The sequence below is a fragment of the Antrostomus carolinensis genome, unplaced genomic scaffold (genome assembly GCF_000700745.2).
Source record: "Antrostomus carolinensis isolate BGI_N321 unplaced genomic scaffold, ASM70074v2 scaffold967, whole genome shotgun sequence".
NCBI classification, from domain to species: Eukaryota; Metazoa; Chordata; class Aves; order Caprimulgiformes; family Caprimulgidae; genus Antrostomus; species Antrostomus carolinensis.
The window spans coordinates 51,877-108,350 of NW_010327877.1; the positions used below are offsets into that span (position 1 = coordinate 51,877).

At 42.0% G+C, this 56,474-nt stretch overlaps 1 protein-coding gene across 1 annotated transcript; it reads left to right on the forward strand.

The window, feature by feature from the left end:
• Positions 1-9,279: 9,279 nt before the first annotated feature.
• On the forward strand, positions 9,280-38,730 carry TAF3 (TATA-box binding protein associated factor 3). Its single transcript, XM_010172022.1, has 5 exons — positions 9,280-11,112; positions 16,140-16,222; positions 33,204-33,459; positions 37,134-37,240; positions 38,000-38,730. The coding sequence occupies exons 1-5, from the start codon at positions 9,280-9,282 to the stop codon at positions 38,112-38,114; spliced, it is 2,394 nt and encodes a 797-aa protein (XP_010170324.1). The 3' UTR covers positions 38,115-38,730.
• The last annotated feature ends 17,744 nt before the right edge of the window (positions 38,731-56,474 follow it).

Genomic DNA, 56,474 nt, shown 5'->3' on the forward strand with positions numbered 1-56,474 from the left:
CAGGAAGCTGGGTGTGTCATTTTAAGAATCTTGGGTAGTTGGGCTTCATAAACATTACATATTCTAAAAAGTATTATAATGAGGACTGACACTAGTAAGTATTTAAAAGTGTTCTTCTTGCATCCAGTGTCCTAAAGTATCACTGGAAGCCAAAGTTGCACATTATACCTTAAGCCAAAATCTGATGCCCGAAGAGGGATGCTCCTCACCTCTCTCCTCTTCTTTCCCACACCTTTAGGCTTGAGTGATCCTAAGATGGGCTTTTTATTTTACCAACTGGACAGAAAAACACTTTTGTCTTTTTGTTATTTTCCTTCCACCCCCAGATATATTTCCATCTGAGTTAGCCCATTAAGTCCTGTCATTATGGAGACAAGGCAAGGTGATGATGTGAGAAAGGAGGTGCAGGACTTTCCTCTAGCTTGTTCTAGCTCAAAAGTTTGAGTAGTATCATAAAATGGTATAGGTTGGAAGGGACCTTAAAGCTCATCCAGTTCCAACCCCCCTGCCATCAGCAGGGACACCTTCCACTAGACCAGGTTGCTCAAAGCCTTATCCAACCTGGCCTTGAACATTTGAACATCATGACAGACCAGATTGGTGATTTGAGTTCAAACTAACAGATAATCTTTCTTATTTTAGCCTGATTAGTTCCCTGTTCTCCTCCTTGAACCAGGACAAAAGAAATGATGTGACTGTTTCTTTTTAAAGCAACGTTGTGACGTAGAACTACAGCTTAAATAGTTGTGGTTTGTTTCTGGCAAACTATGCATATCTTATTCTCATGCTGGTGTTCAAAAGTTCATCTCTCTTGATTTCAAACCAAGAAATGCTTACCCAAGAGTGTGAAGCAGTTGTTCAACAGGTAGGAGAGGTAATTGAATTGGTCTGGAAATTTGTGAGTCCTGAATCAGATTGTTGCTATCATCTATATTTCAAGATGGATCAATGGTGTTTTGTCATTAGGGATGGAGGGTGATTTTGTCAACCACTTGTAGCTTCTTGGACAGGTTAATAACCACTTTTGGAGTGATTGATAAATGTATACACCAAGTCTCTCAGTCCTATTGAACACCTCTAAGTTAAATTCTGACTAATCCTGATTGTTGAAGGCACCACCCAACCATTTGGGCCAAAATTTTCCAATGTGGCTAATGAGTCTGGATGTTTAATTTCAGGCATCTTTAACATCCTCTCCAGTGTTTCAGTTGTGTATGCAAAATCACTAGCCACACCTGAAAGGTTTTTTTGTTTGTTTATGTATTTGTGGTTTCTGCATTTTAGCACATTCTGAGAAGGCACTGGAGTGAGCTCGCTGGCAATGTCAGTGGAAAAAATAGAGACATGTGGAAGATGAGCTCCTTGATGGTGCTCTCTTACCAGCTCTCTTCCCACAGAAAGGGTCAGTTGGAAAATGTCAGGGTTTGGTAATAAGTTGGTTGATCTCCTTTATACAGGAAAAGAAAAATCTATTGGTATATCACCTGTTTGGTAAACAGTTCAGTGATCAATTGTGTTCATATAACAGAGAAATTATATATATAATAATATCTATACACCATATATACACACATATATCTATATAAAATCTGGCATTTAAACCTCCAAATGTATTGCAGGTATCAGAGCGTGTTCATTTTGCATGAGGGTATCAGGATATTGGGCTGTAGGATATCGGTATTGAATTTTGTCACTCTTCCATTAATTTCCTTTATGGACTACAAACACACTTTCTATTTTTTTTGGGAAAAGGCCATTGTTATTACAAGTTAAAGAGATAAAACCTATCGTGGCATAAGAAAAAATCCTTTCACTTTTAACAGAAGTCAAAAACCTCTACTTATTAGGGTATGATAGAGATGTTAAGCTCTTGACTTAGTGACTTAAAATTTCCCAAAAGATATCTTTGGCTTAATCTCATGCTTTATCTAGACAATAGGAAAATTATTTTGGGAGTCTGCAGGAATATTTTGGCGTTCATTTTTCACTAAAAAAATTTCATATGCTCTGGAATGATCACTTCCTTTCTTACTTTTGAGAGACCTGGTGAGGCCACATCTGGAATATTGTGTCCAGTTCTGGGCCCCACAGTTCAAGAAGGACAGGGAACTGCTTGAGAGAGTCCAGCACAGAGCCACCAAGATGATGAAGGGAGTGGAACATCTCCCTGATGAGGAAAGGCTGAGGGAGCTGGGTCTCTTCAGTTTGGAGAAGAGGAGACTGAGGGGAGACCTAATTAATGTCTGTAAATATGTTAAGGGTGAATGTCATGAGGATGGAGCCAGGTTCTTCTCAGTGATGCCCAATGGTAGGACAAGAGGCAGTGGGTGTAGGCTGGAACACAGGAGGTTCCACTTCAACTTGAGAAGAAACTTCTTTACAGTGAGGGTGCCAGAGCACTGGAACAGGCTGCCCAGGGAGGTTGTGGAGTCTCCTTCTCTGGAGACATTCAAGACCCGCCTGGACACCTTCCTGTATAATCTCATTTAGGTTCCTGCTTTGGCAGGGGGATTGGACTAGATGATCTTTCGAGGTCCCTTCCAATCCCCAACATTCTGTGATTCTGTGACCTAGCTGGCTTGTGTTTAAACCTTCAGCATACGCTTGAAAAAGAAGATGGGTTGAAGATTTTGGTGCATGCACTGCCACAGTATTTCCTTTCATAAGTCCTAATTTTCATTAAAAACTCTGATGCTTTCAACTTCCAGACTTAAGTGCTTGGTACCATGCAGTGCCAAGGAGCTCAGAGACCTCATAGGAGCAGAACTGTGCGTAAAAGAAATGCATGATCTACTGATAGATCTTTATTTGGCCATTTTACATTCTGTTAGAAAATAAAATATTCAAATTCTGTTGAAAAAGAAAAGAATTATGGACGAAGTTTAATTGTGGAAAGTGACATGTATGAGTTGCATGGAAACATCTGCTCATTCAGAATTGTATCCTTGGTGGATTTGCTCTGATAGCCGATACTGGTTATCTGGCACACTACAGTTAATGTGAAATACCGAATGCCAAAATTCTGCATTATTATAATAACAAGAGTTATTATAATAATAAATTCTCAGCTTGCACAAGAACTGTTACCTGCCAGAACTTTGTGCAATTAATAAGTTAGCCTTTGCATGGGAGGTAAGAGGCTGCTGTTAACATCAAGTTATGCTCTCTTCAGCAAGTGGTGTCCATCTTTAGGCCAGTGTGTCTGACTCTGCTTCATCTTTTACCTAAGAAATACTGGGTTATAGAATCATAGAATGGTTTGGGTTGGAAGGGACCTTAAAGATCATCCAGTTCCGACCCCCCTGCCATCAACAGGGACACCTTCCACTAGACCAGGTTGCTCAAAGCCTCATCCAGCCTGGCCTTCAACACTTCGAGGGAAGAGCATCCACAACTTCCTTAAGCAACCTGTGCCGGTGTCTCACCACCCTCACAGTAAAGAATTTCTTCCTAATATCTCATCTTAACCTACCCTTTTCCAGTTTAAAGCCATTATGTCTTGTTCTGTCACTACCTGCCCTTTTCAAAAGTCCCACCCCAGACTTCCTGGAGCCCCTTCAGGTACTAGAAGGTCGCTATAAGGTCCCCCTGGAGCCTTCTCTTCTCCAGGCTGAACAGCCCCAACTCTCTCAGCCTGTCCTCACAGCAGAGGTGCTCCAGCCTTCTGATCATCCTGGTGGCCTCCTCTGGACTCACTCCAGTAGGTTCATGTCCTTCATCAGAAGTGGGTGCCCCATAACTGGGTGCAGTCGCATCTATTCTGACATCTAAAATCTGTTCTTAGATCTGCAGGCCTCAGCCACATGGTTTTATCCTGCCACTACCCTGCAACATAGGGAAATAGTAATCCAGTTTCCGTAAGATAGACTGGAACTTTGCTTAAATTAATTACCAGCCAATAATTTTTGGTGGGGTCAAGATCTGAGCAGAGGTCTTGTCTGTCTCAATCTGTGCCACATTCCTTACGATGTCATCTAGCTGTAAGTGCTTGTGCTGCTGTCTCTGAAGCTACCAAGTAAAAAGTCTGGTAATGGCCAAGATGATTACAATTTTCATTTTATATATATATATATATATATCTCTGTGTGTGTGATAGGTTTTCTTGCTTGAAGAATGTCTATACATAGGTGTGTTTCTCTTCAACCAGTAGAGTTTTACATCGTTCTTTCCTGCCTTCACTTTAATCTGACCTGTTGTTGAAAGAGCAATGTGTGCAGCCTCCTCTGATGAGGCACCCAGGAGGGCATGATAGTGTGGTACAGGTGACTGCACTTCTTTTTATGCAATAAAAACAGAATTTCTGTTCCTTTTTACTCCTGTGTCAGTTTTGGGGACAAATAGTCCCTCAATCATCATGAACTCAGAAGCTCATTACTAAAGTGTTGAGTATTGCTGTTCTGAAACCGAGCCGTGGCCAAATTAAGAAGGTATATTCAATAAGCCTTTGGTTTTGAAGTCCTTGCTGTGCTACAGGAACATGATGTACAAAGAAAGACATCTTGTCCTTCTTTAGTAGTTTTTTGTTTAAAAGGTGCAGGAATTTGGGGGTTTTGCCTTAACTATCCAGCTTAAGAAATTTCCCAGCATTTGAAGTGGTGACAGATCCCCACAGCTTGCATTTAGGAGTCTAATGTTCAGAGATCCCAAGGAGCTACGTATTTACTCAGTTGAGCTTTTACAGTGCCTCTGTGAGATGAAATTATCATCACTTGTCAGATGGGAAAACAACAGGACGTAGCGTGACCTGCCCGAGATTGTGCTGCAGACCCATGTCAAGAGAGACATGGATTCCTTCCTCCCTTAACTCATCCTTTCATGCAAGTGAAGAACTGCTCCAGTAAGAAACGTTGTCTTAACAGTTTTCTGAGAAGCAGCATCCTACCAGCTGTCAGCTTGTTTTCACACAGAATCACAGAATGGCCTCAATTGGAAAAGACCTTTAAGATCATCAAGTCCAATCATTAACCCAACACTGACAAGTCCCCGACTAACCCATGTCCCTCAGCACTATGTCTACACGACTCTTCAATCCCTCCAGGGATGGGGACTCCACCACTGCCCTGGGCAACCCCTTACAACGCCTGAGAACCCTTTCAGGAAGGAAATTCTTCCTCACGTCCCATCTCAACTGCCCTGGGCACAACTTGAGGCCATTTCCTCTTGTCCTGTGTCCTGGTTTTCCATCCAAGTGACATTCTGTCACTTGGTCCTTGGTTGAACAGACCCACCCCCACCTCTCTCCACCCTCCTTTCAGGGACTTGGACAGAGCCAGAAGGTCTCCCCTCAGCCTCCTTTTCTCCAGGCTCAACAACCCCAGTTCCCTCAGCCATGAATTCATCACACTTGTGTTCCAGACCCTTCCCCAGCTCCATGGCCCTTCTCTGGACACGCTCCAGCACCTCCATGTCCTTCTTGGAGTCAGGGGCCCAACACTGAACCCAGCACTCATGCTGCAGCCTCACCAGTGCCCAGTACAGGGGTAAGAGAACTTCCCTGGTTTTATTTCAGCATTGGACAAATTCACCTTCAGGGCTGCGCTGCGGTGGCTGAACTCATCCCTCCTGTAACCCGCGCGTCGTCCAAACCCGGGCTCTGTGCATGGGGCCAGCTGACATCATAAACAATTGCTCTGTGTGGCTTTAGTAATGTGAACATTAATATTGATCCAGCACTGACTTCTCTAACAACAACTAAAAGAGAAAAAAATGTATCTTTTATCTCGAGAAACCTCCCAAACAGCTCTAGTCTGCTTTCATTACAGGAGAGAGTTATTAGGGCAGATGGCCGAGGTGATATCCATTTGACCTGCAGATGCTAACTCAAGAGTCGGATCATTAATAAGGTGGACGGAGATAGGGAGAGGTGGCAGTAAAGAGAGTTAAAAAGCAATCCTGTGGACGAAGGATTGCACGTCGAGAAGTGCCGGGTAGCAAATGAGATGGACCAAGGTGAAAAAGTGGCTGCATGGTTTTAAATGCTCATTGCCAAGTCAAGAAGGTTGCACTTAAAAACTGATGGTTCCCCATGTTTGGTTCCTGCTCCACTGTGAATCCTTCTGGAGGAAAAAGACCCTGTAACTCTTGAACATAAGACAGAGATTTCACTTTCTCTAGTTTAAAACCCCCCCCCCAAAAAAAATAAAGTTCTTTATTGTTTTCTGCCCCAGTCACAGCTGTGGTGGCTCAGGTTTGAAAGCTGCTGCCTGGCAGAAAACCAGTCCTCGCTGAGGATCAGACCATGGCCTTGTTCCAAGAGAAATTTGGGTTTCATTTGACTACGATAGGATTCCAGATTGTCATCTGAGCATGTCTGAAAAGTGGTGAATGTGTGTCAGTAGTTAAGTGCTCATGAACTTCCTTAGTCCCTGGATTGTTCAGGACTGACCCAGACAATTTTTTCCAGATGTTTTGGGGAATCCAAGTCCATATAAAAGGGATGGTAATGCTTCTGCTTCCTTACTAAGTTGTCTTTGTGGCTTGCAGGAATGTGCATGAAAGCTGGAGCCAAGACACCCCGATTTCTAGTCTCACCTCTACAAACGGCACTTTAACCTTTTCTGCCCTTCCCTGGCATCTCCACACAAGATCACAGAAACTTCACGGGCCTGGTGCAAACTTTACTTGGCCTTATTAAAAAAAATAAGCATTACTCTTTTTTTTTATTGTACAAAACTCTGGTCCCTGTTCTCTAAACCTCCTCTGAATTTGTTTTTTCACCTTTGATCCAACAGCTGCTGATTTTCTACAATCCTGAGTAGGTAAAACATGAGAAGCACTTTGGGATGAGGAGGAGTTACAAAAATATGAAATATTGCAGTGCCCTTCCGTGAGATGTGGTATAACAGAGTGGCTGTTTAAGCGGACACCAGGCAGAAATCTTTAACAAATAAATGTTCTAGTTTTTCTAGTAAATGTAATTTTTTTACTGTTAGTTGTAGTAGTTTATCTTTCACTTTATTTATTCTTTTTATCCCCGTGTTTTTTATATTAAAATGGTTTATGTTGCTATCTCTGAAGTCTGCATGATCAAAACATCTCCTAATGTTTGAATTTGGCTGCACTTTTCATCTCGTAGCTGAGGAGAAGACTTCTCTAAATCCCAATTTTAAAATATGATGTTTGTTTTCAATTTTATCGCTCTTTAAAATTTTAAATGAAAACAAACTCTCAGTGGTGAGCTAGGTTGAATGGGGTTAGGAGGGAATTTCTTGGTAGCAACCAGTGTTGTATGACATCTGATGAATGCTAATTCTTCATCCCCAACACGATTTTGAGCAGATGAAGGCAGCTGATTTCTGCAACAGCTTAAAAAGAGATTGAAATGACTTCCATGATCTGGAAGCAGATTTTTTTTTTGCCCCATAGCAGGTGCAGGCTCAGTCCACAGTGATTTCTCAGTTATACTCTAACTTTGCAGTTTAAAAAATTTAATGTCAGTGCCCAGCCAGGCAAAACCTAACTCCCTAACATTCCTGTTTTTCACAGAAGGCTAAGACTTTATCCTCAGGCAAAGTCTCCTCTCTGGGCTGGCTGCTGTAAATCCTCTGGGCTCTGGCAAAAGCCAGAGTTGCTAGCTCATTTTACTTAATTTGTGATGCTGGCAAGATTTGTGCTGCAGCCCAGGGCTCTTGACTCAACTCTCCTAAATCAGAACATTGACACATTACAGTAGAGAAACACCAGCACAGAAAACCTGAAAATAAATGCCTCGAAAAGAGATATTTCAGAAAGATGTTGTCTTACAAAGCTTGAAATGGTGTTAATGTCACATTCTAAGTTTCTCAGTGTTTGCTTCTTTAAACCTACCTGCTCATTAAGAAGTTGGGTTTTAGCCACTGTCGTAATAAATGCTTTTTACTACCTATTTCGTGGGAGAATCTTAGGGCACTTGATATCTTTCCGCAGAAACCCTGCTAGACAAAATGTCATGCATTTTTGCAGGTGGGTAAACAGAGACGTGGGGTAAAGTGAATAGAGGTTGTCTACACAGGAACGTTAACCAGCTTGCATAGGTGTAATGATGTCATTACAGCAAATATAAATGTGTCAGATGAATGCCGATGTGGACGTTCTTATTCCAGACTAAGAATCCTTTTTCCTGCTTGGATAATTCCATTTTGAAAGTGAGGAAGTGTATCCAAGGGGATAAAGTGCTTGGCTGTGGTTGGGGAGATCAGAAGTTCTCTTCTTCTCAAACCTGCTGTGGATTTGCTGGGAGATCTCAAGTAAATTTTCTCCTTTCTTTGCGCCCTCATACCACACATTTAGGACTGAAGATGGTAATATATGTAGAGGGGAAAAAGCTGTTAAACAAAAAACCAGAGCACACAAGTGATGTCCACACTGGTTTGAAACAGTTGGTGCCTGATGTCCACACTGTGCATGTTCCAGGCTTTATTTTATTTTCCAAAGCTGTTTTTTTGGTCTCAAAGCCCAAATGCCCAGTTGCAACTGGAGCATGGTAGGTGTATTCTTCTGGCAACACATCTTTCATTTTGGTTTCACTATACCAGGAAGTCCAACATAGGCACTCCAGGATTACTCCATGGTGCAAACAAAACAACAGTAAGCAGGGATGATGGGAAGATGCATTTCAAAGGCATGTTTCTGATCCAAACCAACGCGCGCGCACGCAATGCTGGGGTGTTCCCGTAGAGTCATAACAGATAATGTCTGTGTGCAGAAAGCTCTTAAGATGGTATCAGAGACAGAACCTAGCAGTTTGAATGGGGCTTGGTCCTCTGCTTTAACCTTCAGACTGTGCTGCTTCAGGAAAAACAAACCAGTCTTAGGAGGACATTTTCGTAGTAGTTCATCTGCAGTCACAATGGTGTGATATATAAGCAAGACAGCTAATTCCAGTGATTTTTACTTTGATGTATGCTTTACAGTCCACTTTGTTGCAGCAAAAAAATGCCTCAACCTCTCTCCCTCAGTTTAAAATTAACGAAACAGGTTCATGTTATTGTAATCCCAACAACTGCAGTAAGAAATAACTGACACTTTGGACCTGCTCCACAAGATCCACCGTCATTGGTGAGCTCTGCCCTCCTTTCCTTTGCTCACATGTTTGACATTACGCTGCGATGACAGCACCTGCCAGTTGTGATGGTGACTGATGTGAGACAGAGGAAATGTCACACTTGCCTTTCAAGTAGACCGGTAGGAAGCTGTTAGGTGGCCAGTTCTCTCTTCTGGGCTGAGATGCATGTGAACATTTGGTCTCATGTTTGTTTGTTTCTGTAAACACATTTTAAATTGTCCTAATGCTTTTTAAAAATGTTGTTTGTTACAGAAGAGGAAGAGGAACAGGTGCCCACTGATGGAGGTACATCTGCAGAGGCCATGCAAGTGCCACTGGAAGAAGAGGGAGATATGGAAGAGGATGAGGCAATTAATGATGAGAACTACTTGAGCAAACGACCATTAGAAAGTCCTGATGCTGAGGAACTTCCACCTGTGAAACGGCCAAAACTGTGTGTTTCCAAAGGGGACTCCTTGGATGGAGCTTTGGAACCACGTGAGCCTCTTAGCTCAATAAATACTCAAAAAGTACCACCGATGCTTTCTCCAGTTCATGTTCAGGACAATACAGACTTAGCTCCCCCTTCACCAGAACCACCAATGCTGGCTCCCATTGCAAAATCGCAAGTGCCAGCCCCCAAAACTTTAGAATCAAAGCCGTTTGTACCCAAAACAAAGTCCAAAACAAGTTCTCCAGGACAAAAGACAAAATCACCTAAAACTACACCCTCACCAGTGGTAACTGGAAGTCCCATACGTTCACCAAAAACTGGATCCAAAGAGAAAAAGTCACCAGGTCGCGCCAAGAGCCCAAAAAGTCCGAAAAGTCCAAAGGTTCCTACTCATGTTCCCCCACCACCTGTCAAGCCTGAAACACCAAGTAGAACCCCTCTGGCTGCATTAAGTGACAAGATAGGAAAAGAAAATATTCAAGTAAAACAAGCACAGATGCCACCTGAGCCTGCCAACAAGCCAAATATTGAAAACCAGACTAAAAAAGTACCAGTAATGGACAAGACTATTGATGATTCAATTGATGCTGTGATTGCTCGTGCATGTGCAGAACGAGAACCAGATCCCTTTGAGTTTTCCTCCGGTTCTGAATCAGAAGGAGAAGTTTTTACCAGTCCTAAAAGACTTTCTATTTCAGAGACTACAACTCCTAAACCTTCTGTTTCTGCCAATAATGCAAATAAGGCAGGAGCAACTCCAATACCTCCCTCAGGTGGGACTTCAAGTTCAGACATTTCATGGACAATGGATGACTCAATTGATGAGGTCATTCGAAAGGCAAACATGGGGACACCTTCTAATCCACCTACCAACTTCACTTATTTCTCCTCTCCTTCTGCTTCACCACCAACTCCAGAACCTCTTATCAAAGTCTATGAGGAGAAAACTAAGTTGGCTTCATCAGTAGAAGTTAAAAAAAAATTGAAAAAGGAGCTGAAGACAAAAATGAAGAAGAAAGAAAAACAAAAGGAAAAAGATAAAGAGAAAAGCAAGGAGAAAAATAAGGAGAAGGAGAAGACCAAGGAGAAGGATAAAGACAAGGAAGGAAACAAGGAATCGAAATTTCAGTGGAAGGAACTACTCAAAGATGACGATCTTGATCCCTATAAATTCAAACTAAAGGACTTTGAGGACGCTGACACAAAAGTAAAGTTGAAAGATGGCAATACCAAAAAAGAAAGAGAAAAACATAAAGATAAAAAGAAAGAGAAAGAGAAAGGCAAAAAAGACAAGGATAAGAAAGACAAAGAGAAACTTAAAGATAAGGGTAAGGAAGATAAGATAAAGGCTCCATCAGCACCTCTTGTGTTACCTCCCAAAGAAATGTCTTTGCCCTTGTTCAGTACACCAACTGCTGTGAGGCTTTCCAGCATGTTACCTTCCTTGTCTCCAATGCTTCCTGAAAAACTGTTTGAGGACAAAGAGAAACCAAAAGAGAAGAAGAAAGACAAAAAAGAGAAAAAGAAGAAGAAAGAAAGGGAGAAGGACAAAGAAAAGGAAAAGAAGGAGAAGGAAAAGGAGAGGAAAGAAAGAGAAAAGAAAGAGAAAGAAAAAGAGAAACACAAACATGAAAAGGTAAGCTGTTTAGATGAGTTGAGATGCCATACTTGCTTAAAAAATGCACATGGATTCCTGTATTTGCTGCTGAGCATTGTTTAAGAGCTTTGAAGAGATGTGTGATTACAGGTTTGGTATTCTTAAAAAATAACAGCTCCAGGGAAGGCGTTCCCCAAGAGTTTCAAGGATTGTCCCACCTCTTTGGAAGACAAACCAATGGCCAGGTTGGATGAGGCCCTGGGCATCCTGATCTAGTGGTTGGCAACCCTGTCGATAGCAGAGGGGTTGGGACTAGATGATCTTTAAGGGCCCTTCCAATCCCTAATATTCTGTGATTCTGTGATTCCAACCCAAACCATTCTATGATTGATTCTATGAAGTTCAGTTTTGTGAAATGTGAGATTGTCTTACTGGTTTTCCTCAATTAATTTTTCACTTTGAAAAGCTGGGGCTGAGACTCAACAACGGCACACGCACAGCAAATGTACATAGCATTGCAATGTACAAATATTGTTCTGTAGGTTTCCCCTAGTAGGGCCAGCAACCATATACCTTCCCTATAAACTTTAAATTTCATTTCTAAAAGTCCACTATTTCAAAGCTTGTAGAAACCTGTAAATTACCAGGTGGACAGAAATGAGGAGCAGACTGCCTTCAAATAAACAAGTTCACCAGTTATCTCAGATGTTCAGCGGAGCTGCTGAATCCTCTCTTAGCAAGACCGTCTCCTTGTTGCTCCAATTTGTTTGAAGTAAGAAATTTGTTTTCAAATTACGGTTTAAATGTTCAAATGTCACCTTTCATTTTGAGTCTTATGCTTGACAGAGAGAAGGAGAGCACTAGTTTTCAAGTGGGTTGAGCTCCTTCCACTCCTGTAACTCTTACTGATTTACATCAGCCAAAGATAATTTCTTCTTTCCGATATCACCTAATCTTGAGAATATATTTAATATTTAAGAAATGAAACCAGCATATTTGCATGTTATCAGATTTAAAATCCCATTAGAAACAGCTCCCCTAATTCAGAGTTTGCTCTAATTTTTTTGTCACTTCACCTTATAATACGCATTAAATTGTTAATATGAAAAAAAAAAGAAAGAAGAAAGAAGAAAGAGGTTGTCCTCATATGCGATAACCTTGGCTACAGGATTTCCTAAATCTCTGTCCTTAGCATTAGGAAGCACTAGTTAAGTTCTGGTTTTACCAAGATGCTTTTTACATCCTGCTTTGAGTGTAATACTCAGTTCATACAAGCTCAGATTTGGGACATTCCTCACTTCCCTTTCTTGGCACTGTATCCTGTTGTGCTACCTGCTAGACTTCAAAGTGCTGATTTCAAAACTTGACATATATTTTAAGTTGACAAATGGTTTTTCAGTGCAGAATCCGTGTGATGTGGAGAACTAACATTTATCTGCTTGTGGATGAGTCGGTGATCGACAGGGTGGTGGTCCAGTTGTCCATGTTAATTTAATGTTCAGTTTTAGACTGTATCAGTGTTTTCATGGATTCCCCATTTTGTCTGTCTGCCCCTCATGCCAGAGATGTTTTGTCAGTGTTTCACTGAGAATTTCTGCAGAGATTTCTTTTTAAGTTAAATACATGTGTATCTAAAATAGAGACGATGAGTTGCTTGTTTTTCTTACATTTGATTTTGCATTTCTTCCGCAAATCTCTATATCTGGTTTGCTTTAGAGCAGTATAACAGATACACAAGCAAATAGAAACTGGTAAAGCTTCGATATAGAATGAGCATATATATTTTAGGAAAAGGAGTTCAACAGTAATAAAAACTTGGAGAAATTAAATTGACAAAGCTACCCATTACCTTGGCAAAAAGTCCCTGTCAAAAGATAAACTTTAAAGCTAGAATGCATGAAAGAGTCCCCAGATAGAATTAAAATTTAAACTGATTCTTGATAGATAAGCTTTTTTTAAATCCACCTCTTTGCTGCAAGTCAGGATTTTAAAAATAAATTTCCCCTTTAAATCTCTTGAGCGATTTTCATTTTTTGCAAGGCCGCACTGCTGGTGTCCTGGAAAAATGGAGAGTTAGAGCTTTATCAGTTGGTGCCCTGAGGTATGTGGCAAAGAAGCTAAATCCTTGAAGATTAGCAAAAAAAATGCAGCACATGGCAATAAGGGGCTTATATGACTACTAGTATTAGTTCAGGTGAAAGAAGTATTGCTTATACATAAAACTGGACAAATCCACTGACAATGTATTTTTAGTTAGCTACAAAGGAGTCTTATATTGCTGGACTTTACCTCTTTGGTGATTTGGGAAGCTTAGTAATCCACTGTAAATGCTCTTCTGCTGGCCCCAATTCCCAGTATTACTCCAGAATGCTGCTCTTTCATTTTAACCCCTAAAAGTACATGTTTCCTTAATTTAGCTTTTAGGTTGCACAATAAGTTATTTAGCCAGCAGTTGTGCTGGAAGAGCAAATGATGAGGTTACTGCTCGGACGCTTAAACTTCCACGGCGTGTCCGCTTTGGAGACGTTAGTGCAACCTGGGAGATGAGTTCGTGGGCAAACTGCAGTTTCAGCTCTTGATGACCAGTAGAAAATATCAGATTCTAATATTCTAATATTACTATACTTAAAAGAGTGACTCAATGGTGTTTCCATTTTTTAGTATTGTTATAGTTATTACCTAAGTGTACATCCCATCCTGATCTTGTTGTGGAATTGAAGCTTTTTTTATCAAGTTTTCTCTGTAATTTTTGCCCTGAGCTGCTGGAAGACACAGAACAGCAACCAGTCCTCTGCATAGATGGCAGCACGCAGAAGCTGAAGGCTGCATGCTGAAAGTGTTCAGTAACAGCACTGAGGAAGAGAAGCTTTTGTGCAGGGCTTGCCTGCAGCTCTGTGCTCCATCGTAAGTGTTGAGGTGCTGCCCTCGGAACACAAGAAGGAGACAATGAGCTGGGGCATTGCCTTGCGTGGACTACCAAATTAAAAGCAGGCAGTGGAAGCAGTTACACCTTGCTTCTACGATGGAGGTTACCAGGCGTGCTGTAGGAGTGACTGAGCAGCTCACGAAGCAGCTGCTGACCCAGTTTCAGCTAACCTTAATACACTGAGCTGTAAACTCAAGTCGTTGAGGAACGGTTTCATGAGGAATGGAGCCATCCGTGCGTTGGGGCAGGGCTTGCGGCAAGCCCCAGAGTAAACTGCTGTTACTCATGAATCACAATCCTGTCATCGATGTACAGGGAAACCTGTATAACTGCGAATGCTCCTCAATTTTCCCTCTGCTCCAGTCATGCAAACTCTACACCCAAAAACATCTTGTAGGAAGGTGCTTCCTCTCCTCTTGTATCATTAGGATTGTTGTGGAGCCCAGTTTTCCTCTCACAGCAGACTGTGATGTTGGTATCTGAGCACAAAGAAGTGGTTTATACGCTTTTCTTCTGCCACATGAGCCTGCACCACCGTTGTTTAGAACATCTTGGTAGTACACAAATAATAATACAAAAGACCTTAATACAGTAGGTGGATGATGTGAGTATCTTTCTGGGCTGTGTGCTGCAGTAGCAGTGCTTGTCCTAGGAAGTTTTGTATTTGAAATAGGTGCTATAGGAGGAAAAACCTGCAGGAAAAGAGGTAAAATAATCCAAGGCATGTGCCTGAGCCTCCTGTACCCAGAGTTCAGTTCCATGTCTCTATCCAGTGGACCATGCTACAAGTTAAGATGCCAGGAAAGCAATTGAGAGACTCACCTATGGAAAGTGGTGGTGAAATTGTTCCAGGCATTAGGAGCTCCAGAGGAAAAAAACCTCTTGCAATACTCCAGGGGAATAACATAACAAAAAAATTATGGTATACAAACAAAAGAGTAGAGAGAGACCTCCCAGGCATTAGGAGCTCCAGAGGAAAAAACCTCTTGCAATACTCCAGGGAAATAACATAACAAAAAAATTGTGGTATACAAACAAAAGAGTAGAGAGAGACCTGTGAAGTGGGCTAATACATATCCATGGAGAGCTGTATTGAAAAGCATGGTTAACTGTGTCAAAACAGAAATGCTACCCAGGCTGCAGCCCTTCCCTCTCTGGAGTAGACATTTCCTAATGTGCAGCTCTGATTCTTTGGGCAAGGTGTGTGGCACAGGACGTTGTCATTACCATTCCTCAATGTAAGTCCTAATTGAGTCCTCCCACTCCGGCCTGCTGTCTCCTGCACTGCTTTCTGTGCTTTGAATTGATTGTTTGCCCTCCTTTTCTTTATGAAAGCTTTTCAAAACAGATTTCTCCCACTGAGAGTTGCTTGGGTTTCTATTTAGTGTATGCATACTGTTTTTGTCTTTTTAAGTTCCTAGACCAGATTCAGCTGAGTGGTTGTTTTATTAAATACGATGACACACGCTCAAAATTTTGGCAGATGCTGGGTCAAAATTCCAGTTGTCTAAACTCCAGCAGATACTGAGGTTGGAAACCAGGCCATTTGAAAAATAGCCATTAGAAACCTCAGCCTAATTGCATTAAAAAACAGTGATTCTGTTATACCTCTGTGAATAAGCACTTTCATAAAGTATTCAGTGTTGGTGCTTGGGGTTTATTTGCATCCTCTAAGTGTAATTTTGATTCAGGAAGGTCACTCTACATTTATGTGATGAACCTGGGAAGTAATTGAATTTAAATCTCAGAAAAAAGTGCAAACACCAGTGGGCAACTGTCAAGTTTGAGTCCTAAAGTATTTTGTGTCATTGTTTAGAAACATACTGGGGTTTTTTGTGTCTCTAGAAAATACTTAATCATGAAGACTTGTTAACAAAGTGTATGAGCAGGTACAAATGCAATGAAATTTCAAGTTGATTTTTTAATCTAGAATTCATATTTGTGATTTGCTATGGTTGGGAGCTAAACTCCAACTCTGACCATCTGTACTACAGCACGAAGCATGAGAGCACGGTGATCACACTGTCTCATTAAACCAATATACTCCTATTTGGTTAACTCCATCAGTGCTTTCATGTAATTAATAGATTTTGAGAGTCTACTTGCAGTCTTTGATCGATGATTGTGTTCCCTTGTACAGATAAAGGTGGAACCAGTTGTTCCAGCTCCATCACCGGTTATTCCTCGGCTGACATTAAGAGTGGGTGCAGGCCAAGACAAGATGTAAGTACAAATAAATCCATCTGCAAGGTCTACGCTTTCCATAGTTCATCCTCTCACTTGTGGTAGCTCTTATTTTAAGTGAAAAACACTTAAAACTTAGTGGCAAATGATATTCATACAGCTATGACATCTTTTGACCATTCTAATGAAAAACTAAGCAGAACACTTACCAATAGAAATTTTTTTGACATTTTACCCTTTTTATTCTACTCTCCAAGTGGGACCCATCATCTTCAATCCGTCCTACTGTGTTTCCTACTCCGTGCCTTTCTAGGGCATGGATTACAAGACTCCATCTAGATTCATATGATGCCTCCAGTGACATTTAGTGAGGTTTCCATAATGGATGGTTATCCCTAGTGTAACCTACAGCTAAGTTTCATAACACTCTTCAGCTAACAGTTGTTTTATGCTTTAAAACATAACAGTTGAAATTCCTTTATACGTGTCTGTTTTATTATAACCGTTGATGATTATTCATGAGAGTACTTAACGCATTTCAAATGTTGGTTCATTAACTCCCTAATTATTGGGTGCTGTTGTACAAATAATAGTTACTTTGTACTGTGTGAGCATAAATAGGATGATCCCTGTCCTGAGATCATACAGCACAAACAGGTGGCTGGAGAGGCTGAGGAAACCATGCGTCACTGGGCTTTTTAGACTGGTCCTATGTTGTATGTGAAGGGTTTCTTTTAATCAGGTTTTTCGTGTTTCTAATGGCACAGAGCTCACTTTCATGCCTGATGGTAAACATGGGCACCAAATAGATTTTTCCTTTCCATTCATCACATGAAATATTGCTAATGTAGCTGTTTCTTAGTTTTATAGCTATTCTGAACTAAATCTCCTAGTCACTGATTTTTCTGCTTTAGAAGTTAAATGACACCTTTGATGATTTTTCTCTTTTTCTATGCTGTCCTACTCCTCCTCAGTAGGTAACTGTGAGTTTTACTGGTTTTAAGTTGCTTCAGGACTTAAATCATTTCTTGGTTTCTATGGGACATTCCCCCACCCCAAATATCAGGGCTTTTTCCTGCTCTTCAACCATTTCTGCTTTCTTCCTTTCACAATTTTTGAGTGTGATCTAAAAATTTTGTGCCTCAGATTGCTGTACAAAAGCTCCAGCTTTCTCAAAACAGTTGTCTGTCCTGCTGCGCATGATTTGAATGTGCACGGCTGGACAGACTGTCCCTTTAAAGTCCACAAATCCATTTTCCTCCTTGAGGAGCTATGGATACTTTTAAACTCCTCTTTTTCAAGGACCATACAAGTGTTTAAATGGAGAAAATTAAGTCATACTTCCAAGGCAAAACTTCTAAATTAAAGTTCTGAAGCCACATTTTAGCACCAAAGGGTTGACTTTGCTTCTCATCTTATCTCACTCCAGTCTCATACCCACACACGTTTTGAGAAGGGACTTCAGAGTCCATCTGCTTACTACAAATCACGTGGGTGCATCAGCAGCAGCCCTACCAGCCTGTAGTGTGTCAGAGATACTGACATCTTGTTTTATGGCCTTTTGGGAAACTTGCTTCTGTTCCAGTTTTCTTTGTGCATCTTTAGTGGCACCTTGACCACCATCTGAGGACCTCAGATGTGTGAGGTGGACCTCAGCACGACAGAGCCTAGAGTTTAAACCCCGACTCCAGGGTGGGAGATACATAAAGCTGACTTTGCTCAAAGTTTCTAGACAAAATAGGGGAGAATTAAGCACCAAGATCTTCAGGGACTGGCGAGTCGTGGAGGCAGCTGGTAGGACATGCTAAAAGAAATGGTTGTGCTGCAGCTATCTGCAGCATCTGTACTGGGCCTAGAAAGAGAACTTCATCTTCTCCGTGTGACACTTGTCCTTGAGATCGCTTTGGTCTGTGTAATCAAATAAGATTTCTCATGAGTATTCCATCTCTAGTTGCTTACTGGTTTCCCTTTTCTACCTTAAATATCTCCTCACTGCTCACCATGCTGGCTCTCTAAAGTTGCCCAGATGTAATGACTGTATCACCCAGTTGCACCTTCTGACTGATGGCAAACAAGAGCTTATGGAGCTTTGTAATAACTTTTAGGATTTTTCATGGTTTTCCAAGGCAAAATCCAGGAAGAAATTTGCCGTTACACAAGCAAATACACTTTGTGCCATGTGGCTCTGGGCCTGGGAACCGTTTTGTGTTGCGTGTCGACCTGGTGACTAACACGGCAGGTCTCACAGTGGAGCTGTCCTACTCTAAATAATACTTCTGCTGTCATCCTCAACAATGCATATTCAGCCTCAACTCAGACTGTATTTTAATTTTCATGTGTTGTGATCATTATGAAAAGAACTGGTGTGGCTCTGAGGCAAAGCATTACATAGCTGTGCGTGTGGCTTGGACCTCTGAAGTAATACCAGAAGTCTCCGTGACCTCTATTTAAAGTTACTGGTTGAAAAGACCACAGTAGGATCATCAGCCTTTTCAGTAGCTTGTAACAGACAGAAATAAAAGCTTTATGTGGCATGTTATGTTAAGGGAAAGTTAATCTGTTTCATCTGTGTTCGTAATGAAGTTCTGAATATCTGGTAATTGTCATATGGAAACGTTGGGATTCAATTAGCATGTCTCTGGAGTTTACTGGCATGAGATTGTTTGAAAATACCATGAATCGCCATGGAAAGGTATAAGAAAAGTTTTTGGGGATTCATAGCATTTGATGAGTAAAAACTAGATGGATTAATCAGTTATTTTGATTTCCTCTGTTAGAGAGAAAAGCTTTCTGGAGGTACTGAAGTACCTGTTCAACTGGAGGTTGGGTTGTTTGGGGGAATTTCATATAAAACATTGTTTCTAATGGAAATACTTAGAGGTCTTGCTGAGGCCACAAATTCTTTGATGTATCTGAAGAAAAAGTGTCAGATTGCTGATGCTTGAAGTGGAGATGGACATCACACCATAAACACAGCACAACAGCAACACAAGTTTACTCAAATGGTGCAGCAGAGGTGAGGAAAATGCCTTTGCAGTGTAGCAAACGGTTTATTCTCTGTCATTTTGCTTCTTGGCTCCTCTGCGTGGTCCAGCATACAAAACAGTGATGCTAGTGGCAGAGAAGTCTCCTCCTTCCTTGTTCCTGTGAATACAAGTACGTATTGCTCCTAGATTCAAAGTGATCTGTGCATTTGAGCTTCTCTGGTGTGCAAATATTCTCACAACACACGAGTGCAAAAGAAACAGCTACTAATGACATGAGGTTAATAGACATGAAAATGTACTGTTGCTGAAGGATGGAGAAACCAATATTGGAAAAACTGGTCTACTTTAGGGTTTTTTTGCCAGTGTTTTAACTGCACAGTAAAACAAGAAGAAAGTAGATTATAATCAAAGCATTTCCATCTTAGTTGTAAACAATTACAGCAATACTTGCATGGATGCCACATTAGAAGAAATTTACTGGATTCCATTCTAATGCAATTAGAGCTAATTTTGTTCTTTAAATGAATAAAAGGTCAGCTAGTAAATCTAGTTTATCTCAAGTCCAGGCTTCAATAAATTGTTTTATTTAATTTGTTGTAAAAGATCTTATCCTTAATGGGCCTAGCTCTTATTGGTTTGCTTGGGTTCTAAAATATTTATGACCACCTTTTTAGATATGATTTGAATGATATGTTGGAAGGGTTTTTCACTGGGTTTTGTTTTTTGTTTTTTTTCCACTCCAATGTTATCAAGGGAGATTGCTAACTGAGTTAGTATAGGAAGGAACTAGAGATGCTATCTTTTTTAAAACAAAACAAACAAAAAAACCCCAGAGCTAGTATAAACTTTTGAATTTTAAATCAACTGCAATGATGAGCAGAATTTAATACTTTTATTCAATTGCATCATGGTTTCTTTTTTTCTAGTCATTTTTACTTTGGCAGGGGAGTTGGACTAGATGATCTCCAAAGGTCCCTTCCACCCCCTACCATTCTGTGACTCTGTGATTCTGTGATTTTCCTACACATAAGTTTTTAAAAAGCTTATCTATTGAGATATTGATATTCCAGTTACTACCACAGTCGACATAAACTTCAGCAAAAGTATGTGCTGTAATTTTTGATACTACAGATAAGTTTATTCTGTATTTAAAAGCGTTTTTTAAGAAAAAAACACATGGCTTCTGACACTAATGCCAGACCACAAAGCAGAGCACCACTCACTGCTTGCTGTTCCAGTGCTTCTGTGTCTTAAAAGCAGGATATATATATATTTTGTGAAATCAGGTCTCCAAATTTACCTTAAAATTTCATGCATTTGCTCCAGACTTGTACTTTACGGTTGGACTAGATAACCATAATGGTCTTTTCCAACCAAATTATTCTATGATTCATTGTATCATAGCTCTACCATCAGCAGGGAACCTGGAAACCAGACATGAGAAGGGAGAAGACAGGTATTTTAATAGTATTTAACTTGTAAACCTGACCTGCTGCTCTAATGAAGTTGTCCCTTGTCTTGAATATTTTTAAAATGAGTAGATATGTGACTTTCTCCATAAACAAATCGCACACATGCTCAGATGTGTATGTGTGTGTCTGTTAAAAAATGTATATGAAATAACCTGTGGATTGTAAAATAAAATCCTAAAAGGATTAAGGAATAGAAAAAATGATGTTATCCAGATATTTAACTGACTCCACTGAAACTTTTTGTCACTTAGTAGCATATTATCAGTCCAAGGCCTAACTTGTTTGTTTGGAGGCTCACTTAACAACAAGATATCCCCATGACAAAAGCCACCAGCATAGTTTTCTGACATCCTTTGTAGGGAATCTCAAAGCCAAGTAGCACATATATAGACCAAATTATTTTGTGACCTGTAGATGTGACCTCTCTGTGTAATATTGGTGACCCAGAAGCAGACTTTTGGGACTAAGAAGACAGGGTAAACTGTCCTGTCACTATCTGTGTTATTACACCAAGTTTCTGTGATTGTCCATCTAAGAACTTCTACCACAATAAGGTGCTCGTAGCACATATTTTTATAAATTGACAAAATAACATGTATCTGAAAAAATGGAAGCCAGAAAGGAAATGTAGCTTGAGAAAATCTCCACACTGAAGCTATAACTTTACCTGAAACACATCTGGACTGTTGGAGGAATTTATTTTTCATAAATTTCCATGGTTTGGGTAGTCACTGCTACTTGCTCAATAATTAATTATTTTAAGTGTAACTACAGTTGGGCAACAGAATTGCAGTAAAATAGTTCTTTAGTCCTATGTCTTGAAATTCTGTAAAACTATTATCTAACCTGTAGCATGCAGAGTACCACCAAATTTATTATAGGGTCATATTCTCCAAAAACAGATGACTAAATGATGGATCTTCTATCTGCAACAAGCTTACTTTACGTAAGAGTTGAGCTGCAAACTCTCCAGAGATTGAATTTTCTTGAGAAAACTACACACACACAATCAGACTTGAAAAAGGTAATGGCACCAAGGGAGCAGAGAAGAAGAAGGTATTAGCAAATCCATCGATACGCTTTTTACTGACGGGGTTGAAGACAAGAAATTAGGCAAGGACTGTGTTGGTGTTCCCCTGAGCTCACTGGCGTTCTGTAGTTGCTGCTGTAGAGTGAATATGTATTTTTTTAAAACTGCTCAAACTCCCTGGGAGTTGTGGAAAAAAAACCCCAGATATCTAGGACAGGACTTTGCTGTTTGCTTCAATTAAACTGGAATTCAGAGAATCATAGAATGGTTTGGGTTGGAAGGGACCTTAAAGATCATCCAGTTCCAACCTCCCTGCCATCAGCAGGGACACCTTCCACTAGACCAGGTTGCTCAAAGCCTCATCCAGCTTGGCCTTAAACACTTCCAGGTAAGAGCATTCACAACTTCTCTGGGCAACCTGGGCCAGTGTCTGACCACCCTGACAGGAAAGAATTTCTTCCTAATATCTCATCTCAATCTCCCCTCTTCGACTTTAAAACCATCACCCCTTGTTCTGTCATTACCTGCCCTTGTCCAAAGTCCCTCCCCAGCCTTTCTGTAGCCCCTTCAGGTTCTGGAAGGTCACTAGAAGGTCTCCCTGGAGCCCTCTCTTCTCCAGGCTGGACAGCCCCAACTCTCTCAGCCTGTCCTCATAGGAGATATGCTCCAGCCTTCTGATCATCCTGGTGGCCTCCTCTGGACTCACTCCAGTAGGTCCATGTCCTTCTTCTGGATACAGTACTCCAGGTGGGGTCTCATGAGGGCAGAGTAGACAGGCAGAATCACCTCCCCTGACCTGCTGCCCTATGTAGTTTCCAAGAATGCATCTTATTTTTATGGTGTCATCTTTGGTGGATATTCAAGGAGTTTTAATTTTTAATAGAGTTGTTCTTGTACAGGTAAATCAGACCATGTGAAGAAACTTTTGGACTTCGGGTGCTATTTAGTGGAGAGCTACTCAGACTTCGATAATTGAGATTACTGTCTTCATAGCGTTTGCCCACAATAGCTGAATAATGGGGTTCATTAACCTCCCTGTGTAGGCACATCCAAATTGTTTGCCTCTAGCCTTGGCTCCCTACGCGTGGCTGGGGAGGAGAGGATTGACTTTTTATTGACTTGTCAAGCCGTAGGTTTGCATTACCAGCCAAGTAGCTCATGACCCATTCCATTTATTTCACTGTTTTGTGATGGGGAAACAGGTAAAGGAATCCTGCTGGAAACCCCTCCTTCCACACGTTTTCATGAATAAGAGCAGTGTTTGGAGGAGTTAAGGCACCGTGACCAAATCTTTCTAAAGACATAATGCAAGCAGCATGGGGCTACTGTGGGACACAGCTGTGGATGGTGTTGGTTACCCTGCGAGACGTTGCTTATTCAACAGAAAGCTCTGGAGGACAACTTATTGTAGAATTAAATAAGAGGGGAAAAAGTGATACTTCAAGAAGAAAAATGTAGAAGGGTAAACCACTATTTGGGAAAATTAAACAATAGAGTCCGGGCAGTGAAAGTCTGTGTTTATTGTAGGACTAATGGGTGTCCCAATTATTTTACAGTGTAGCATTTAACAGAGAAAGACCATGTTAACCATCCGTGAACAGAATTAACGCTCTGGGTGTCAATCCAACTTTTGCTGTAAGACAGAAAAGAGCGTGTAATGATGAAATAATTTTTGATATGATCAATAGACCACCTAAGGGAGGAGGCACAGTAGTGAAAAATGATCTTGCTCCTCTCCAAGGCTGCAGAGGTGTGTTTAAGGAATTCCAGTGATCTTTACAGCTTTCATAAATCTTTGTGCCCCTGTGTTTGTCTGTGTACATACATACTCATGTTTTTCTGCTCTGTAGTCTTCTAAATTATAAGAGCTGGACTGATTTTCAATGCCTTTTTAAATGTTTGAATGTATTTTAATGAAGATATTGTCTTGAGTATGATCCACATCCCTTTCCCGATTGTTCTTTTTGAGTGTAACATATTGGCCCCGATCCTGCAGTCAAATCCCCATGTGTGGTCTTGTATCCATCCAGAAGTCTCGTTCACTTTGGTGGAGATTCCTCAGCCTCTCCCTTGCTGCAGGATTGCAGCTTTTTACATTAAAAAAAAAACCAAAACAAAACACAAACCCTGAAGAATACTGTATCATTTTTACCAAAACAAGTAAGTGATCATTTTTGTTTATATTTCTAAAGGTGCTTTAGAAGAGTTTTTTTTTTTTCTTCATTGAGCATGAGTTATTTCCAACTTCAGATGTAGTCCTTAGCTTTTTTCTTCCTTTTTCTTTTTAATTACTGAAGCCACCCCAACTAATTATTCATCCTGTTTATGGTAGGTGGTAGGCTGTGGCAAATTATTTTCATTTTGCTGCTGGCCACATTGGGTGATGACTCCAAAAGTGAATCCATAAAAGGGCTTGAGTCATTAGAAAACAAAACAACTTACTGGGAGATTCTTTGATTTTGCAGCTTATTGCTCAAGAGTAAAAAAAAAAAATTGTATACTGTATACCACAGTTAAAAAAAAAAAAAGAAAAATACTTCAGGCAGGTTTAGACACATAAGCAAATTGCTTGTGTAAATGGGCATGAGCAGTTGCCCTTATAAAGCACAACAGAAACCAATCAAATATGTGTGAAAGATTAGAAAGGCAGATGGATATTTTTATAGAAAATAGACTTTGCCTCCACAGAAGATGACTGCAAGAGAAAGGTACTGATTTGTTCTTCTCTTTGACAGAGGTGCTTCTTTTTTCTCACTTTTTAATTCAGATTTTAAAACAAAAGTAAGTAAACTATATAGACCCAAGGTTTCACAATACAGTTCCTGGGAGCTGGATGTGGACAAGAGGACCATGGAGGAGTACCCATCTGTAGACACAAAGGAAAAAGATGGTCCTACCTGAATTTAGTGAAGTTGTCCTGTAAGGAATCGATCTGGAACTGTACAGAGCCTCCAAGTTCTGGACTGGATGGTTTGTTTGGTTCTTACAAAAACATGTCTCAGTAACAAGTTGGAAATTACAGTTATATTGGTTTCTGAACCCATGCTGGCATAATATTCTGGTAGTTAATAAGATTCATGTTCTACACTAGTTCCCATTAAAGAGGGTAGATGTAGGACAGGTTTATGGGCAAGCTTCTAGATCATGCGTCCCATAACATTTCCCAAAAAAAGTTACAATAAAGGACAGTTTGTAAGGAACATGTAAGAGAAAGTTGGCAAAGAGCTCACTGGCATAAACATGTTCTACCAGCTTCTGATTTTGCTGTTGAGAGCTCAGCAGAAGGGGATAATGCCAGGTGGTTTTCACATCGAAGCTCGGAGCAGCTTGTTATTGATGATAAGAGAGAAAAGAAGATGAAAGATACCAAGACGCCACGCTACCAGCTCAGTTTTGTTTTGTCAGACTGGCGATGAACCATCCAGAGATGTAAGTTAGAATGGTGAGAAAGAATGGGAGGGAGATTCAGGAGTCATCGACAGAAAGGTGTTTGTGGTTGTTGGGAGAAATACCTGGGTGTAATAGATACAGAGGGTGGAGGCCAAGGGCAGAACTCTGTTTCACTTAAAGTAATGGAAAAATAAACAGTAGGAAACCTGTAATTCAATTTCAAGAGTGCAAATGTCCATAAACCAAAAGAGTTAACTAGAAATGTCAGCTGGACTGCAGACTTAATGGATTCAAAAGTGGTGTTTTCTGCCTGTGGGAAAGGGGCACTTGTAGCAAAATGACTACAGAGTGAATTGTATGAATATCTCCTTCCAAAAGGATATTAGGAATAAGCATTGTACCTGTAGGAGAAAAGGGCTGTTAGCAAAGAAGTTACATTTTCAAGGCAAAAGACTGTGGAGGTGAAATCAGGCTTGGCAGAAATCAAGCTGAATTAAATATTTTGAAGGATATTGAGCAAATAGGAAAAGAAGAGAAGAAGGAGGACCATGGAAATGAAGACAAAGAGAAGATGAAGGATAATATAGGTATGAGCCAAGAACAGAAAGAAGACTTTCCTTCTGATCCTATTTTCATTCTCCTTTACTGAGAACTAGGACAAGGTGGATAACAGCAGTAGGTTGACGATGGTGGAAGTTACCCTAATTAATTGGGAAGCAAAATATGAGGACCTTTACACACTGAAGTCAAAGAACAGGACAATCTTGCTCCCAAGTTCTAGAAGAACGGGGTTGTGAATTTGCAGACTCAGTGACAAGTAATTTTTAATAAATTTATTTTTATTTTAAAATGCAATGTTTGTTAAATCTATTTTTAATAAATAATAGAATAGAAGTGCTGAAGAAGGGAAGAAATGGAAAGTTTATCTGGGCACCCAGTGACAGCACATAATTATAAAACAAATGTTGGAGGAAGAGCTGATTAAAGGCTTGGAAGTAATGGAATAAAACACAAAACGGAAGTAAGCCATACTGACAGGCTTGATATCAATCTTTGATAAAGCAACCGATTTTCTAGGTTAGCCTAGTCCAGTTGGCAGTCCCTGCAAGAGATGCAGATGCCAACAGCTGATTTTTTGCCGTGCATCTTAGATATTTGTTTCCACCACCGACGCTGAGAGCAACTGCCTCCACCTTCCACTGTAGAGTGGTTTCTTCTGGACTGGGGAAGCAGTTGCTGGGTGAAGGGTCAAATCGCTTCCCCTCCAAAGGAAAGTCTCAGCTACAGAGGAGAAGAGGTGAGACACTCACATGTGAGTAGCTGGAATAAAGTTGGCATCTGTCCTTCTGTTGGAAGAAGGAATACTCTCTTCTGGATGAATAAAAGATGGCAAATTTGAGCTGGATTTCAGGAAAATGTTTAATGCTATCACACAGGACATTCATAGTGAAGCCCGCAAAGACAGGATTAGCAGAGGAACTGCTTGGTAGTAAGGATCTAGCTCAAAGGAGGATATCAGCTGAGAGTTGTAAGAGAGCTTCTCTAACCAGAGAGGAGATTACTAGTGAACGTGCTCAAGGATGTATTTCAGGACTGGTTTGACTGAATATACTTCATTTAAGATTTTGCCACAGAAGGAGGTAGAACACTGATGCTTTTTGTTGGCAGTAAAGTTGAAGGACCATGTCAGTACAAATGAGGATCTGATGATTGTCTGGAAAGAACTGAATCCCCTTGAATATAAGGGGACAGTTGTATTTAATTCAGTAAATGAAAAATTGCAGTTAAGTCTCTGCATTTGAAATGTACTAATAGAAACTTCGACCTGAAATAAAGAGCTGATCAGTAGGTGCATCGCTACGGTAGGTGCATTAAGTGGATGAGGGATCATGAGTTGATCACAGAATGACACGGTTGCCAACATGATACAAGTGTGACCGTAAGATGCATTGCAAGAGGTGATTTTAGTGGAGAGAGTGGAAGTGTCCAGGCCATCATATGAGAACTTGTTGATAACTTCATCTGAAATGTATATTCAATTCTTGAAGGCTTGTGTTCAGGAAGGATGGATTGGGAAGAGCAGGTGCAGAGTGGGGCTCAGAGGACTGTTAGGAGGAGTATAGGGAGGTCTGTGTTATGATAGGAGAGGAGAGCAACTTTGTGTGTTTAGTCTAGCATGTGAAGAGGGGATATGATTGCTGGCTACAAATACATCAGGCAAGTAAACATTTTGGAGGGAGAAAGCTATTTAAGCTAAAGAACAATGTTGGCACAAAAACAAATGGGAATTAATTGGCTATGAATGCAGGCTGGAAATTAGAAGAGGTTGCTGTGCCACCAGAGCAGTGAGATCCTGGAAGAGGATGGTGGGAACAAAAAGATTAACTGGTTTTAAGATGAAGCTCAATAAACTTGTGAATGGGATTAGGTGACACGATGCCTGCAAAATCACCAGACTCGTTTGCCCTGGAAGGGATGTTTGTGGAGTTTTGCTGTGGTGATGAAATGGAAAATGGGTGTTTGAGCTCCATGTGCACCATTGAAGGTCAACACGCTTATGTGGAAGTTGTGCCATTTGTATGAGACCAGGAAGTGTCCACAAAAATAGATGATCTCCTGGAATAAGTGTTCAAAGTTCATTTTCTTTGATAGAGAAAAATACAACAATTGCAGGCAATTCATCACATGAAAATATTTACTTTTTTTTTTCATTTCAAGTTTAAGTGCTGAAGTCTTTGCACTTGCAAAATTGCTAGGGGCTGCACTGGAGGCTTGAGACATTTTGGCACTCTGCAAACGCACGAGTTAGTCATAGTGTGTGTTTGTGGAGCTTGCATTTACCAATGTGACTTGTTTGCACAGAATAAAATATTCAGGAGAGCATAAGAGATAAAAACGAAATTTCCCTTTCTAAAAGTAATATGGGAATTAGCCTATATTACAGAGCTTAAATTACACTGATTCTCCTCCAGGGTTGGAATAAAATTTTCAAAATCACCTCTAATCTGTGAAGAATCTAAACCATATGGAAATCCTCCTGATTCCCCTGGGTGTTTTTTGACACTCTTACCCAGAGGTCTTAGAGTATTTCATTTTTCTCTCATGCAACAATCTCCGTTTCAGGTGTGAGATTTTTCAGTAGTAAAACAGTTGCACCACTTAACTTTCTAGCATCAAGGAACTTATATCAATAAGGGAATATCAATACTAATAGATAGTAATATCACTCGTAATAATCCAAGTGAGTTGTACTAGTTTTAGTTATGTCAGTGCAGTCGATGATGTTATTTTCCCATGTACAAAGACTCCTTTAGCTCCTGCTCTTTGCTTAAAAATGCGTCATGGCTTCAGAAAAGAATTAGGACTTTTCAAATGTTTTTCCTTTGGGCAGAGAACCAGCTTCTATGGAACTTTGCCTCCGAGAAACAAAGATTGCTGTGATTTTTTTTCACTAGAGCTTTCGAAGTACTGATACAGCATTTTTTGGAGCTCATCACCCATAGCAATCATTCAGCCCTGTGGCTCATATCCTATTTTTGAAAAGCCGTTTCCTTTTGGTGCACGTGTCTTTTCCCTGTGTTTATATGAAGCAGTCAATGAGGCTTTCAGCCGTAAGGATCAGAATGAAATCAAATAAATTACTTCCAAAGATAGGAAACCATTTCACACCTTGGAGTCTCATTTTGCTCTAGATGTAGGGTGTTACAGCTCGTGCCAGTCAGAGCCGATTATAAACCAACTGACCTGCCATGACACTTAAAGTCTTGGTAGAATTTGCACTTTGCCTGCAAGCCGACACTTTGTTTTCATCCTGTTTGGGTTTGGATCTGTAACTGTGAACGGGGTGATTGCCCCAGAGTAATGATTAAAGTGGATTTTCATTCACTCTACCATTATGAAGAGCTGTATCTATGCATACGTTCAATTATAAATACACTGAGGTTCTGTAAGAAACAGAGTTCCTGCTAGCATTGAAAAAGAAATACAAAGTGAATTTAAGTTGGACACAACCAGATACACAGTGTTTACATTAATTCTGGTTTTTGGGGTTTTTTGGGTGTTTTTTTTTTTAAGGGAGTGGTAACCTTTAGTTATGATTTCTGGAAGCTCTTATTACCACATCTCTTCCAAGGGTTTTCTCACACCCCTTCATTCTGGAGGAATGATTTTAATTCAAAAACAACTTTAACTGACTTTTTATCTTTCTGTGTAGAATGTGTTTGTGATATATTGTCAGGCAAGCAGCCTGCAGAAAAGTGTCATTCTTGTCTCGGACCTCTGAGTGTGTTGATGGTGGTTGATATTCATTTGTATTTGATTATCTCAAAAAAACACTAATCCAGCCTCACTTTTAGAGTTTTTGGCTTGGGGTGGAGAAGGAGGTGAAAAATTGTCTGACTTTAGTATTGTACTTACAGACTTTTAACTTAAAAGAACTGATTTTGGAAGCATATGAAAAACACATTTGGGAAAGAAGGTAACGATATATGTATGGTGATGTCCCACGGTGGAGTTTAAATCCTAGCAGGGACCTAGGTACCAGGAGGACTGAAGCTTTGCTGTAATGAGTCCCGCCTACTTGCAGTGTGCTCTGCACCTCACTTTTACTGTCTATAAAACAGAGCACATAAATCTTGCCATCATTTACATAGTGTTTTGATATCAGGTTTCTCTCCAAGTCTGAAGTAACATTAATTATTAGTCGTGGGACTGCTATTTCCCTTTGATTTCTCCCCACCTCCGTATTGCCATGTATGCAGCCCCTTTTTTAGGAAGGAGGACAGGCTAAACCACCCTCGCTGAGATTACTCCATCACCTCTAATGGTGTAGCACAAAGCCATTCATTTCTCCACTCTGGAGTCTAAAGTCTCTGAACTTCATTAGCCCAAGGGAGTGGTAGGCCCAAGCGTGCTCCAAAATGCCGATCTCCTGTTTTGATAACTGAGCTCTAAAATCAAGATAAACAAGGTGCCCTATATACTGAACGTGTCCTAATTGCACACTTCAAGCAAACCAGCCAATCGATGAGTGTGTGTCGCCCGCTAATGAATATTTGTAGTTTTGGAAGATTTCATATGTGATGTTCCTTGTAGCTTCTGCAGTTATTAACAGAGTAGCTTTGAAGACCCTGTCCAGGAGGAGAACCTGGCTTTATCTAGACTAAGAAACTGTGTAATTTAATTTCATATGTTAGCTGGGCATGGTCACTCTTATTCAGATTGTATTAGCTAATACTTCTTTAAAACTGTTTACACTGTGTGCAAAGTTGTGTTTAAAATCCTATTAGCTAATACATTTCCTAGTCTAGACTTGGGGAGGGTTGACTCCCTGGAGAACCCAGAGCAGGACTTTGTTTACTTGCAGGGGGTAGAAGAGGGAGGCAGGGAAAGAAGGGGTAATGATGTTTGAAACCATCCAAATGACTTTTACTGTGCCAAATATTTTGCTGTCTGACCCTCTCCTCGCTTTTATTATTGCTAAGATTTTTATTTTTTTTTTTTATCGAGAGGTGCCTCTCAAGTCATGAGGGTGACTTTAAAAACCATGGGAGTATTGCCACCAACCAAGGTCTCAAGTATTTGGCATTGGGAGCCAGGACTCTCTGTGGGAGCACAGGAAGGAGAAAGGCACAGAAGAAACATCTGAGTTGGGGTGCCCAGTCTGACAGGAGCCCCAGGGAGCCACACACTAAGACTTTCATTGAACTGGAAGCACATCATGGACATTCAAGAGCCAAAGAGAAAATTTTCTTGGTGGGAGATAACAGTGGGTTTTCAGATGTACCCTACTAACAGGACAAAGAAGCTGGATTTGGTGTGTAGGTTGCTCGCAGGATGGCCTGATAGTAGGACTTCCTTCATTCTACAAGTGACAGACAACATAAATTAGGAGTCCTGTCCTTTGACTCACAGTCTAACACCTTACTGACACATATAAAGAGCCTGAACTCCCAGATTAGGTACCTGAAGCAATCACTAGGGCATCAAGTGATGTGCATGTCTTCAGTGTTGCTGATGGAAAATCATAGAATCATAGAATCGTTTGGGTTGGAAGGGACCTTCAAGATCATCCAGTTCCAACCCCCCTGCTGGAATCATCAGCAGGGACACCTTCCACTAGACCAGGTTGCTCAAAGCCTCATCCAGCCTGGCCTTCAACACTTCCAGGGAGGAGCAGCCACAACTTCCTTGGGCAACCTGTTCCAGTGTCTGACCACCCTCACAGTGAAGAACTTCTTCCTAATATCTAATCTAAACCTCCCCTCTTTCAGTTTAAACCCATTTCCCCTTGTTTTGTCATTAGTTGCCCTTATGAAAAGTCCTTCCCCAGCTTTCTTGTAGCCCCTTCAGGTACTGGGAGGCCGCTATAAGATCTCCTCAGAGCCTTCTCTTCTCCAGGCTGAACAGCCCCAACTCTCTCAGCCTGTCCTCATAGGAGAGGTGCTCCAGCCCTCGGATCATCCTGGTGGCCCTTTTCTGGACTTGTTCTAGCTGTTCCAGGTCTCTCTTGTGCTGGGGGCTCCAGAACTGGACGCAGTATTCCAGGTGGGGCCTTACAAGAGCAGAGTAGAGGGGCAGAATCACTTCTCTCGACCTGCTGGACACGATTCTCTTGATGCAGCCCAGGATACAGTTGGCCTTCTGGGCTGCAAGCGCACATTGTCTGCTCATGATCATCTAACACCTTTTAGGTTCTGCTCTGCTCTGAGTTTCTAAACTTCCTTGGTTTTGGTTTTCTTCCCCTAGTCACTCAAAACAGGTCTTGGAAGGTAGGTGTGATGCCACAGTTGGCAGGTTAGGCAGGAACACCAAACCCATTGCTCTGTTTCCTTTTACTAAGTCTGTTATAGTAAAAGCTTGCCATAGTTCTGTTTCAGTAGTGCAAGTGGAATATCTTGGGAGAACACTGTTGTTTCAGCCAAGTATTAAATACTTTATAATTCCAAGCTTTTTTCAAATGATGGCTTGGATTATTGACTTGAAATGCAGACAATGTCTCTAATTGTAGTGATTCTGCCTTTTGAGTATCATAAGAGAGTTGCAGTGAACTCTATAGTTGAATGTAAAATTTCCATTGACGATGGAGTTGGACTTTCCAGGTTGGTTGGAAAGTCCAACCAAGGTCCGCCTTGGTTCTCAGGCTTTGTTGGAATTTGATTTTCGTCATGGTTTTCCTACTGATGACTACGTTTTTTGCTTTCTTAAGATATCCTCCTCTCTGGAATGTCTAACCTTTCTTTAAATCACGTCCTTCCTACAGTCACATCACAAATCAATTGCACTCCCACAGTTACCATTCAAATATAAATAATTTAGTTAAATGATTTACCAAAATGTGGTAAAACAAATAGACCTACCCTGTGTTTTGTTTGAGATTTGGTTTTGTTTTGTTTTCTAAAACATCCTTTTCCTTCTCATTATGTTTCTAATCTAGAGCCTTATAGTAAGGGCTTTTTCTGTCTTGTTAAATTGCATGCACATCAATAACACTGTGTATCAACATTCATTAATAAACGTTGGGTCCTCTATGTATCCCCCTTCCTGGGCAAGATTATTCTATACTCTCTATTTACTAGATACATCCTGTCTACTTCAGCTACTCAAGTAAGTAGCAATATTTTAACTAGTGAGTATATAGTGTGCGTCATTTATTTGTCCTGACTAGATCCACTGCTGATCTCATAAACATTTGGGGAAAGAAATACCAAACTAGCAAATATTTGGAGAACCTCCTAATGTAGGATCTTAAGAGGATGATATCGTCTCTCAGTTTGAAGATTAAAATCAGTGCTGTTCACAGCTGATTAACTTTCCTTTCTAATATTTCCCACAAAGTGAGCTAATGTAATAAAACTTAATGAAACAAGGTTTAAGTAAAGCCACAGAGAATATTTATATGACAGCAAGCTGTAGAGTGTTCAGCCTATCCTGGTGCTCACTTTGTAATGGCTCTGTGCTTTCTCCTGTCCAAGGGATGGGTGTAGCAATGACAATAGTCCCTGTGTTGGGTTGAAACAGCTTCTTTGATGTCTCAAAGGTGATGTGAATTAGCTGCACTATATTTCCTTTATATCTAGTCAGTGATGGATTGTTGCTTTCTTTCCCATCAACTCTAACTATTCTCATTTTTGGTCCTACAGAGTCATCAGCAAAGTGGTGACAGCTCCAGAGGCCAAACCTTCTACTCCTGCGAGCCGGCCCAAAACACCTCCACCCGTGCCGTCACCAGTACCAGCTCCCGTTCACGTCACCCCTCCTCCAGCTCCGGCTCCTCCTCCTCCGCAGGCTACTGTCTCACCAGTCCTGATCCCACCACCCTCTCCAGCCGTCTCGGCAGCAGGAGGCTCCAAAGCTCCGGTTAGGAGCGTGGTGACCGAGACTGTCAGTACTTATGTGGTAGGTAACACACACTGTCGTGCTTTGTCCCAGTGCCAGTGACGTTCATCTCTTAAATTGTTGAGTTCCTGGGTGACTCATCATCTCAAACTGATGGTACCTGGACTGGTGAGGTTGCTCTCTATTAAGCTACTCTTTATCTGGCCCTTGCTTCCATGCACGTGTTTTGAGAAGTTAATAACTTAACTAAAACACTACTACTTGGACTGAATTTTATCTATATTCCCACTTCAATGTTTAAGTTTCTTCTAACAAGTCCAGTCATATTCCACTTGCTATTTTCTGCTAACTGAGCAGGAGCATTTATTTTTGGAGCTGGACATTTTTTTATAGATGCTTTCATAAGTGCTAAATTGAAACCTCAAATGTCAAGCTCACCATAGATTTTGCTGTCAGTCAGGTAAAGTACAAAACCCTCATACGACATCAAGAATTTGACTTAGTCTTCATTTGAAATGTGTAGAGTCCACTAATCTCTATTCTGGTTTCTTCAACCTACAGAAATTGCAACTGTTTGTGCATCTCAGAAGGTCTGTAGATAGTTGGTTAGTCTACAGTTCATTAGTCTGTTTGACATAGGCTCTGAACTTGGCCTCTGATAGCATTAAGACTTAATTCCTTTAGAAAAGTCTCCCATCCAACATGATGTAGGACCTGCATTCTCTAAAAGAACGTGGACACAACCTCTGGGCAGGACTGGGATTGCTGTGCTACTGGAAATTTCTGCTCTAGATACAATGTAAAATGGAAGTCCTGACTGTTTCTGGTCGTTGAAGAGCAGCAGATACCATTAACAACAGTAGTGGTGGTGTTATCCTCCCTGTCCTGGCCAAGTTCCAGTTTGGTTGGTGACACCTTGCTTATCTGTAATGGGTAGCGGTTTAAAAATCTCACCATTTAAAACACTTGAAACTTGCTTTTATTACAGAGTTTCTTTGTTTTAATTGCAAGATACCCATGATTTCTCTCTCTCTCTTTTTTTTTTTTTTAATTCCTGTTTTAATAATGATTCTCAGTGTAAATCTACCCTGCTCTTTCTAATGGAAAAGGTGTTCTTCCCTGCTGGACTTAAACTGTTGTATCATGTTACTGGTCTCTATTTAAACAGCTGCTACATTTCACTCCCGAGTTGGTTACAGCACTAGATGACCACACTTAGGCTGTGCATATCTTTAGGGTGCAGGATACACATCCTCACCTTCTGTGTCACAGGTGTAAATGCAGTGTCACTCTTAGGTATTACAGTAGTGCCCAGAAGCTTTGAAATTCACTCTAAGAGAAAAACAGTTTCAAAGTACTGTACGACATCCAGTTTTCTTCAGTAGGCATTGAAAGCAAATAATTTAGGGATGATGTTGGTTTAAAGAAGGAAAACCTAGAACTTCTCCTAGATACTTCTAGTGGAAACACCTTTAGCACCTTATGGAGAGTTCAGAGGACATGTAGGCTCCAGGTTATTTCTTATATAACATTATAGTTGAAACCAGGACTTTAACTGCCATTAGGATCCAACTATGTGCACAGGCAGAGAGACTCCTGATGTGAGATGTTTATATGTCAAAGAGAAGAGAGAGATTGAGGAAGAAGGGAATAATTAATAACTATTCCCTTGTACCAAGGGAATCCAGGACACAAGATGATGAAATGACTTTCCCCAGCACACATGGGAAAGCTCTTCTAGAGATAAGATTTGAGCCATTGTGACAGAGGTACACAACTCCCTTCTGCAGGGGTGGGATAGGAGGATGATCTTAGAGTTTAAAAAAAAAAAAGATAGGATCTCCCTGTAGGATATCATCTCAGTAACTGTGCTCTGATCATTAACTCTCAGCAGTGTGTACTAAAATAGCATTCAGCAAAATACTGTCCCTCCTTCCACGACTCTTGGCTCATTAAGGAATGAGAAGTTACACAATATTTTTAACGTCGTCATTCAGCAGTCCAATTTCTTAACAAGCAGGCAGAAGTTTCAGTGATTATAGACCACCCTGTCCCTCTCCAGTCCTGAAAGCCTGAGACAGGTATTCTACAAACAAACATCCCCTCTGAAAAACTGAAGTTTGGAAAAATTAGGGTATCATTTGTCTTCTAATGGGACAAGATCAGGCAGTGCTGCCACTGGCAGCGCCTAAAGCAGGCAGCACCGTGGTGGGGGTGCGTGCCCAGTGCCAGTGCCCATGGCAGAGGACAGTTGCAGTGCCACCAGGTTGCTCAAGCAGGTTGTAAAGGGCTGTAGCTATCAGCCCAACAGCCCACAGCAGTACTTCTGTACAGCACCATGGTACAGAATCTCCTCCTTCCCCAACTGGATTACCCCACAGAAATGACTACGGACCCCTTCACGCTGCATGCAGGCAGTTTACCTGCAGAGCAGATGCTTCTCTACCAATTTAAGATGACTTTGCAGATGTGAGATTAGATGCGTAGATAGGAATGATCATTGTAATCAATCAGCTTTAAAATGGAGTTCGTTGTATGACGTTGCCTACTCGGTTTCGCTGTTGGGGATTGTTCCCAGCTTAATGTTCCTGGGCTTTGTATTTTCTAGTTTTAAATAGCAAAAAAAAATTCAGGGCTTTAAGAGGAGTCAGTCAAGAGTGATGTGTTGGTTGCAGCTCTGGTTCATTCCTATTGATTTTTCAGGAAGTGGTGTAAGACGTACAGACCACCGTGTAGTAGCTTTCTTTTTATCCTAAGAGCGTTTAAGACTTTCCATCTACCACATTTTAATCATTTTTGTAAGCTATACAGATAGAAAAAAGTTATTGCCTTAGATTTCTGTAAATGCACTCATGCACAAAAGCTGAGAACAAAACAGTTTGTGTTTTTGAGATTCAGTGTTAATTTGCAAATCTTCATAAAGGAATAAAGAAGTCAGGGTAATACCCCAGACATTTTGTATTTTGTATTGTTAATTGCACTTCTTTGGGTGGATTTTATGACATTTTGCATGTCTGTTTTTGCCAAAGAACTGTTAAAGAAACCGCTTGAAATTTAAAAATACAAATAATGGGTCTAGCAGGGTATAAACACAAAAAAAAAAATTCATAAAGCCCTGAATGTGATAAATCCATTAAGCAGCTGCCTAATACTGTAAATGATCTGCCTCTCTTGTTTCCTTTACCCTTTAGTAAATTGTACTGTGACATAAATGTCATAAGGGGAATGGAAAGTTACTCAGTAACAACTTTTTTTATATCCTGATCTTATCAGCTAGTTGAAGTTGAAGACTTTGGCTAATAAGTAATACGGCAATATATACACACGGCACCGTATATTTTACATGAGACTGTTATCTTACGCGGGAGGCTGCCGCTGCTCGTTCTTGCCATTAACAGGGTAGAATTTAAAAAGTCACGATAGTATAGACAGAGGATCGTGTCCTTAAGCCCTGACTGCTCTATGTGAATGCCTGTACTTAGGTTGAGTGGTATGACTGGCTTTACTGGTTTACAGGACAATACAGAAAAATGCGTGTTTTTGTCATCATGTACAGTATAAGAAAATGAATTAAAACATAACGCCGAGCGCTTATGATCAGAGGATTCACCAATAACAACGGTGACTGCAGAACAGCTTTGTCAGATAAACAAGCAACTTTTTTTTCTTTAATGGTTTTTTTTGCTGTCTGCTTAGTCCTGAAAAGTAACTAATGTTCTTTTTCTTTGCACCAGATCCGAGACGAGTGGGGTAACCAGATCTGGATCTGTCCTGGCTGTAACAAGCCAGATGATGGCAGTCCAATGATAGGTTGTGATGACTGCGATGATTGGTATCACTGGTAAGTTGCTCTCATCCACCCTATTCTGCTGTTCCCTGGCAGATTGGGGCTATATTATCAAAACCCCTTTTTTTTTTTTAATGGTTTGTGACGCCACAAATATTTAAATAGCTTTACTGTGTCCAATTTAATAATCTGGTAGATATTTTTATCTCTGTTTCTCTGGAATTTGAAGAAGCAGATTTTAAGCTGTGAAGGAGAGTTACTTTTTAATTAATGGGCAATGGTGATAACAGTTGTTTTTGAAACTGCTGGGAAATATTGCTGATTCTGTTAATTTTGTGAGAACCACAGGATTATGAGCATAGTGTATACAGATAGACATTTCAAATTACGAAGCATTGTATGAACCGTAATATAAATGTCAGCTCTTTATAAAAGGGTTGGAGGGAATTAATCACTTTTTAGGCGTTTTCTTAAACAGCTACATAAAATTGTAAGGTTTTTTTGCAGATGTGTTAAAGAAGCATTTGAAATTATTTTAAATCTAGCCTATTATACCTGAAAGTGCACTTGTATTTTCTATTAAAATAACATTTCTTTTCTGAGTGTCCTTTCAGGTTTTTTTTTTGTTTCAACGCAAGTGTTTTTTTAGGTTTCTCTTCTATCATTATATTCATTAAGATAATGATAATATAATTGCTATATTAATTTGAAGACCAGATCCTGTCTCCTACTGAAAGGTTTCATTTCTTTGGGTAAGAAATGAAAGTAACGTTACTCCACTGAGATAATACGGTGTTTTCCTGTCCTTCACAGGCCTTGCGTTGGGATCACGGCTGCACCCCCAGAAGAGATGCAATGGTTCTGCTCCAAGTGTGCCAACAAAAAGAAGGATAAAAAACACAAGAAGAGGAAGCACAGGGCACACTGAAGACTCTGCAGCAGACTGAAGTCATGCGGTCGCCGTGACACCTTCTGCCCTGATTCCGTTGCGGGGAGGATCCAGCCAGCTCATGTCTCACCCTTCGTCACCAACTGTTGGGGTTATGACTCTGGAGAGAATCAGGGGCGAGGAGATACTCTCTGTCCAGGGCTGTTGCATTTTGCAGACCATCTGAGCCCAGGGAGTTGGATTTTGGTACATTCTGATGTTGTCTTTCACCTACCGAGGGAAATTTGCACAAGGTGATATGAAGACTTCGGTAGTTCATGGTACCGCTCCCGCGGCTCGGCAGCAACAAAGATGAATGTTGTAAATACAGATACCTGTCCTATTCTTTCTCGATTTGTTATTAATCCCTCTTGAACCTTTGCAGTAAGGTGCTGAGAGGAGGAGAAAATGTAAATTGCAGTAAGTTGTAAACTGAGACCTTGTGGAATAATTCTGTAGTCTGGATACAGTTCAGCCTCTACTCCCGCTGAGCCAGATAATCATAATGTGGAAATAAAAAGTGGCTGGTAAATATTTTTGTGACGAGAATATATGAAGCTTTTTCCCTTGATTTTTAGTACTAACATAAAATAAACACATTCAAGCTTTTGTGATATATCTTCTATTTTTTAAAAAAAAAGAAGTTTCTATTGTGTCGATTTTTTTCTTGCGTGTGAATTTATTTCGGTCGACCTGTAATATATTTTATACTTTGATTTTTGGCTTTTTTTTTTAGTCTTTGTCAATGTACCTTGTCATTGCTTGTACATTTCATTGGTGTGTAAAAACACTTCCCATTAAAAGATTTTCACACGTGTAAATACCTGATATTTATAAAGTACCTTTTTTTTTTTAATTATTATTATTATTTTTTAGGGCGTGAGGATTTTTTTGTTTGTTTGTTTGCCTGAGAATACAAACCTAGCAGCTATTAAAAGCCTGTACGACATACGCCCGTGCGACATAACTCCTGTCCTCGTGGCTTTAAGGGATTGCTAAGATCTGCCCCAGTGGTGCATGCACGAGGAGTCGGCCAGCACCATAATTAGGCCTCGATTCAGATACTTAAACATGTGGTAACTTCTTAAGAAGTGAGTAATCCTATTGCCTTCAAGGAGCCTGTTCCCACACTTCGTTATACATGTGCTTAAATGCCTTCTGAATTGAGAGCTTAGGCCAGGGGGCTCTGCGCTTTTAATGGTAGCTACAGCGTGTTAATCTGTAGCTGGAATTGAGCTTTTTTTTTTCCCTCTCTTGGTTTGTTTTTTTTTTTTTCCCCCTCTTGTTTTTTTTTTCTTTTTTTTAAATTTTTTTAAACAAGTGGTAGTGAGTTTGCCAAAACAATCAAACTCACATTTAGATGGAGGAGATGCAGAATAGTATCAAGGCCAGAAGATGTGTTACTCTGTTTTGTGTATCCCCTTGGAAAGACCCAGAAAGTGAGTTGTATTCCCCATTGAAAATGAGGGGGGAAATTGCAAAGGAAAAAAAAAAAAACAAAGTCAGTATTAGATATTGTAGTGCAATAGGTTTCAGAGCTAAATAAAATATAAGAATAAATCTGGAAAAAAAAAAATATATCTTTTGTTTCTGAAGCTATTTTAGACTTCATTGGTTTATTTGGGGATATTTCTACTTTAAACCATCCGGTGAGAAGCACTGAATGTTTGAGAATACGACCCTTTAACCTGTTGCGCAGATATTAAGAGTTATTTTTTTAAATGCATCCAAATTGATATTAATGAGAATAAATTAGTCATGTTTTTAAAAGTACCAGTGTAGTTAGGGAAATGAGGCTTTGCTGATAGAACTGTTAAATTGCAAATCAGTGAAGATATGGATGAAATTGGTTTATTAAAAATGTACTGTTACCTTCTTTGTTCAATGCCACCTCATTTATATTCTGTCCCTGCTAATTACCAGTCAAGAAAGTTCTTGGGTTTGATTTTTTTTTTTTTAATTATTATTTTATTTTGAATTGTTGAATGTTGCAAATCTAATTCTTGGTTTTTTTCCACGTGTAAATGTGCAGACGTACGAAAAACCAGTCTTTGGTCATTTCTGGTCGCGAAAATAAAGAACTAGCTTTTGGTAAGTTGTTTATCCATTTTCTCCTCCCCTCCGTTAATCAGAACTTCTCACATTTAATCAACTAAATTATTCAAGGTGCCATGGGAGGGATGAACTTTGCCATTTCGACGGCCGTTCAGCTATTTCTATGCATGCTTGTGCATTGCTGCCGCCGGGTTGGTTTCCTACCCTGGGTTTTATGATTTTATAAATGACCCCTGTGGCAATAAAACCAAAGCATCATTTTCAGGAGGCTTGTGTGGCTGACGGGATTAGTAACGGGAGAAGGGGCCCTTCACCTCCGGGTCATCGGTTTGAAGCCAGCCTCGGTCCGTAGCTGCGCAGAGCCTGCCTCCCCTTTCACTTACGCTGGTGTGTATCAGAAATCCGTGGTATAAAAGAATAATCAGCTTCCAAAAATAGTTACCCCCTGAGCAGCCGTGTGGCATAGACCTTCCTCACGGCCCCTCGTACCACCCAGTGCTGAGCGAGCCCAGCTGCTTCCCCACATTTGTATTTGCTGCTCGAACTTCATGGGTTGTGTTTCTTCTCCATAAACTCTGCCACAGTTAGGGCTGCTCCCTTGGTTTGCTGCTTGGTTTATGATTGGGCTTTTGTGTTCCTCTGAATTATAGCGGCCTTCCAATATATATCTGAAGGGGCTACAGGAAGGCTGGGGAGGGACTTTGGACAAGGGCAGGGAGTGATAGAACAAGGGTTAATGGCTTTAAACTGGAAGAGGGAAGATTGAGATGAGATATGAGGAAGAAATTCTTGACTGTGAGGGCAACAGGTTGCCCAGAGAAGTTGTGGATGCTCCCTCCTGCAAGTGTTCAAGGCCAGGTTGGATGAGGCTTTGAGCAACCTGGTCTAGTGGAAGATGTCCCTTCTTGTAGCAGGGGGGTTGGAACTGGATGATCTTTAAGGTCCCTTCCAACCCAAACCATTCTATGATTCTGTGAATCCATTTATGGTTTGGGTTTTGGACACCACTGTCCATGGGAACAGGGCACGGTGGGGGGGTTGCAGGTTGGTGTGCTCGTTGGTGTCATGTGAGAACATCAGCATCTCTGAATGGTTTTCCTGCCTCAGAGGGCAGCTTCATCCAAGAGGAAGGTCAGTTGTGAGCACTGCCTCTGGAAAACATCTATTTCCATGGGTAGAACTGGTTAAAAGTTTGGAAAGTAAAGAATGAAAGAGTTTTCAGTGAGGAGAAGACAACTCTCCATCTGCCCGTGGTATAAAGAGAAGACAGATACAGCTTTCTTCCCTTTACTGATGCACTGTACGTAGTGGATTGAAGCGATACAGCCAGTATTGGTAGCAAATATTCAAGAAAACAGCGTAAAAGCTATTCCGTGAGAAAAGCTTGTTGAGTCCTGCCTTGACACTGGGGCCAGATTATTATCTGGAGTCAGTTGGGAGTCAGTTGGAGCTGTGTCAGTTTACACCAGCCCAGGAGCTGCCCGCTCGTGCGGCTAACATTGGGGATGGGGAGCAGCTCCGTTTATTGTGAAACGAGGCGGAGTTTTGATCCTTTTTATCCTGTAAATCCTCCTTTAGGACAGCCTGTGCCTGCAGGTCGCTGGAGAAAACGGCTGTGCTGGGTGCTCGCTGCAAAGCACGTTTTTACCTCAAAAATTGCAACTTTTTAATGAGTTTTGCGCCCAAAAAAAATCTATGACGTTGAGACGGTAAGCACAAAGCTCAGAAATAGAAAAAAACTCTCTTTGACTACTGATTTTTATTGGAGAGCAGAGATATAAATGCAGAGCATCCATCCCTGGAGTAATGGGGATGCACTTTTCCTGAGATAATCTTCCTTCAGGGCTGTATGTCGTGCTCAAAGCATCATTTCTCTGCTTGACAAGGTGTTTCTCTTCTGAAGGTGTCCGCAGCTAAGTACAGTGAGGATCTTTATGCTCCACAACTGATTTGTGATTCCAAATGTCCTGGAAGAGAAAGGGAATTAAAAAAAAAAAACCCACAAACGTGAATCGGAGGGTATCAGAGCCTGCTGACTTTGTCTGGGCTTTCCAGAGATAAAATATAGTGTATTACTTCACTGTATCACCTAAACCTTCTTTGTTCTCCTTTCAATAGGACGATTAAACAAAGACCTACTAACCAAATTAAAGTATAAAATGAACGCTGAGATATGGAAACCTTGCCAGGAAGAATGTTAATGAATGAAGTTCACTAAAGGCATGCTGGCTAAGTTTTCAATACAAATAGTTTTATGGCCAATCTCTTTAGATCATAGCAGTTTTCTTTAGAAGTTTTAAGTCTCAAAAGTAGATGAGTTTCCTTCACCGGGGAATGAATTAGATAATGCTCTGAATAAACTCCCTCTTCGCAGTCTTGTCAGTCATGCTACTTAGGAAACTCTCCCTTTCTTCTGGGGACTTTTGGATCAGCTGTAACCTAAAAAGTAGAAAGCTGCTATTAATCCATGTGTGCTGGATGGCAGAGGAGGCTGTAACGGGAGATTTACGGCCGGCAAACAGCTCGTACCTGTCTGATGTGAACAGAAGCCTTTAGACGTGAGCTGTGGCAGCTGATCCTGGTGGGCTGATCCGAAGGTGCTGTTTCAGGCTGTTTAAGGTGAAGAGGGGACAGAGGTAGCCAGGACGAGAGGTAATGGTTTTAAACTAAAAGAGGGGAAATTTAGACTAGATATAAGGAAGAAATTTTTTATACTGAGGGTGGTGAAACACTGGCCCAGGTTGCCCAGAGAGGTGGTAGAAGCCCCATCCCTGGAAACATTCAAGGTCAGGTTGGACGGGGCTCTGAGCAACCTGATCTGGTTGAAGATGTCCCTGCTCACTACAGGGGGGTTGGACCAGATGACCCTGAAAGGTCCCTTCCAACCCAAACCATTCTATGATTCTAAGATAGTGCTTATGGAGCCCTTAGTGCTTACAGGGTGACCTTCTGCACCAGGACTTTAAATAGGGTGATGTTCTCCAGAGGGAGAGGGGAGGAGAGCTGGGAGCTCCAGGACCACCATGCCCCCTTTGCCCACTCTCCCTTGGCAGTCTCCCCCATAATTTTCCCTCTAGCCCATGTTTGTTCCGGAGACCCTGACCCTTAACTCAGGTTTCTGGTGGCCAATGCAGAAAACACAGCAACTGGGTGGCTGTTGGGTGCCTTGCACAGACAGAGACTTGCTTTCAAATGTGGTGGCACCAAGCAGGGGCTGATGGTTGAGATTTGGTGGAAAATTGCTGCCTCAAGCTCTGACCAAAGAGGCTATTTTTTTAAAAAGCAGAATATCGAGTAAATTCAGGATAGGTGGAGTATCATCCATGTATTTTTTAAAACACAAGGAGAAATTTCTTCCTAATGAATACAGAGCTCTGGTTTGTGTTCTCAATGTGAGCATTCCCATACAGACTTTGAAACAAAAAACAAACAGAAAATAATTAGATTATTTTTTGCCTAAAAAGGGGATGAGGGAGAAGGAGACTTAAACCACATTTACAAAAATTTAGATTTAATCACCTGTCGCGAGTCAGAATTTGGTTTATAAATTAGAGAGTCTTGCCTGTCAATTCCTCCCTAAGCCAGTGTGAGTTTGACAACTTACTGTGCCTGTCGTTTGCTTACTGTGGGACTAATGACAAGTGTGATGGGGTGTCACCTTCTCACCACCCTGGTGTCACCCAGGGCCTCCGGCACCGCTGCTGCTTAGCTGCGTACAGGAGACTTTCAGTCTTTTCCCTTCGAGCTGATCCCTCCCTGAGTGTGGGACTGGGCACTATTTACTGTGTATTTTTTAAATTTTGGATCTACATTTAAAAAAAAAACCAACAAACCAACCTTTTTTTTTGTTTACAAATTAATAAACAGGGGCAGGGAATAGTGTGCAGTTGTTTATTTTTAATTGAGATGTCGTTTACAGCACTTTTCTAATAAATACTGTAAGAATTGTCATTTAGGGTATACATCTGCTTTTAGGTTTTGTTGTCCACATGGTAACCATTGCACGTATTCAAACATCATCTTGTTATTGGGAAAGCTGGACACAGTTCTCAGCTGTCATGGATTTACTGGCGCATTTGGGCACAGGACTGGTGCGTGTCCCAGTTTCCATCCACAGGAGGAGGATAACGTTTCCTGCTCTGGCAGCTCTGCTTTGGCCTTGGACCCAGGTGAAGTGAAGCTTGTAAAGACAACCCAGACCTTCCCACGGGTTAAATAACTAGAATAACACCCTTCACATGGGGTGGATAAAACTGCAGGACTGGTAGCAGCTCCCCCAGTGCCAGATCTGTCCTTGAACTTGCTCCTCAACTGAGCCTTCCCTGCACTCCTACACTTGTCTGTTCATTGAGCTTGGGAGCTGGAAGCCATCTACTACGCTCCTGAACCAGACAGATCCTTTGGCTTTGCAGGTTTTAGTTGATCCTCTTCCAGCAAGTTATCCAGCATTAATCCAACCCTCTTTTCATCCACTGATTTTGAGCCTTTCTGTGGAAGGAGACTGGCTGGGCTCACACTAAGACCTTATTTTTCTACTAGCTCTTTTTTACTTCCAGGGATATCTGGTGGGGTTTATCCGAGAAACAACTTCTTGCTTAAAATTACTTCAGGGACGTCAAAATACACCTCTCATAATTCATACAATAGCTGCCTTCTCTGGGCTTTGTGGGCTGTGAAATGTCTGAGTTAGTGCTGGGAGTTGCCCCGTATTGAGATGCTGAGAATGAAGCGATGCTGTTGTTCTCTCTACTTTCTGCAAAGACAGATGCTCACTCAAGCCCAAAATCCAAGCCTTGGCCTCAGTATCTAATAACCCAGCCCAACCATTGACTCTTGGTGCCACCTACTTTCTAAAAGGCTGGATTTGCAGTGCCACAGCTCAGGATGAAGCACATCCCTTCAACCCTCCCAGTTGCCACTGGCTAAATGCTGCATTTGTTTGCTTTCTGGATTGCTTTGGTCTCACAAAAAAAAACCCAAAAACCACAAACAAAAACCCCCCAAAATTCCCAAAGCAAGGATGTTCAGCGATTTTGTCCCGAGGTTCTCACTGAAGGTGTCATAGCTATCTAATACATCAAATGACATTTAGGGAATATAACCATGACCTGTGCAAAGTCTTGAGCTGAACCATCAACGAAGTCCCTTGAAGATTCTCTGTTTTGGTGGACAGTTTGCAATGGAGAAGTATCTTTCAAATTCACTGAACTTAAACTTCAGATATGATGCGTATGTCCTGTCTGGGATGTTTTTTTAAGTCTACCTGGAGGTTTCATAGCAAACATGGCAAAGCCATGAGCTCAAGCAACCATTGCAGTGCATCTGCTTAACCTTTATTCAGACTCTCTTTGCTCATTTTAATCAAACCACAAGGGATCTATTTTACAAAAGCCTTGTGTTCCTTAGAGGTGGGAAAAATGTCTCCTACCTACCAACTCCTTTAGAAACTGATCCTGCTCAATTTCATTCTCTATGTCTTGTGTTTCTGTGCTCTGCAAGATTTGGCTCCGTGACCTGCAGGGGACAGAAGGATGGGCCATTTTTCCCCTGGGCTCCCAAGCCACAATTCAGATGTGTTTAAGATGATTATTTAGCTATTTTGAAGACAATATATATACATCCCCTTTCAAGCAAGCATGCATCTAGTCCATGGACCACAGAAATCTACTTGGGAGCAGCACACTGAAGGCAACTGATGGCAAGTTTGTCCTTTCTGTGTGGCCTCTAGATTAGCAGCTGCTGAAGTAAATATGCCTTGAAAGGAGTAAATCTGAAGTGTATTCAGTCTTCCACCCCTAGCACACAAGGTAGCATGGTTACGTGATGAAACCAATGCTCGGGACCTTGTGGTGCTGTTTCCCTCTTTATTATTGTGGAAACAGAAGTGCAGGAGAAACAAGAAGTTCTTGTGTGATCCGTATTGCTGGCGGCAAAGATTCAGCTGTTCTCTGTATACGTGGCAGTCACCTTTCCAGCAGTTGGAGTCTTCTCCACGTCCAGCAAACACAGATTCTTCTGTACCACTGAGGGTGGTCTATTTTTCTTAGCATGGCTTCTGTGAATATAGAAAATAGGATTCATTTGTCTCTAATGAATCTCATAGTCGTGGGATATTTTTATTCATTTGAGGTTCTTGGATGGGAAAATGATGAAGGGATGAGCAGAGGGTGAAATGTTATGAACTACTGAGAAAATACACAGTGTGAGTAGATGTATATGTCCAGCATTAACAACAGCTGGATTCCACCTTCACCCCTCATGGCCTTCATCGCAGACTTTGGAGCTCATCATTAGCCTGGTGCAGGTCCAGCTCATCTCTGTGCCCAAGATCTTTGAAAAATTTAACTCTTCAGAGCTGAAACAGGCACAGTTCGCAACTTTTTGCTAGGGCAGATCTGCTATTGCTAATGATGGTGAGGCCCAAGGTGAGCTTTTGGCAGGTATCAAATCCTCCTTTCAAGCCAAGAAGTTCCCACTACTCGAGAGCAACGCTATGGTCTACTTGAGTTTTGTAAGCCCTTAATGAGTCACTTGATATCAGCCAGATCAGTTCGCTTACATGGAAAGGGCTCCTATTTCTCCTGGTGGCGTTGACTTTGGCGTGTAGAGCAGGGGAGCACGGAGCTCCAGTGACTGATCCTTGCTACACTCCCTTACACAAGGGTATGGTGGTGCAATGGACTCATCTCAGATTCCTTCGGGAGGTGGTGACAGAGCTCCACCTTAATGAGTTCATCGCCCTGCCAGCATTCTTCCCACACCCAGGTGCCCATGTTGGCAAAGCTGCACTCCACCAGCTTGCTGGAAAACGTTCCCCAGGCTTTTAACAGGCTACAGATCTCGGGATGCCCGCCTGACTCCTTATTTTCAGTTGGCCTTGGTTGATGGTCTGGTTGTGTTTACAAGCAGAACCGAGCGCGCTGGTTTGGTATCGGGCAAGGAGGGTGGTGAGGAGACGCGGGGGGATGAGATTAATTGCCAGGGCTCCCACTAGGCCAAGTTTTGTACAAGTCATCCGGTGTGCAGGTGGGTGGAGGGAGGAGCCAGTGCCTTAGCCCGTGCCGGAGGCTCTGATGAGTGTTGTACCAGCTCTGTTTACCAAAGCCATGCTTAAATGGCTGCAGAGCTGCATCACATCTTTGTTTTTCTTCTCGCTTCTGGATCGCATGTGCTGGTCATGGAGTTAGCGCTTACCAAATCGCATTACTCGGACTTCTGGTATGAATCCAGCCTTGGATGCACACCTTGCAAAATAGTTTCAGAGCTGAGTACACTCTTGGCATTGCCTCCCCCAAGGTACTCCGATTTTCTGTAATGACTGAGTAATTTAGCTGTGTATCTCCATTTTGAGTTATCCTTATCTCAATCAGAAGTGTCCTGCTGCTTGCAATGGGTCCCTCACTTTTACTTGTCTGACACTGCATGTTTCCCCTCTGTGCAAGACAAGTGCCTGTTGTCATCTTCTGAAGATACACCTTCTGTATTTCTAGTGTCTAGGAGCATGGAAGCTGCTGGAGATCAGACCTTTGCAGATAGCAACCTGCCTCTTCACTACTGGCAACACACTCTACAACTAGAGAACACAACTGATTGCTATTGATACGAATTTAAGACATAAGGGGACCTCCTGAGACACCTAGTCAAATTTTACCATCACAGTGCAAAACATCCCAACGTGCCATTTCTATACTCGCATGTGTTTGGGCAAGGTGGGTGGGTGTCCCCAACAATTGCTGGGAGAGGATAATAAAAACAGATAACTATTCAGCGTGGGTATTAGTTTAATGGCTGAAGGACTCAAAAGCTGTGGTAGTTCCCATCAGATGTACTTGGAGAAATCATGGTGCCGGGCTCACGTCACTCGCTTTCCATGAACAAGGACTGGTTTGTTTTCTGCTGGCATTATGAACAATGAAACTGAAGCAGGGTGGTGAAGTGATTTGTGCCAGGTCACAGAGCATGTCAGGGGAAAAGCTGAGATGGGAACAGGCACCTCTGAGCTCCTGGCTCCCCTCAACACCAAGCAGGTGAGGCTGGTGCCAGAGCCGTCTGAGGCCAAGAGGGTCAGTATCTGCGGAGAAGAGTCACCTGATGACACAAGAAGAGAAACTTTCTTCTGCTTTCTAAGCTTGAGGTGCCTTCTAGCTGCTAATCCTTGCTTTAAGAGTGACATCTGTTGCAAAATGCACCTTTCGGTTTCCTTCATCCTTGGTTATCTCTCCAGGTACTTTTCCAGGCACCTTTATATGAACCTATCACTGGGGACACCAACGTACGTTGAGTTTTTATCTCAAAAGTGGGTCTCAGCTGCCAAGATCTCCATGTGGTAGACATGCAGATGCCCAGATCTCTCTACAAGGTCCTTCCAAACAAAAGGCATGGGGAGATGTCCATACGTGGGCTCCCCTAGGCTGCTTGATGCACCTCCCAACCACAACTGGGATGCAATGCAAGGTGAACTCAACAAAGCACTTGCAAGAATTGAGCAGGAAGTGGTGATCTGGGATAAAATCAGGTTCATTCTTCTTAAACCAAAAGCTGCATCTCTGCAGAGACCCCAGTCACTTGGTCACAGAGATACACGCAGACAGGACTGTGGTCTGGTGAACAAACTGGAAGTGAGAGTCTCCCGACTGGTTGTGATAAACTCTATCAGCCAACAGACATCTGAGAAAGGCATTTCCATTTCTGTGGTCCCAGGTCAGGATAATGTGTTTCTAAATCCACACTTGCTTTTTCTTTATGCTATTGCATGGCATCTCCAGGTTGAAGTGGTTTAGCTGCCTCCTCTGTAATTTTCCACACCTAGCTTCTTTGGATTTCTTTTTTTAAGTCTCACCTTAACTCTAAATGTATTCGGGTTTGTTTTTGTTCGTGTGATAATCACAACATTCTTTTGATACTTTTTTTTTTTTTAAGCCTTGATTTACTGAGATTTACTTGCAACCTTCGTCCCAGTTTACCATTTTTTTGTGTGTGGGGATATTTTAAATGAATATAATTATATTTAATAGCTTTTGCAGGTACTAAAGCATCTTTTGATTCGAGTCCTAACTTTTGTTATTACCCCCCACACACATACACACCTTTTTAGATATTCTCTGTTTAACCTATGCCTAGAGATTAATTAAAGTGTCATTAAAATGCCTTTAGTACGTTTTGTGTCCTACATGCCTGGAAATATTTTTTTCCCACAGTCAGAATTGTTGTGCTTGTACCAACAATAACTGGCATGTGGCTTGTTTTGTAGATCGCCATGAGATATAACGAACATTCCTAATTAGAAGAAAACATATTCATTTTTTGGATGCCTGTTCAAAGTTTTCTCAGGAAGACCCACTAGTTTTTCATTTACATCTTTCCATCACTCGTGGCCGGCTCTGACGCCGGGGCCAAGCACTCGCTTAGGAGCACAACGTGGTCCTGCATCGCAGATGGTTGTGAAATGGGAATTTAGGACCTTCCCAACCAGTTATGGGGCAGCATTTCTACCCCATCTATACATTATCAAGCTTTGAGCATTTAAATGTGTATGGTCCAGCCTTGGGTACAAAGTGTCCCATCCTTTTTCAATATTTCTGCTTCGGGAGAACCCATAACTGGAAATTAATTTGGATTTAGAGCATATGTGCTCTATATATAAACCTCAGGAGTTGGTTTACCTACAGCCAAATCCTACAGCTGCCCTTGCAAAAGCCAAGATGGTCAGAGGATGGAATATGCTCCAGCTGTTGCTATCTATGATCAGAAATACTAAAGGCAAAAAAACCTCCAAAATTTCCTTAATTCCTCATTTCTTTCTGCCTGCATTGTTTCCAGCCTGCTCATCTCCCATGAGCTGGATTGCTCAACCAGAGCAGCATTGTGGTAGCACCATTTGCTCTTTGAGTAGGAGCCCTTTGAATGATGCTCACGAGGACCTGCCGGGATGCGAGATGCTGCATGAACGAATGTCAGATCGCTATAGCAGGTCAACATGATCCCAGTGCTGGAGCAGAGAGATGTGCATGAAGTAGGAGTAAAAATTAGGAGCCCTTGGTATCTCCCAAGGCAAGGAGAGGGGCTGGTCCAGCTATTAACGTAAATAATTTGGGACACTACAAAAACCCAGTTCAATGGTTTCTTCTCCAGCCTTTTGCAGCTCCGTAAGAGTATTAAAATTCCCCAGCAAATAAATACACATGTGAACAACTGGGATAGAAAAACAAAACCCAAACTGGCCCAGCCTCCCCAAGGACCCATTTTATCTTTCAGTGACACCTTTCTTAAGTGGAAACCAGGACTCTGATAAGAGCTCCTCAGTTCCTAGGGAGCAGAAACATGACATTGGGCCGGGCATCAGGCACTCACACAGTCAGCACTGACTGAGACTCCCAGCATCCCAGAGGCTTTCAGCCAAGGAACCAAACATGTAGCCCTCCTCATCCCCGTGCTCAGTGGGATGCACTAGGAAGGCACCAACCCGAGGGTCATGGAGGCTTTTAGCATCACCCCGGTGCAGCTCCAGCAGTCTCCTCCCCTAAAAGACAGGAGAAGAATAAAGCAAAAAACCAGGAGCGAATTGCTGACTTCTCAGGGAAGATCACACTGAAGATGATGGTGTAATTACAATCCCTTTCAAGAGCTGAGAGGAGCTAGGTTGTTTCATAGAATCATAGAATAGTTTGGGTTGGAAGGGACCTTAAAGATCATCCGGTTCCAACCCCCCTGCCATCAACAGGGACACCTTCCACTAGACCAGGTTGCCCAAAGCCTCATCCAACCTGGCCTTGAACACTTCCAGGGAGGAGCTTCTCTGGGCAACCTGTTCCAGTGTCTGACCACCCTCACAAGAAAGAATTTCTTCCTAATGTCTAATCTAAATCTCCCCTCTTCCAGTTTAAATCCATTTCCCCTTGTTATATCACTCCCTACACTTGTCAAAAGCCCCTCCCCAGCTTTCTTGTAGGCCCCTTCAGGTACTGGAAGGCCACTATGTTTCATAGCCTGACTTCTAAACCTTGACAGGTTTTGCAACCATAGGCTTTGGAGAGCCTCTGCTGAGCAACTCTCCTGCTGCTGGTAATTTGTCACCAGCTTAACATGAGCCTTGGCCTTGCAGGCTGACGTGTCAGTGGGGACACCCTTGGAACATCACTGGGGAGCATCGTGGGCAGACCCCATGGCCCCTCTTCTCCTCTCATGACTCAGGGCCAGGGCAACTGCATCACCTCTCAATAACAATTCTGTCTTTTGTAAGAGGGCTGACAGTGACCCACCTTGCAATTACCAGGTTGTTTGGGGAGAAATGCTAATAAGCACCCTGACGAAGGTGAACCTCGGAGAGAGGCGGACACTGCCTTGACTCAATGTCCTCCTGGGGTGGAGGGGAAAAGGACGCTCAGGATCTGCTGGACATGATTTTGCGACACAACCTTGCTCACCTTGTGTTTCCAAAGATTCTTGGGGCATCCCATCCTGGATGAGCTGATGAAGAGCCCTGGAGAAAAGGTCACCTCTGGTTTTAGACTTGTGCTGTCCACCTCCCTGTGAATTTTTGCAGCCTCTCTTGACTTTCTGCAGCGACATACACCTTGTTGCCACCATCCTTTCCACCCCTTGCTTTTCTGGTGGGTACCACTTTTCAGGAGCGTTGGAGAAACCTTAGCAGACCACTGTTGTTTCAGAAACAACGGGTTACCATCCAAAAAAAAAAAAAAAATCCCAGGTCTTCACTCCTGTAGCCTTCAACTGCTCCATCCCCCCTCGGTCAGTGCCATGGGTTATAATTTGTGCTACAGTAGCTCCAATCAGGACCCGGGGTATTATTTATCGCATTTAGTACCTGCCATCAGTCATGAAAACTTAACAAAGACCCTATTGGGTTTATCTATAGGCAGCTAAACAAACGTATCTTGCTCTCCCGTTATCTTCTTGTTAACAAAACACTATCAGGATGTTCTAAACATCAGCATTTACTGCACAAGAGCCCTTTATCTGGCATGATATATAGAGAGCCCATCAATTAGTGCAGGGGGCTCGGAAATACCTGCCACGCTTCGCTCAAAAGTCCCAGCACCATCCCAGGGCTGCATCACAAGCGAATATCCCTGTGTGTTTCCTGGCCTCGAGCATCCCTGTGTGAGCTGGGAGAGCTCGTTAAGAGCAGCAATAGTGATAAATATATTTTTTCCACTCTTGTTTTTTGTTTTGTTTTTTTTTTTTAAATTTCAAGCTAGGCAGGCTGGAGACTTTCCATGGAAGGAGCGGTGCAAGAGCAGCCAGGTGCTGGATGATGCAGGGGATGGAGAAAAGGGAAATGGGCTTTTATTGAGAAAGGTTGGATGTGGTTTGGGAACACAGTGAAAAGTGCCATGAGACAGTCCATCCTCCTGACAGCAAGACCTTGTCTGCAGAATCAGTCCCTCTCAGGTCACCCCACCATAATGTCACACTAGCAGAGCAAGCCTTGCTTTTGCTCGCCATCAGCTCAAAGGGGTGGACATGGCAGCAGCCTCCTGACAGCAAGACCTTCTCTGCAGGATCAGTCCCTCTCAGGTCACCCCACTATAATTTCACACTAGCAGAGCAAGCCTTGCTTTTACTCGCCATCAGCTCAAAGGGGTGGACATGGCAGGTCTTGGACACCAACCACCAAGGATCCAGGGCAGTTGCTTTCTTCAAACACCTCTGCTAAATCACCACCTCAGCAGAGGGGCCACTTCACCCCACACCATTAACCACCCTCCCGTGTGTCAGCTGGACCGATGGTGTTTCACCCTCCTCCGCGATGGTTGCATCGTAGTGGGAAAGTGATTCTTCAGATAAACAGCAGATTGGGAGGATTAACCCCAACTCCTGTTTGTCTTCTTGCAAAACAGAAACTTTGTAAACAAGCACATGGCCTGGTTTGGAAACCACTGTGGCTCTCTCCAAATGATGATTTGCTCTTGGGAGATGTTTTTCTCTAGGTGGATCTCCAAGCCCAGGGCTTCATGCACTTGCAGAGGTTGGGCTCGCGTGGATTTCCCAGTCATTTCAGTGGCTCTATGTATGCAAGAGATTAAGGTGAATGTTTAAAAGTTCATTTTTTTTTTTCCTTTTAATTCCCAAATTAAAAATAAAGGGAGAAACAGTGGAGGACCTGAGGCTGGGCTGACCTCTTCCTGGTTTTGAAGAGGTGGCATCAAAAACTTAAATGAAATAAGTGATAAAACCAGTGAAGCCAGTGATGGGAGTTGGAGAGGTCAGATGAGATCAGAGCTTTGGGCCAGGCCAGTGCAATTAGGAGTGTGTTTTGCACCAAGCTGAGCAGGACACTGTAGGAGGGAGGCCAGAGAGATGCAGTAATACAGAGAGATAAGATCCCAGAGCAGTGCTGGAGCTGTCTGGACAGAGAAGAGTAGGAGGCACCATAGAAATTTCCTGGGAGCTTATCACCGTGGGCCATCTTCTCCTCCTCTTTCACATCCGTGGCAGACTTGATGCCGCAGGACTGTCCGAGCAGCTGCCCAGCCCTTGCCCTTCCCTGCTGCCGTCAGGCATTGCGGCTGCAAGACCCGTCGCAGCAGGGTGGGGGTCTCTGTCCTGACGTGGTTGGAAATAGAGACCTCCAGAAATGTTTAGCTGCCTTAAAACAGAGAGAGAAAGAGGTGATAAATATCTTCAGGCCAAGGACTCTTGATCCCAGTCACTGAGAGGTGGTAGGGCTGGTGGCCAGCAGATAGAGTGGACATTTTAGGGGGTTGGCTTCAATACTAAATTCACAAATCCACGAAAAGGCTTTTGTGACCTTATCCGTGCCGTTCCCGGTGGGAAAGGGCTGCTCGCTAAAAGCCAGCCCAAAGCGACGCATCGCATTTGGTCTCCAGAGGCAAAGGATGGGGCTGAAATAAAATCCAGCAGCGTGGCCCCATATGAGCAAAGCCTCACTGGTGGGGAGGGAGCACCTCAGGTTAGCGGGGGCCCTTTCCAGCAGCACATTAACCCATTGTCCTCTTACAGCTGGAGCTGGTTTTAACACCCTGCTACTAACACCACGAGAAGAACCTCCTACAACTTAGACCCAGAGCCAGGAAGCCCAAGTAAAGAGCCAGGTTGAAATTGGACTTAAAAGGAAAATCATCCCAATGAGGGGGTGGTCATTGCCAGTGGTTATTTAGTTACTCAGGTTTGGGAGGTGCTTGGTTTTGCAGGGAGAATCTCCATGTGGGTTTTACATTCAGATATTCACTTCATGCTGTTCTCGTATGGTTGCTGTTGGCTGGGTTTTTTTTCCTCCAACTGCTATTAAAGTTCCTATTTGATAGGAGAACAAAAGACAAATAGGAATCATTGGTGCAAAACCTTGCCATCTAAGCGTGATCTTTCTGGACCAGGAACTCTAAGCCCCTGATCTGTGTGATATATAGTTTGGGTACAATAATATCTGCTACAGTTATTGTTACCTATATTAGGAAGATCTCCAAAATAAAAAAAAATAAAAAAAATAAAAAGGAGAGAGAATGCACACGTGTTGGTTAGTTTCTCTGTTAGAGGAAGGAAAAAAAAAAAAGAAAAAAAAAAGAATAAAAGTTTAATAAACGTGTGCTGTGTTGTGGATGACTTTGTGGCGACCTTTGTTGCAAATGGCCTATGCATGCGGAATAATGGTCTCCGTGCAGAGAGGGAAATGGCTTAGTGCTATCATCGTTGCCTCGGTAACCATCAGAGTCTCCATCTAGCAGAGAGAAATGAGTTATGAAAAGGCTTGAGTGAAGAAGGGATTAACACATGATCCCAGGGACAGCATGTCAATCAAAATCAGCGGAGAAATTACACTGCTCTATTTGAGAATGTCTCCGGAAACGCAACCTTAGTGGGTGTATGTATGTGGATGTATGCAGGCATGATGGAGAGAGGTACAGCTCTGAGCTTCCTATGAAATATATGTATTTTTTAATATATATATAGTGCAAGATATCTGTGAGGGCTGATGTGCACGTGCACAAGCACCCCCTGCACACATGCTACCTAAACGTTCATGTCCAAACACAAGCACGAGACATCGCTCCACAGGGACACCCCTTGGTCATGCCCATATGATGTGTGGCCCCACGCTCACAGAATCACACAGAATCAATCCCAGGATTGCCTAGATTGGAAAAGACCTTTAAGATTATTGAGTCCAATCATTAACCTCAAGCTGACAAGTCCCTGACTAAACCATGTTTAGTCTAAACATGACTAAACCATCCACGCTGAGCTCTGTGCTGCCCTGAGCAGCCAAGCAAATGAAAATCATTAGAATAAAAAAAATTTCCCAAAATGCATGTTTGATCCTGCAATTTGCTCATTCTCTCTGCCATTATCACCAGACTTCATTAAAGCATCCCTGATGGCATCCCTTCTTCCTGCAGGACAGCCTAGGGGCTGAATACCCTGAAGTTCTTTGTGCACCTCCAAAAGGGAGAGCAGAAGGAAACAGCTCCCCTAGAACATGCTCAGAATGCGATAGCCAGGGAAATATGGAGACTACAGCTTTAGACCAAGGGCCTTGATGGCTTCACCTGAATATCTTCCATCAGCGTCGCACTCCTGAGCTCTGCAACTTGTAGGTCAAGGGCATGGGAATTAAACCCATGATGAACTCCCTCTTGGTTTTAGCTACTGCAGCCTCTCCGGTAGTTACAACCCCTGGCGCTGCTCAGCCGTGTGTAGCTGTGCACACATTTCCTATGGCGATTGTTTGCCTTGATTCAGCTGACAAGCTTTACATTACCTGGGACCAGAGTGAGTTTTCTGCTAATGTCAGGAGCAAAATGTGATTGCTGGGAAGGGAGGGCTTGTGCAGCTTCGTAGTTGAGGAGTGGAGCTGGCAAAGGCCTCGAGTATTTGTTCTGTTCATTGGCCACTTCAGTAATAGAAAACTTTCTCTTCCAGGAAATTCTCTCTCTCTTTTTTATTATTATTTTTTTTAAAGCAGATGATTATTACAAGGAAAGTAACATTTCTCTTTGGTTTCTTCTCTGCCTGCTGAGACAACCAGCCCACCCCCATGCCAGGAATTGCAATAGCTCATGGGGAAGGAATTTGCCCCCCAAAGCATTTCTGGATCACCCAGCCCTCCACAGCCCCAGGTTCTCCCTGTGCTCATCACCCAGCACATCCCACTCACACCTGCTCATCGGAACAGCGTGGGCACCCTGCACCCATGGTCCTGCACCCCTGTTTACTGCAGAGGGGTTGGAGTAGATGACCTTTGAGGGTCCCTTCCAACCCAATCCATTCTATGATTCACACCTCATACTTCAGCTACAGGCACGGTTCATTCTCTTACAGCCATCC

Coding starts and splice junctions, on each gene's coding strand:
- TAF3 (XM_010172022.1), top strand. CDS start 9,280: ATGTTGTTTGTTACAGAAGAGGAAGAGGAACAGGTGCCCACTGATGGA. Junction 16,223..33,203: donor GGTGCAGGCCAAGACAAGAT/GTAAGTACAAAT, acceptor TTGGTCCTACAG/AGTCATCAGCAAAGTGGTGA. Junction 33,460..37,133: donor AGACTGTCAGTACTTATGTG/GTAGGTAACACA, acceptor TCTTTGCACCAG/ATCCGAGACGAGTGGGGTAA.